Source organism: Stigmatopora argus, chromosome 1 (assembly GCF_051989625.1).
Source record: "Stigmatopora argus isolate UIUO_Sarg chromosome 1, RoL_Sarg_1.0, whole genome shotgun sequence".
Lineage (NCBI taxonomy): Eukaryota > Metazoa > Chordata > Actinopteri > Syngnathiformes > Syngnathidae > Stigmatopora > Stigmatopora argus.
In genome coordinates, this window is record NC_135387.1 from 30,683,858 (window position 1) to 30,741,133 (window position 57,276).

The 57,276-nt window shown below is 41.8% G+C and overlaps 4 protein-coding genes across 5 annotated transcripts; all 4 read right to left on the reverse strand.

The window, feature by feature from the left end:
• Nucleotides 1-2,020: 2,020 nt before the first annotated feature.
• On the reverse strand, nt 2,021-17,917 carry jam2a (junctional adhesion molecule 2a). Its single transcript, XM_077616573.1, has 8 exons — nt 17,324-17,917; nt 8,381-8,446; nt 7,022-7,132; nt 5,319-5,468; nt 5,039-5,226; nt 3,676-3,778; nt 2,318-2,425; nt 2,021-2,211 (listed from the first exon to the last, which is right to left on the reverse strand). Exons 1-8 carry the CDS (start codon nt 17,373-17,375, stop codon nt 2,195-2,197), a joined length of 795 nt encoding a protein of 264 aa, XP_077472699.1. The 5' UTR covers nt 17,376-17,917; the 3' UTR covers nt 2,021-2,194.
• Nucleotides 17,918-20,218: 2,301 nt separating this feature from the next.
• mrpl39 (mitochondrial ribosomal protein L39) lies at nt 20,219-29,829 on the reverse strand. The gene is made up of 9 exons (XM_077616535.1): nt 29,616-29,829; nt 27,852-28,055; nt 26,804-26,946; nt 25,842-25,941; nt 25,236-25,303; nt 23,710-23,888; nt 22,562-22,721; nt 22,439-22,486; nt 20,219-20,340 (listed from the first exon to the last, which is right to left on the reverse strand). The coding sequence occupies exons 1-9, from the start codon at nt 29,650-29,652 to the stop codon at nt 20,230-20,232; spliced, it is 1,050 nt and encodes a 349-aa protein (XP_077472661.1). The 5' UTR covers nt 29,653-29,829; the 3' UTR covers nt 20,219-20,229.
• Nucleotides 29,830-31,603: 1,774 nt separating this feature from the next.
• Nucleotides 31,604-40,474, reverse strand: LOC144086624 (ras-related protein Rap-2a-like). The gene is made up of 2 exons (XM_077616587.1): nt 39,277-40,474; nt 31,604-32,370 (listed from the first exon to the last, which is right to left on the reverse strand). The coding sequence occupies exons 1-2, from the start codon at nt 39,588-39,590 to the stop codon at nt 32,133-32,135; spliced, it is 552 nt and encodes a 183-aa protein (XP_077472713.1). The 5' UTR covers nt 39,591-40,474; the 3' UTR covers nt 31,604-32,132.
• Nucleotides 40,475-42,389: 1,915 nt separating this feature from the next.
• On the reverse strand, nt 42,390-56,827 carry LOC144086612 (muscleblind-like protein 2a). 2 transcript variants are annotated; one of them, XM_077616559.1, is made up of 9 exons: nt 56,581-56,827; nt 49,629-49,796; nt 49,364-49,555; nt 49,003-49,278; nt 47,631-47,684; nt 46,173-46,317; nt 45,726-45,761; nt 45,424-45,515; nt 42,390-44,371 (listed from the first exon to the last, which is right to left on the reverse strand). In XM_077616559.1, exons 1-9 carry the CDS (start codon nt 56,752-56,754, stop codon nt 44,357-44,359), a joined length of 1,152 nt encoding a protein of 383 aa, XP_077472685.1. In that variant the 5' UTR covers nt 56,755-56,827; the 3' UTR covers nt 42,390-44,356. The 2 variants fall into 2 exon arrangements, with proteins under 2 accessions (XP_077472685.1, XP_077472675.1); XM_077616549.1 differs by lacking the exons at nt 42,390-44,371; nt 45,424-45,515; nt 45,726-45,761; nt 46,173-46,317 and having other exon boundaries at nt 47,607-47,684; nt 49,036-49,278.
• Between the last annotated feature and the right edge of the window lie 449 nt (nt 56,828-57,276).

Genomic DNA, 57,276 nt, shown 5'->3' on the forward strand with positions numbered 1-57,276 from the left:
CTACAGGAAGTGACACTTACACAACACTACGTGACTTAATCAACAAAATAACACCAGGACATTCCCCAAAATCAACAGGAAGTGACCCATTACAATAGAAAGCAAGCAGCTTTTGGCCCAAAATGAACAGGAAGTGACATGCTATAAGACAAAATGAGTGGCATTTGCCTCAAATCAACAGGAAATGATCCAAAATCTACAGGAAGTGACATTTAAAATGCCACCAAGTAACAGCAAGTGACTCAACACACAAAATATAACCCTGAAATGCCCCAAAATCAACAGGAAGTGACCCATTACAAGAGGATACGAGCACCATTTTCCCCAAAATGAACAGGAAGTGACACGTGACAAGAGAACGCAAGCGCCATTTTCCCTAAAACCAACAGGAAGTGACTTAGTGAGCCACATTGAGCCCAAAAATGAACTTTCTCTAGCAACAGCGCTTAGCATTTCCGCACAATTCCTCCCGAGAAGGCCTTTTCTGATTGGCCAGCAGATCCCAGATCAGCACGGCCAATTATTATTGTTGCCATGACAACAAGAGGCGTTCTATTGCGACTGGCTCGTCTCTGGCCGGACTTTTATCGAATTTGCGTCTCGTTAACGAGCGCCGTTTGACGGACAGCTCCAGAAAAAAAGAAGAAGAAGAAGAGCGATAGAGCGCTGTTTGATGTTTGATGCTCATTCCAGCGAGCTAACTGGACAAGGAGGCAATTTGGCCGGCCAATGGCAACGTCCGACGTCCAATTAGTCGTCAGTGGCGCCGAGATGTCCGATTTGGGGGCGGAGCCGCGAGCTTTATTTAAACGATGAGTTCATTTTGGGTCACTTCCTGCTTCTAAAGTCCACTTTAGTGCCTTTTTTGAACAACTCTTCATTTTTATTGAATTTAAATCTTGTTAGGAAGTATAATTAATGTGTCCACTTAATGAAAAAAAAACGCTTTAAATGTCATTGTACTTGAATAATGACAATAAAAGCATTTAATTCAATTCATGTTAGGCTTGCCTGGACTTTTTCCTTGTCAATTTTGAAGGGGTTGACTTTGGGTCACTTCCTGTTTCTTTTCAAGGACTCACTGTTGCTTTTGGCACATTTAAAAGGCAGATTTGACATCATTTCCTGTTGATTTACAAACATTTTCGTTTTCATTGACTCATCTTTGGTCATATTCTGTTAATTTAACGCTTTTACGGGCCACTTCCTGTTGATTTTAAAACAATTCCTGGCTTATTTTCTACTCTTTGGTCACATTCTTTTACTTTAATACTTTTACGGGTCACTTCCTGTTGACAGGCTGATAATGGAGAAACCCCAATCAATTCTGGGTTATATTGGGTCACTTCCTGTTCATTTTAAAACATTTCTGGCTCATTTTCTACTCTTTGGTTGCATTCTGTTACGCGAGCCATTTTACCGGTCACTTCCTGTTGACTGCGACTGACATCTGATCACTTCTGGTTGATATTGGGCCACTTCCTGTTGACAGAGGCTCATAATGGAGAATCCCCCAATCATTTGCAGTTGATATTGGGTCACTTCCTGTTGATTTTAAAATATTTCCGACTTATTTCCTACACGTTGATCCAATTCTGTCACTTTAACGCTTTTACTGGTCACTTCCTGTTGATATTGGATCCTTTCCTGTTGATATCGGGTCACTTCCTGTTAATTTTAAAACATTTCCAGCTCATTTCCTTCTCTTTGGTCCCATTCTGTTACTTCCGCGCTTTAACGGGTCACTTCCTGTTGACTAAGGCTGACAACTGATCACTTCCTGTTGATATCGGGTCACTTCCTGTTGATTTTGCAGCAACTACAGTCCCATTCTGTTACTTTAGCGCTTTAACGGGTCACTTCCTGTTGACTGAGGCTGACAACCGATCGCTTCCTGTTGATATCGGGTCACTTCCTGTTGATTTTGCAGCAACTACAGTCCCATTTTTCTAATCAAAACAATGACCAACACTAACGTCACTCCAAAAAAATAAAAATATTGTCTTTAGATTTGCTTATTGTTACGCTATCAAAAACGCACTAATTCATTTTTTAGACCTTTTGCGAAGGTCGGGAAGAATAAGGTAGCAAATTAGGCCCGCCCCCTTCGGCACAACTGTCACTGGGCCAGAGCGCGTGCCTGACTCCGCCCACTCGCATCCCCCGTATTGACGTAAATGCAATGAGCGTGCGCTTACCTTCCCGTGCGTCCTGTCGACAATCCAGCCGGAAAAAAACGAGAGAAAGAGAGTCGGCGTCACTTTGCGAGCAATAAAAGAGCAGCCAAGCCCCGCCTACCGGCGAGGGACGGACTCACGAGCCAAGAAGCCGTTGCGGCGCACCAGGAAGGCCCCGCAACCGCAGACCAGCAAGAGCAGCGAGACCACCAGCGCCGCCGCCACCACGGCGCCCACGTTCACGTCCTCTGGATGGATGGAAGGGAGAAAAAAAATGCACATTAAAAACATCAAATATGAGAAATAATTCAATTATTTGTGGCGAAACGGCTTTTTGCGGCTAAGTGATATGAAATAACTACAATAGAAAACATTAAATAAATGAGTATCTAATTCGATATTTTAATGTAGTATATATAGATTCATATAATTTTGATTGTGTGGCAATTTTTTTTAGGGGAAAAAAACATGAAAAAATATATAATTTAATTTTTTAATGTAGTATATATAGATTCATATAATTTTGATTGTTTGGCAATTTTTTTGAGGGAAAAAAACATGAAAAAATATATAATTTTATTTTTTAATGTAGTATATATAGATTCATATCATTTTGATAGTTTGGCAATTTTTTTGAGGGGAAAAAACCATGAAAAAATATATAATTTAATTTTTGTATTAATTAATATATTTTATATATATATTTAAACTATAATAATTAATTGTTATTGTTTGGCATTTTTTTTATCTTGAGGGGAAAAACATGAAAAAAAATCTATTTAAAAAAAATGTTTTAATTAATTAATAGTAATAATAATTAATAGTTATAGTTTGGCAATTTTTTGCTCTTGAGGGAACAAAACATGAAAAAAAAATCAAATTTCATTTTTTTATTCATTAATATTTAAAAAAATGTTTTTCTAATCAATAATAATAAATATTTTTTATTGTTTAATTATTTTTTAAAAAATGTGTTTTAATTAATTAATAATAATAATAATTAATTGTTTGGCAATTTTTTTTATCTTGAGGGGAAAAAACATGAAAAAAATCTATTTTTTTATTAATTAATAATATTTTGTAAAAAAAATGAATTAATTAACAATAATAAGAATTAATTATTATTTTTAATTTGTCTTTTTCACTTTTTAATTGTAATGTCTTTTTCACAGAATAGTTGAAAAATATCGAATTATATGAGATTATAAATAGTATAACTGGCTTTTGGGATAAAAAAAAATAAAATAAAAAATCTATATCAAATAAATAACATGAAACTAAAATAATATTTTTCCCCAAAAAAAGGAATAATAAATACAAATCAAATGAATTAATTTTGAACCAAACTTTTGCATTAAATTATTATTATTTTAACATTTGAGGAGCACGCTGCAAAATGTTAGCTAGTTTTCCTCTACAGTGCCAAGGCTGTTTTTTTGTCTAAAGTGCGGGTGCAAAGCCCCAAGTACACCCACAAACACACCCACAAAAAACCCACCTATGTTCATGTGCTTGCCCTGACACACGGTGGGCTTCCCCACCCCATTGGAAGCCCGGCAGCTGTAGCGTCCGCTATCCTTTTTAGCCACCGCTTTGAATTCCTGCGGGTAAAAGACAGTCTGACCCATCATTTAGCCGCCCATCGCTTACCAAATTTACTCGCATATAAGCCGCATTTGTCAGAAAAAAGATGACTGAATTGAGGGTACGGCTTATATGCGCATAAAAAGACAGAAATCCACAAAACTGCAAGGTGACAATGCCATGACACCAAAACGTCATGGCGCCGTGACGTCATGACGCAAGACAATGCGGCCAATACGGTCATTTAAACTGATAAAACGCTAAATAACATTTATTTTATCATCAATGGGGTCGCAGGGAGTGTTGGAGCCTATCCCAGAGGGACCACCCTGAATTGGCAGCCAGCCAATCGCAGGGCATAATGAGACAAACAACCAATCACTCTTAGCTAGATATACGAGAAATTGTCAATTTCCGCCATTTTAAGGGTGCAAATTTTACGTGGGGCGTCTTATATGGGAGGAATTGTCAAATTCCGCCATTTAAAGGGTGCGGCTTATACGCGGGATGGCTTATATGCGAGAAATTATCAAATTCCGCCATTTTAAGGGTGCAAATTTTACGTGGGGCGGCTTATATGGGAGGAATTGTCAAATTCGGCCATTTAAAGGGTGCGTCTTATACACGGGATGGCTTATATGCGAGAAATTGTCAAATTCCGCCATTTTAAGGGTGCAAATTTTACGTGGGGTGGCTTATATGCAAGAAATTATCAAATTCCGCCATTTTAAGGGTGCATCTTATACGTGGGGCGGCTTATATGCGGGAAATTATCAAATTCCATAATTTTAAGGCCATTTTAAGGTTGTGACTTATACGTGGGGCGGCTTATATGTGGGAAATTATCAAATTCCGCCATTTAAAGGGTGCGGCTTATACGCGGGATGGCTTATATACGAGAAATTGTCAAATTCCACCATTTTATGGGTGCGATTTTTACGTGGGGTGGCTTATACACAAGAAATTATCAAATTCCGCCATTTTAAGGGTGCGGCTTGTACGTGGGGCGGCTTATATGCGAGAAATTGTCAAATTCCGCCATTTGAGGGTGCGACTTATACGTGGGGCGGCTTATATGCGAGAAATTATCAAATTCCGCCATTTTAGTGCCCTTTTAAGGCTGAGGCTTATATTCGTGGGCGGCTTATATGCGAGTAAAGAAAATAGTTACACATCCGCTCAACACATTTGATGGCTAGACTCAATTCCCATTTTTTGGTGGCAACAAAAGTGGCTAGGCGTGGCGCTAACAGACCCGAAAAGCAGCAAAGACTCACCAGTAGTCCGCTAAGGACGTCGATAAGGTAGGTGGCGTTGGCGTGGCGGGGCGGGATCATCAGCAGCTCGTCCTTGTACCAGGCGTACTTGGCGGGCGGGACGCTCTGACGGTCGCTACATCGTAGCCGCACGGTGGAACCGGTCACCGCCGAGGCCGGGATTTCGCAGGACGGGGTGTCGGGGGGCACTGCGGGAACAGGCGGAGGGCTAGTACGACCTAGCGTCAGGGCGCTAGGCTAACACCGAGGTGAGTACGGAGAGCTAGCGAAAGGTTCTTACCTAAAACCGTGAGGGTGACGTTGGTCTCGCCTAGATTGACCGAGTCCAGAGGGGCGCTGATCTCGCAGCGGTACTCGCCGGCGTCCTCCTGGGTGACCCGGCGCAACGTCACCGTGGCGCCGGCGATGCTGGCCCGACCTTCGAAGGGACCTGAGGGAAGGATGACGTCGGCGAGTCAGGACAGGAAGTGTTAGAGGTAAGGTTTTGTTACGTTCTAGTCTTGGTCTATTCTGGATCATGGTTTTGTTTGGCTTTTGACTACCAAAGGTCCTGGTTTCAGTGGGTTTTGGGGTCAGGCAAGTCTTGACCTGGTCTTCCTCTTCTTTTGTCTTGGTTTCGACTGTCAAAAGTCTGGGTTTCGGTGAGTTCTGGTCTAGGGCAAGTCCCGGTCTCTCTTGTAGATCTTTTTTGTCTCGGTTTCAAGGCGCAAAAGACTTGGTTTTGTTCAAGTCCGGTCTCAGGGACGTCCCATCTCGGTCTTGTATCCAGTTAAGGCTTTGATGAGATCCAGTCTCAGGCAAGTCTTGGTCTAGCCTTGGTCATGTTTTTGTCTCGGTCTTGACTCCCAAAAGTCTTGGTCACTACTGTTTTGGGTCTTGACTCCCAACAGTCTTCAGCTTTTCTGTTCTCGGTCTTGTTTGGACTCAGTCTTGAGTCCCAAAAGTCTTTGTGGCTTCCGTTCTCGGCCTTAACTCCCAAAAGTCTTGGTCACTTCTGTTCTCGGTCTTGTTTTTGTGTTGGTCTTGACTCCCAAAAGTCGTGGTCTCTTCTCAGTCATGTATCTGACTCCTGAAGGTCATGGCTTTGATGAGGTCTGGTCTCAGGCAAGTCTTGGTCTCGCCTCGGTTATCTTTTTGTTTCGGTCTTGACTCCCAAAAATCTTGGTTGCTCCTGTTCTTAGTCTTGTTTTTGTGTCGGTCTTGACTCTCAAAAGTCGTGGTCTCTTCTCGGTCTTGTATCCAAGTCCTCATGGTCATGGCTTTGATGAGGTCTGGTCTCAGGCAAGTCTTGGTCTCGCTTTGGACATCTTTTTGTCTCGATGTTGACTCCCAAAAGTCTTGGTCACTCATGTTTTCGGTCTTGACTCCCAAAAGTCTCGGCTGCTTCTATACTCGGTCTTGTTTTTGACCGAGGTCTTGAGTCCCAAAAGTCTTGGTGGCTTCCATTCTCAGCCTTAACTCTCTAAAGTCTTGACCTCGGTCTTGCTTTTGATCCAGGTCTTGAGTCCCAAAAGTCTTGGTGGCTTCTGTTCTCGGCCTTGACTCCCAAAAGTCTCGATCACATCTGTTTTTGGTCTGGTTTTTTGTCAGTCTTGACTCCCAAAAGTCTCAATTGCTTCTATTCTCGGTCTTGTTTTTGATCGAGGTCTTGAGTCCCAAAAGTCTTGGTCCCTTCTGATTTCAGTTTTGACCCCCAAAAGTCTCGGTTGCTTCCATTCTTGGTCTGTTACGGTCTTGAACACATGACACATACACTTGACAAAATCCAGTACATTCAACGAGAGGGATTCTAATCTGGCGCCCCCGTTCCAACCTGGCAACCAAGGACTCTCTGGTCTTAGCCTCTCTTAGCTTAGCTTAGCGAACTCGAGTCCCTTTAATGAAGTGAAACAGATTGCGGACGGTTCAAAGTTAGCATCCATTATTTAGACTCCGCCCCCACCACCATGAACTCCCCACGAGGACCAATCACAGGGTTACCACCTCGGAAGTGTCCGTCAAAGTAGACGAAGGAAACGTCCTTGGCTTTTTTCTTCCACTCGATGCGCGGGTTTTGATCCCTCTCCGTGCGAAACGTGCACGACAGCTCGGCGTCTAAAATGAAAAAAAAAAATGAAAAAAAGAGACGGACGGATGAGTTATTTATGGCGACGGTCACGGGTGAAAAAAATAAAAAATTCAAAAAAAATGGCTGATGCTATTTCTAGCCTGATTCTGCGTCAAGTCGGATTTAGGATGACGGGTACGGAGGAACATTTAAAAATAAAATAAAGGTCAAAAGGGCAGATTGGGAGTCTTAAAAAAATCTGAATTCTTATGTCATACAAGATTTCGGACTTTTATGGTTAGAATTGTAATGTGAGTCCAAAGACAGAATCGGAAAAGTCAAAATTTTGATTTTATTTTGGTGATTCTGATAATTATTGATTTGACTCATGCCGGAATTCTACTTGAGATCAGAATTCTTGAGATCGGAATTCTGGGAATCGGAATTCTGGAGATCGGAATTCTTGAAATCGGAATTCTTGAAATCGCAATTCTTGAAATCCCAATTCTTGAAATCGCAATTCTTGAAATCAGAATTCTTGAAATCAGAATTCTTCAAATCAAAATTCTTGAAATCAAAATTCTTCAAATCAAAAGTCTTGAAATCAAAAGTCTTCAAATCGGAATTCAAAGACAATGGCAAGATTCAAACTTCAAAATTGTAATTCAAAATTCAGAATTCTGAGAATTCTGAATTTTGACTTTATTATCAGAATTATCTTTAAAAAATAGAATACATTGAAGTCACAATGATTTAAATTAATTGATTTTTTTTTCATGTATTATTTATTAATTTATTTAAATTAAATGAATTGTACATTAAAGTCAAAATTCTCAGAAAGAAAGGAACCGGGGGAGGGACAAATGTATTTTTCTCCTCATTGGCTACCATAGACAGCAATAGATGTCCAACACATTTCACGTAAAAGGACCGGCAGCGAACGAACAAACTCTCACTTCAAACTAATTGCTCATCTACCACTGATAAACTCATTTCAATTCCCAAAAGAAGCATAAAAACACCTTCCTCCGCCCCTACCAACATGTCCTCCTCCTCCGGGCGGCCATCTTGGTAGGGGCAATCTTCCCATCCAAACCAATCCATTAACCTTGAAACAAAAGTCCTAACTCGATGATTTCCCACCCCATTTTTTTTTTTTAAATGGACTTTCTCCGGAAAAGCATAAAAAGACCTTTCACCGCCCCTACCAACATGTCCTCCTCCTCCTCCGGGCGGCCATCTTGGTAGGGGCAATCCTCCCATCCAAACCAATCCATTAACCTTTTCTCGCTTACCTGCGAACTCGCGCACCTCCACCTTTTGCTTGCTGGTCGTCACGGTGACAAGAAGGGAGGGGCAACCTGAATGCGGAGAAAAAGAAGAGTTAGCACGGCGTCCGTCAAGGGGGGCGGGGCTAAGTGAACCGTCCCGCCGCGCCAGGAAAATCCTAAAGTGGTTTTAGCCAGGTGCGAAGACCGCTTTAATCTCGTCCTGCCGTCTGTCCCATCTGATCGCGGGTTAGGATCAAGGGGGGCGGAGCTAACAAACACCTCGCCAACAGCTTGTCCAGATTAACCTGCAGGCCAGACGCCGTTAGCTTAGCGCTTAAAGTCACCGATAGCCATCAAGGGCCAAAATCAGCTCGTGGAAGACTTTCATTCCTTCGCTTTCTGGGGCGTGTATTTTCATTAGGGTCGCGGGGGGTGCCGGAGCCAAACCCAGCGGACTAGGGGCAATGGGAAGGGGAGGGGTGGAATCGGCGGTCAGCCAATCGCAGGACACAAGGGGACGATTTCTGGGACGTGTATTTTTGTTAGGGTCGCGGGGGGTGCCGGAGCCCAACCCAACCAATCATTCATAGATAAGAGAATTTTGGGTGCTAATTTAGCCTAGCATGGCTGCTTTTTGTCTTGGTTGGTTTGTTCTGGTCTCAATTTGGTTTTTGACTGACTTTTGACTGACCAAAAGTCCTGGTTTTGGTTGGTTGTGGTCTTGAGGAAGTGTTGTTTTTTTCCTAATGTTTTTTTTGTTGAGGTCTTGGCTCCGAAAAGTCCCGGTCTTCTGGTCTGGGGGAGGTCTCGGTCTCCTCTTAGTCCCAAAAGTCCCGGTTTTGGTGAGTTTTGGTATTGATCCAATCTCGTCTTTGTCTCACTTACAACTCCCAAAAGTCCTCATTTTGGTAAATCCTGATCACAAAGAAGTCTTGGTCTTTCCTCCACCTGTTTTTTGTCTCCATTTGGACTCCCAATAATCCTGGGGGTGGTCTCAAGGACAACTTGGTCTCTTCTGGTCTTGAAGACATCTAGGTCTTGTCTCAATCTTGTCTTTCACTCATTTTTGAACCCCAAAAGTCCTTGTTTTGGTGAATTCTGGTCTTGTTTTTGTCTCCATGTGGACCCCCCAACAAGGGGGGTTGTGGTCTCAAGGTCTTTTCTGGTCTTGAAGACATCTAGGTCTTGTCTCAATCTTGTCTTTCGCCCATTTCCAACTCCCAAAAGTCCTCATTTTGGTGACTCCTAATCACAAAGAAGTCTTGGTCTTTCCTCCATCTGGTTTTTGCCTCCATGTGGACCCCCAATAAACCTGTTTTTCGAGGTTGGTGGTCTCAAGGACAACTATTCTGGTCTTGAAGACATCTAGATCTGGTCTTTCGCTCACTTTCGACTCCCTAAAGTCCAAATTTGAATGAACCCTAACCACAAAGAAGTCTTCCTCTCTCCACCATCTTGTTTCTGTCTCCATTCAGACCCCCACAAATCCCGTCTACGGTCTCAAGGACAACCAGGAGTCTCCTCAAGACGTGCGTGAAGGTCAGCAGCACCGAGTCACGTGGCCCAGACATTAAAGTGGCGGCGTCCCCGCGGGTCAGCAAATTAAAGATGAGCCTTGCTATTTTTTTCAAAACATAACATCAATATAAAATGAGCCTGTAAAGAAGCAGTTAGCAATAAAGCTTTACCCCAAAAAAATGCTAAAGCCATTTTTTCAGGACGTGAGTCATGCAAAAAACACGTCCCACTTCTAATTTGGACTAAAGCTTACTTCCTGCCTGACTTCCTTCCCGCATTTGTCCCATTGTTTGGGCGTCTCCGCGTTTGCTAGCGACACGTTTTTTTTTGTTGTTAGCGCCCGGCGGGAGCCGTCGCTAACGCTAACCCGTCGGATTCCATTTGGCAGGCCTCGCTCGTCCCATTAAGTGAATTAACTGTCGCCGTCCTGGCCGCGGATTGGGACGCTAACCGCTAGTCACGCTAACCGGGGACACCGGTGTCTTATTATTAAAATAATATGAAATAAAAATCACATTTTTGTATTAATAACATACTTAACTCACTAACTAACTCATTTTAAATGACTTCATCACATGTAAGCATCCATTCATTCATTTTCTGAACCCCTTATCCTCACAAGGGTCGCGAGGGGTGCTGGAGACTATCCCAACCGACGGGGGGACACGCCGAATGGGTGGCGAGCCAATCACAGGGCACGAGGAGACGGACAAGCCAATCATAGCTAGGATCTATTAAGAGTGTTCGAGCAGCTAGCTTAGCATGTATGATTTTGGAAAGTGGAGTACCCGGAGAAAACCCACGCCGGTCTGGGGAGAACATGAAAACTCCGACCTGGATTTGGACCCAAGACCCCAGATCTGTGGGCCCCGAGGAGCTAACCACTCAATCCAATTGGCCGTGTAGGCGTCCAATCCATTTAAAGTGGGAGGGGCGGCAGCGGTCGCTTGGAATGGATTGGACATCTAAATGTGCATTTCGGCTTTAGCTTTAGCAACCTAGCTTCACTATATTCATCAACAAACAGCATTGATATTTCCTAGTCATCGACGCCACAGGACCAGACACCTGTCATTGGCTGCCCACCCTCCCACTGCAAACAGATTGGACGCCTCCTATTGATAAATTCACATTTCAACTTTAGCTTTAGCAACCTAGCTTCACTATATTCATCATTGAAAATCGCCTATGATTGACAATAGATTGACAGAGACCATGGGACATCTATCATTGGCTGCCACCTTCCCACTCAGAACAGATTGGACGCCTACTTTTGATAAATTAGTCAAAATTCACATTTCAACTTTAGCTTTAGCAACCTAGCTTAACTCAATTCATCATTGAACATCACCTACCGTTGACATTACATTGATAGACACCACGGGTCATGTTTCATTGGCTGCCACCATCCTACTCGGAACGGATCGGTCGCCTACTATTGATAAACTTGTCAAAATTCCCATTTCAACTTTAGCTTTAGCCACCTAGCTTCAGTATATATTCATCCTTGAATATCACCTATGATTGACATTACATTGATAGACATCATTGGGCACCACCATCCCACTAGGAAGGGATTGGTCGCCTCCTATTGACAAACTCCTCAAAACTCACATTTCAACATTAGCTTTAGCCACCTAGCTTCAGTATATATTCATCATTGAACATCGCCTATGATTGACATTACATTGACAGACACCGTGGGACATCTATCATTAGACGCCACCCTCCCACTAGGAAGGGATTGGTCGCCTCCTATTGATAAACTAGTCAAAATTCACATTTCAACATTAGCTTTAGCAACCTAGCTACAGTATATTCATCATTGAACATCGCCTACAATTGACATTAGATTGATAGACATCATTGGGCGCCACCCTCCCACTAGGAAGAGATTGGTCACCTCCTATTGATAAACTAGTCAAAATTCACATTTCACCTTTAGCTTTAGCAACCTAGCTTCAGAATATTCATCATTGAACATTGCCTACAATTGACATTACATTGACAGACACTAGGAAAAGATTGGTCACCTCCTATTGATAAACTAGTCAAAATTCACATTTCACCATTAGCTTTAGCAACTTAGCTTCCCTCTATTCACCATTAAACATCGCCTACCATTGACATTACATTGACAAACACCACTGCACATTTATCATTGGCTGCCACCCTCCCATTCCAAACCGATCGGACGCCTCTTCGTGACAAACTCATCGGTCTCGGGACGATTAGAGGCCACGCGATTGGCCACCACCCCCACCCCCGCTCGCAAAAAAAAAAGCACGTCCACGACTAGGCGCGTCCTCGGATAAGTCCCGTCTCGCTGAAGGATGAACCGGAGCGATAAAATGAGATTAAACGGGGACGGACCGCGCCGAGACGAGATGACACCATTTAAGGACGCCGGGGGAGGGGGCGGGGCTACCGAGGCTTTTTAGCGTGCGTAAAAAGGCGGGATTGAAGGACGGGGAGATCCTCTCCGACAGGCGAGGCCGGGAAGTGCACGCCGTCGCCCGGGAGGGCGTCTCTTTGAGCGCCGGCGGCCGAGCTGACGAGGCGAGGCGTGGCGTGGCGTGCGCTCGCGGGAAACACAAAAAAAAATGGCCACCGAAGCGGCGAATGGCGTGAGCGCTCGCTTACTTGGCTGTCAGTTCCGGTGGCCTCGATTAGCCGCGATGGCGTCGGGGCGGACAAACGACACATGGCCTCGTTAGTCACGGCGTCCGGAGAGAGCTAAGTGGTTAGCTTGCGGCGTTAGCGAGCGAGAATTGAACCCGTAGGGGTTAAAGTTAAAATAGCATTAGCTGGGTAAGTAGGTGATGGAGATAGCTAGCTAGCTAGCTAGTGGTACAACCAGGTTAATAACGGTTAGCTTAGGAAAAGGATTGAAATGAAAGTTTGTTAGACTTGCTAGCTAAATAACTGCGGTTTAATTAATTAAAAGTTAAGTTAAGAAATGCTAGCTTAGGCCAAGCTAGCTTCTGCTATCGCGGTTAGCCTGGGTTAATAATAGTTAGCTTAGGAAAAGGACTGAAATGAAAGTTTGTTAGACTTGCTAACTAAATAACTGCGGTTTAATTAATTAAAAGTTAAGTTAAGAAATGCTAGCTAAGGACAAGCTAGCTTCTGCTATCGCGGTTAGCCACAGTTAGCTTATGAAAAGGACTGAAATGAAAGTTCACGGAAGCTGTTAGTCTTGCTCGCTAAACACCTAAGTGTTAATTAATTAAAAGTTAAGTTAAGAAATGCTAGCTAAGGACAAGCTAGCTTCTGCTATCGCGGTTAGCCACAGTTAGCTTATGAAAAGGACTGAAATGAAACTTCACGGAAGCTATTAGTCTTGCTCGCTAAACACCTAAGTGTTAATTAATTAAAGTTAGGTTAGGTTAAAAAATGCTAGCTAAGGACGCTAGCTTCTGCTATCAAGGTTAGTCACAGTTAGCTTATGAAAAGACCTGAAATGAATGTTCGTTAGACTTGCTCGCTAAACACCTGTGGTTTAATTAATTAAAGTTAAGTGAAAAAATCTAGCTTAGCTAAAAAAGGCCAAGCCCCAAAATGGCGGCTCCCCGACTTCCACACTGAACAGCTCACTGTCAATCAAACACAAGTTAAAAAACCTAGCTTAGCTAAAAAAGCCCCAAGCAGCTAGCGTCTCAAAAACGGCGCCTACCCCGCCCGGGGACGGCGAAAATAGAAAGGAGATGCACTCTCTCCGCTTGGCACGCGGCTTTAGCCTCATTACCAAAGTGTTAGAAAGGCGGCGGGGAGGGGGCGGGGTCAAAAGCGTGGCACTTATTCAAACGGCGTGTGGAAAAAACTGAGGGAGGAGGCGGACCCAAAGGAAGCGCCGCGCCGCCGCCGTCGTCGTGACGGAACAAAGGCCCTCTATGACCTCGCCAGGAACGGTCGTCCCGGGAGGCGGGGTCGATATCGGCGGCGGGACACGCCCCTAAACGACTCCCGATGACAACGACCCCGCGTTAGCGCTATAACGGTAAGTCAAATTTAGCAACTTAGCTTGTCATTGACATTGCGTTAGCAGACATCACGGGATTGGACGCCTCCGGGTGATAAACGGGATTGGACGCCTCCGGGTGACAAACGGGATTGGACGCCCCCGGCTGACAGACTCGATTGGACGCCCCCGGCTGACAGACTCGATTGGACGCCCCCGGCTGACAGACTCGATTGGACGCCTCCGGCCGACAAACTCGATCGGACGCCCCCGGCCGACAAACTCGATCGGACGCCCCCGGCCGACAAACTCGATCGGACGCCCCCGGCCAACAAACTCGATCGGACGTCCCCAGCCGACAAACTCGATCGGACGCCTCCTGGCTGACAAACTCGATTGGACGCCTCCGGCTGACAAACTTGATTGGACGCCTCCGGCTGACAAACTCGATTGGACGCCTCCTGGTGATAAACTCATTGGAATTCCCATTTCGTCTTTAGCTTGAGCAACGTAGCTTCACTATATTTGTCCAATAAAATTGCCTATCAGACAGACACCGCGGGATTGGACATCTATCACTTGTTGCCATCCTCCCACTCAGAATGGATTGGACGCCCCATGCCTCCTAGGGATAAACTCATTGATGACCGGACCACTCTCATTAGCCGCCACCCTCCCACTCTGGACAGATTGGACGCCTATTAATGATAAACTCATCAAAAGTCAAATTTCAACTTTAGCTTTAGCAACCTAGCTTCTTGAAATTCATCAACTAACAGCCTAGCATTCACATTTCCTAGTGATCAAAACACAGACTAATGACTGGACGCCACATGACCGAACCTCCGTCAATAGCTGCCACCCTTCCACAAACAAAAAAATGGGTCACCTCCTAATGACAAACTGGTCGAAAGCCACATTTCAACTTTAGCTTTAGCAACCTAGCTTCTCTAAATTCATCAACTAATTAGCCTACCATTGATTGACATTTCCTAACGATCAAAACATTGACAGACAAATGACTGGACGCCACATGACCAGACCTCTCTCCTTCGCACCCACCCTCCCACTCTGGACAGACTGGACACCTAATGACAAACTCGTCAAAAATCCCATTTCAACTTTAGCTTTAGCAACCTAGCTTCTCTAAGTTCATCAACTATAACATAGCCTGCCATTGACATTACATTGACAGACACCATTGGCCATGTTTTATTCCCTGCCAACCTCCCACTCGCAACGGATTGGACGCCTCCAAGTGACCCGAGTCAGCGCAAAACAAGGCGCGACCACAACACCCCCACCCCTTGAACTCCTGACCTGACAGGTGTCCAAATCGGCGTCCGCTAAATCAAAAGCGCGTCAATCACGCCGCCTTGTCTCATCGCATCGCATCGCGTGGCATCGCGTGGCATCCACGCCATCGCCATGCCGCATCTCCCCCGCGGAGTGCCACATTTGTTCCTTAACGACGGGGAGTCCGGCGGCGGTGGAAAAGTTTTCGGGCTGACAGCGACGGGATTTACAGGATTGATCGGCACGAGAGAAAAACAAAGAGTTTTGAACCCTTTAAATGAGTTTCTCATGAGTATGCGTCCAATCTGGTTGAAGTGGGAGGGGTGGCAGCGGATGAGCCAACCTTCCGTTCATTTGACGGCAAATACGGGGCATTTTTGGTTGATTTTGAGTCACTTCCTGTTCCTTTAGGGACATTCACTTCCTGTTTAGTGACCCACATTCAGCAGGAAGTGATCAGAATAGCCCGAGATTAACAGGAAGTGATCAGTATAGCCCGATATTAACAGGAAGTGATCGTGTACCCTGATATTAACAGGAAGTGATGAGTATTCCCCAAGATTAACAGGAAGTGATCAGTGTACCCTGATATTATCAGGAAGTGATAAATGTACCCCACGAGATTAACAGGAAATTCTCAATATTCCCAGAGATTAACAGGAAGTGATCAGTGTACCCCGATATTAAGAGGAAGTGATGAGTATGTCCCAAGATTAACAGGAAGTGATCAGATTAGCCCGAGATTAACAACAAGTAATTAATATACCCAGAGATTAACAGAAAGTGATCAGTATCCCACAAAATTAACAGGAAGTGATCCATATACTCCAAGATAAACAGGAAGTGAGCAATGTACCCCACAAGATTAACAGGAAGTGATCAATGTACCCCGAAATTAACAGGAAGTGATGAATATGGCCCAAGATTAACAGGACGCAATGCAGAAATGTGGCCAAATCAACAGGAAGTGAGCTAAAATGACACAGAAATGTATGAAAATAAATGCAATGATTTCAGAATAAATTTGATGGTTTTGGAAGTGTTTTTTTGCTGGTACAGGACTTTGGATTTGTGTTTTAGTGGTTTTGCTGGTACAGGTTTTAGGATTTGCAATTTTGTGGTGGTTTTGCTGGTACAAGATTTTAGATTTGTGTTTTGGTGCTGGTTTTGGTGGTACAAGAATTAGTATTTGTGTTTGGGGGCTGGTTTTGCTGGTCCAGGTTTTGGGATTGGCGTTTTGGTGCTGGTTTTACTGGTAGAGGTTTTAGTATTTGCGTTTTTGTGCTGGTTTTGCTGGTAGAGGTTTTAGTATTTGCGTTTTTGTGCTGGTTTTGCTGGTACAGGATTTAGCATTTGTGTTTTTGTGCTGGTTTTCTTGGTACAAGATTTAGGATTTGCGTTTTTGCACTGGTTTTACTGGTACAGGATTTAGCATGTCTTTTTGTACTGGTTTTGCTAGTACAGGATTGGGGATTGCCATTTTCGTGCTGGTTTTGTTAGTACAGGAATTTAGGACTTGGATTTTTGTGGTAGTTTTGCTGGTACAGGATTTAGGATATGCGTTTTTGTGCTGGTTTTGCTGGTACCGGTTTTAGGATTTGTGCTGATTTATCTGGTAAAGGATTTGGGATTTCCATTTTGTGCTGGTTTTGCTGGTACCGGTTTTAGGATTTGTGCTGATTTATCTGGTAAAGGATTTGGGATTTCCATTTTGTGCTGGTTTTGTTAGTACAGTAATTTAGGATTTGCATTTTTGTGGTGGTTTTTGCTGGTACAGGAATGTAGGATTTGCGTTTTTGTGCTGGTTTTGGTGGTACAAGAATTAGGATTTGCGTTTTTGTGCTGGTTTTGCTGGTACAGGTTTTCGGATCTTTACTGGTTTAGCTGATAAAGGATTTGGGATTGCCATTTTTGTGCTGGTTTTGTTAGTACAGGAATTTAGGATTTGCTTTGTTGTGATGGTTTAGCTGGTACAGGTTTTAGGATTTGTGCTGGTTTAGCTTGTACAGGACTTGGCAAAAGCCAGATTCCTCCACGGGTTAAGTGGAACCGAACCGCTCTCTAGCGTAAACCTGTATTTTTTGGTCTCCCGAGGAAAGGAAGCCAAACGAGCGCAAATGGTGACAAAGAAGAGAAGAAAGAGCAAAAAATGGAGAATAAATACAATTAAAAAAAGAGTAATTTCCACTTACATTGCACGAGTAGAATAAGAAGAAGAATCCAGACGGACGTCTGTCCCTCCATGCTCGTCCAAGACCGAGACCGAGACGGTGGCCGAGTCTCGCCTTGCCTCGCCGCGACGATCCGGAGCCTCGTCGGCTGTCTTCGCGCACTTGTTCGCAACTCTCCGATAATTCATCCAGTTTCCAGGGATGCGAGAGAGGGGGTAGGGGCGGAGGGAGGAACAGCCGGGCGCGCTTCTTCTCTATCTGCCGGGGAGGGACCGGAGTCGACCGGGGCGACCCACCACCACCACCACCACCGCGGCCGCCGCCACCACCGAGATTTCGGCGGTGAGACTCTTCCTGTCTCACCCGACGTCGGCGTCCTGGCCGGCGGGGAAAAAAAAAGCGAAGGCAGCTCCGGGGACGTCCTCGCTCGTCGGTAGGCGCGAGCGCGAGTGGCGGTTGGAGGAGCCGCGGATGGGACGGGGAAGGACTGGGCGGGCTGGGAGGCGGGGCTTTGGAGGACGACAGGTTGCCAGGCCGGTAGGCGACAAACGCCGAGAGCGCGACGCCGCGTCCGAGACGCGCACTGCAATGCCCCGGGCTTCCTTCATCCTATAAACTGTCTGTTTATTCAAATTGGAAGTCAACTAGTTAGTGTTCAACTCGTTAAAATTTGCCTTTCAACTATAAAAACATAAATGAATTAAGTTCATAAATTAATAGTGGCTATTATTGAAAGATATAATGGTTGAAATCACTCAAGCAAATGAACGGGCATTCTTGCACTGTCCCTTTAAATGGATTAGACGTCTACAAATGCGGAAGTGATTGACATTTACGTTTCAACTTTAGCTATAGCAACTTAGCTTTACTCTAATACGACCACTGACAGTTACAAACGTCCAATCTAATGAAAGCGGGCGATGTGCCGGCAAATGAACGTTTGTTTATTGGCTGCCACACGTCTCACTTTAAATGGATTGGACGTTTACAAGTGATAAACTCGTTTAGCTACGATAAGCTAGCTTTGTTGTATTCGTAAATTAGCGGCGGTACGGTTGGCTATGAATGACTTCCGTTAAAGCTTTGGACTTAAAATACTCGGAAGGACGAACACGATGTTTTTATTTGTAGTTTTTTGTGTAATTTGGTATCAATTCACGACATTAGCATAGCTCGTTTGCTAGCAAAGGACGCAAGAGCGCTAGCTTACAGTTTCCTGTTTTCCCTTTCTAATAAAAGCTACTTCTTTAACACACGCTCCTATCAGTGTCCGTTTTGTTTTTTAATATAACTTTAAATACTGCATAACATGACAGTGTACTTTTATCCACCATTTTAAAAAGCAGGCGCATAAATAAAAAGAAACGAGCATATTCAAAAAGACTTACCGGAAGTTTGTAATTGACGGCCATTTTGGAAAGGAGGACCGATGGTTGGAAAGTAAATCTCAAAATAAGTACAAAATAATTCTTTTTTTTGCACCGCTTTTCCTCACAAAAGTCGCGAGGGGTGTTGGAGCCTTGCTGCACATTATTTGTATTACTACGCGCCGATACTTTTCTCTTTCGTTACTAGTTTCAATCGACGCGAGCAGGAAACTGCAGACCACGCGTAAGGCCGGGTGTCTAAAGGCAGTGTTGATTGGCAGCCATTTTGGATCCGGCGGCTCAAATGTAAAAAAAATGTAAACAAACAATTTCCCAGTGAAAGTAGGATGATGTCTATTGTTGTCAATTGTATTTTGAACAAATATACGTATATAAAAAGTATTATTTAGCAAACGTTGGCCTTAAAATGCACTCCAAAATAATGTTAATACTATTTTAACACATTGGTTGCCAGACGTCCAATCTTTTTTTTGCAAAATATTTACTCCAAAATAATGTTAATACTATTTTAACACATTGGTTGCCAGACGTCCAATCTTTTTTTTGCAAAATATTTAAACCAAATGCGAAGTTTTGAGAAATAAAAACCTTAATAGACATGTTTATTAAAAAAAATGAAGAAAAAAAACAATATTTAGCAAATTTTGGCCTTAAAATGCACTCCAAAATAATGTTGATACTATTTTAACACATTGGTTGCCAGACGTCCAATCTTTTTTTTGCAAAATATTTAAACCAAATGCAAAGTTTTGAGAAATAAAAACATTAATAATGTATATTTTAAAAAAATGAAGAAAAAAAGAGATTTTGAAACAAAAAACGAATGAAAATACCTTTAATAACAGCAAAAATAACTGGAAAATGATTTTTAAAAATTCGAATTCCTTAAATTTAATTTTTATTTTTTCCCCCAAAAAATTCCCTGATTTTTACAGATTTTTATTAATTTACCACTTTCCCCAGCATTTTTTTCCTCATATCGCTAGAGATGAAAGTGATCATACGGTGACATTGTTTTTTTATGCTAGTAGCGATCAAACGCAACCATTTTTTCTCCCCTGGAATTGTCCATATTAATTCCATAAACGTCTTTTTTTGCGAGGTCACGACAACCTTGACGACCAATCTAATCACGGAGCGCCGCGCTCGCCAGATGCCGTAAAACTGCCAGAGTCGCCGCTTTGGCGAGGACCCGCTCGGCGGCGCAGCGGGACGAACGGCAAAAATAGATCACGCTTACCGTAATTTCTCGCATATTAGCATATGAGCCGTACCCTTAACATTGCCTTAAAATGGTTGAATTTGACAATTTCTCGCGTATAAGCCGCCCCCTGATTCCCCATTTTCACCTCCATATTCATGGTTTAATAAGGAGTATAAATGTCTTACTTTGAAGGGAAAAATTGCAAGAAAAATCATTTCACGTGGACGAATTAAAAAAGGAAGTCCTGTGAGCGGTACAAACAGGAAGTAAACAGGTCTGGTTTGTCATCGCTAGGTAAGATGGCGGTGGAAGGAAGCGAGCGGATTGGCGTGTTTTTAATCGCTTTTATTCTGGTTTGAAATAACGGCGGCGTTCGAGCTGCTTGGGGGTGGCGTTGAATCGGAAACGGGGGGCGGAGTCCATTCCTCGGGGGGCGGGACTTCCACCTGCGGTGGAGAAAATGGTCCAAAAAAAGTTAGCTTAATCCCAATGTTGAAATAAGTTTTTGGGGGGGTCACTTTTTGATGATTTACGGGGAAAATTGGGTCATTTCCTGTTTATTTTGAAGGACTTCCTGTCGATTTATTTTATGGTTCGTGAGCACCAATAGAGATTTTTTTGTGGGTCACTTCCTGTTACTGTTTCTGGGTCAGTTTAGGGGGAAACAGGTAATTTCCTGTTAATTTTGGAGGACTTACTGTTGATTTTTTTTATGGTTAGTGAGCACCAATAGAGATCTTTTTTTGTGGGTCACTTCCTGTTCAAATGGATTGGATGTCAACGGCAGCGAATGAGTTAAGACACGTGGAATCAATCTTGAAAATTGACATGACGCTAACACATAAAAGCTCACGATGCCATTAACATTTTATAGCGCTAACGTCGCTAGTGACGCCGCGGGACGCAAAGGACGCGCTAACATTGCGAGGCGGGCGAAGCCATAAAACACGGAGTGCCGACTTTCCATGCTAATCAAGAAATTGAACAAAAAAACGATGCGTTCATAATTGTGGGAAATTTTGAAAGTATTCATTGGTGCAATGAAACAAGTATCAGTCTATTAGTGGTCATGGAGTGAACTAAAATCAACAGGAAGTGACCCCAAAAAAATCAACAGGAAGTGACCCCAACAAAATTCAACAGGAAGAGACCAAAAATCAACAGGAAGTTGCCCAAAAAAATCAATAGGAAGTTACCCAAAAATCAACAGGAAGAGACCAAACTATCAACAGGAAGTGACCCAAAAAATCAATAGGAAGTGACCAAAAAATCAGCAGGAAATGACCCAAAAAATCAGCAGGAAGTTACCCCGAAAAATCAACAGGGAGTGACCCAAAAAAAATCAACAGGAAGTGACCGAAAATAAGCAACAGGAAGTGACCCAAAAAATCAACGGGAAGTTAGCCTGAAAAATCAATGGGAAGTTACCCCAAAAAATCAAGATGAAGTGACCCAAAAAAATCAACAGGAAGTGACCCATTAATCAACAGGAAGTGACCCCCCAAAAAATCAACCGGAAGTGACCCCCCAAAAAATTCAACCGGAAGTGACCCAAAATTCAACAGGAAGTTACCCAAAAAATAGACAGGAAGTTAACCAAAAATATCAACAGGGTGACCCAAAAAATCAACAGGAAGTTACCCAAAAAAAATAGACAGGAAGTGACCCCAAAAAAATCAACAGGAAGTGACCCCAAAAAAATCAACAGGAAGTGACCCCCCCAAAAAATCGACGGGAAGTGACCCAAAAATCAACACCAAGAGACATTTAATTGCCTAAAACTGACAGGAAGTAACCCCAAATCACCAGGAAGTGACCTTTAACTACCTCAAAATCAACCGGAAGTGACCTTGAATTGCCTTAAAATCAACCGGAATCGACCCATACCTAGTTCCCTTAAAAACGACCAAGAAATAACCTGAAAAAAACGACGCCTCCCCAAAAGAAAACCCCTGGAAAGAATTCCCACTGCATCCAAATGCCTTTTCCCCCCTCTTACTTTGTCAGTCAATTCCCCGAACAACAACGGCGTCAAATGTAGGCCGCCTGGCGTGCTCTCGTCGACGGACAAATCCAGCGCGCCTATCCGCCGGCCGGCCGGCCCTCCCTATATTCTGCCTAGCGTCCAAAATTAAACTCCGCCTCGTTTGGAGCGCCAGAATTGCTGCGTCTTTGGAGCTTCAGAAGCGACTCGTGTCGCCGCGCCATGTAAAAATAGTTCCTTCCCCGCTCGTTTGATGTCGACTTCACACGCCGCCGCTTCGTCCTCGGCGGGAAGGACGAGGATCCTTCCTCGCTTTGCCCTGCCCCCCCTCAAAAAAACCCGTTAAAAAAACACCCAATTTCGAACCCGGATCTCCAGTTACGGTGCGAAAACCGGAGTGGCGGGGGTCCGGGTAAAAGAGGGGGGTTTTGGAATTAGAACAAGCGCTAATTTGGACTAGCATCAAGCGCGGTGGGGGAGCTAGCGCCCGGCGGCTAGCCGCCGTCCCCCGAGCTGGCGGCTAAGCGTTAGCTTTGATGTTTTGTGTGTTTTTTTCTCACCGGTTTTTCCGCCCGCCGCCGCAGTTTCCTCCACACCGTGTGGTGAGCCTGGGGGGGGGGTGACGTAGCAGAAATACAACGTGAGCGGTGGGTGATGGAAATGCGGAAAAATCTGGTTTTTACCTCCAGTTGGGAAGGCAGCGAGACGCCCTGAGCGCGGCGGCGCAGGAGGCCCCGGGGCCCCGCCCCATCCACGTTGTGGATGGCGGTTACTTCGTACTGGAAGCAAAGGCCCGTCCTGGCCACCAGGGGGCCATTGCTAAGGAGAACGTAGTCGCCGCATCTAGGAAACAGCGGAGGAAGGCAAGTTAGGTCCGATGTGCTAGCTGAAATGCTAACGGGCTAGCGAGTCGAAAACGGCAGCCATTTTTGCGTTCAGTTATGAAGTTTTTTTTAGTGCCGCTGCGGTCGTCGTGCGGCGTTTAATCGTGATGAGGATTAAAATATGTGAACATTGCCCCTACCAATATGGCCGCCAGGCGGAAGCCATTTTGGTAGGGGCGGTGGAAGGTCGTTTCATGCTTCTGCTGGTTTGTCTGGGAAATAATCTAGTTAAGACTTCTTTTCAAGGTCAAGGGATTGGTTTGGATGAGATGTGAACATTGCCCTTACCAAAATGGCCGCCTGGAGGAAGCCATGTTGGTAGGGGCGGTGAAAGGTTAGTTTCATGCTTCTGCTGGTTTGGGAAATAATCTAGTTAAGACTTGCTTTCAAGGTCAAGGGATCGGTTTGGATGAGATGTGAACATTGCTGCCCCTACCAACATGACCACCCGGAGGAGGCCATGTTGGTAGGGGCGGTGGAAGGTCGTTTCATGCCTCTGCTGGGAATATAAATGAGTTTATCAGTAGTAAATGGCCAATCCGTTTAAAGTGAATTCCAAGTGAGTCCAACACGGACATCTAGTGCTTTTAATGGTGGGCCATCGTTGGAGATTATTTTAGTGGCCACTAGAGGGCAGTGTCTACGTTTGGGAGTTATGCGCAGCGGTGTATGATGACAATAAAGGCTTTTGATTTGATTTAAATAATAGTAGAGAGGTTTTCAAAGTCCAAATATTATTTAATAGACGCCATAAAAATTGGTTCTTAAGTTTATACTTCTGAAATAAAATACTAAAATTCTACAATGATGGATGGAGCGATTTAGAAGCACGGTTTAACTCCATCTAGTGGTCAATCTGGGAAATGCAGTTGAATTTAGGCTGAACTAAATAAACGATGCGGGCCATATTGAGTCATATTTTCATCTGAATGAGGTATCACTGTTACCTGTAAAGCGTCACCGTTCCTTTGGGATTCTGCGCCGCTTTTTCCTCCACCGCTTCCTGTTGAGACCTGCTGTGTGAGAAGACCTCAAGGGCTACGGAGGGGTCCACCTCCAGGGGCTCCCAAGGTAAATCCTGGAATATGAGCTGGTGGGCTCCTCTGGTCAGAGAGCGCAAGGATTCCTAAAGCGGGAAGATGGGCACGTCAGTTGGGGAGCTGCTTCTACTTACAAACGACTCCCCTGACAAACGACTCCCCTGACAAACGACTCCCCTGACAAACGACTCCCCTGACGACGACTCCCCTGACAGACGACTCCCCTGACAGACGACTCCCCTGACAGACGACTCCCCTGACAAACCACTCCCCAGACAAACCACTCCCTGACAAACCACTCCCTGACAAACCACTCCCCTGACAAACCACTCCCCTCCCAAACCACTCCCCTCCCAAACCACTCCCCTCCCAAACCACTCCCCTCCCCAACCACTCCCCTCCCCAACCACTCCCCTCCCCAACCACTCCCCTCCCCAACCACTCCCCTCCCCAACCACTCCCCTCCCCAACCACTCCCCTCCCCAACCACTCCCCTCCCCAACCACTCCCCTCCCCAACCACTCCCCTCCCCAACCACTCCCCTCCCCAACCACTCCCCTCCCCAACGACTCCCCTCCCCAACGACTCCCCTCACCAACGACTCCCCTCACCAACGACTCCCCTCCCCAACGACTCCCCTCCCAAACGACTCCCCTCCCAAACGACTCCCCTCCCAAACGACTCCCCTCCCAAACGACTCCCCTCCCAAACGACTCCCCTCCCAAACGCCTCCCCTCACAAACGCCTCCCCTCCCAAATGCCTCCCCTCCCAAACGACTCCCCTCACAAACGACTCTTCTTACAAATGACTCCTCCACTTAAGAATGCCTCAACTTATGAAGTTTCTCACAGAGGTCACTTTTAATAAGTTAATTGTTTAACCTGTTGCTTGGATGATTAATATTTTCCAAAAATTGCATTTTTACCCAATTTAGGTAAAATAATTTCATCCCTAGCAGCTAATTGAGCTAAAATTTCCACATTGCATCCATACGCATTACAACTTTCCTCGTAATATTACAACTTTGATTTTGATTTAAAGGGACAGTACATATTAATGAACCTACACAGATGATTGGCCAAAGGTTAATTTCCATCTTTAGCCCCTAAATTTACTTTACTAACTCTTAACAACTTTAATATCCTGTTATTACGATTTTTTTATCGTAATCTGAGAATATAATGACTTTTTCCCGTACTAATGCTACAAATATATTCCCATAACATTACCACTTTTTTCCTCATACTAATACCACAAAGTTAATATCACAATATTACGATTTTTTTCTCTCGTCGTGCCAATACTACGACCATAATCTCGTAATATTCGTCTTTATTCTCATACTAAAAAGAACTTTAATGTCATAAAATTACAACTAAACAAATGTATTCCCCTAATGTTATAAATAAAAGAAGAAAAGAAGACTTTAAACCTCGGAAGGAGTCCAAGAATCCAGTTGAGAGTCCAGGACCAAGTCGCAAGTAAACGCTCCAGAAGAAACTGCACAGAATAAATTCATGAATTAACACAAAAACTTCATTAATATTGATCTCCTAAAAAAAATACACCATTTCTCCATTAGGGGTTCTAATCTTTAAAAAACAACAACCTCAAATTGACCCAAAATGTACAGGAAGTGAACCGGAAGTACCCGTAATGTACAGGAAGTGAACCGGAAGTGCCCGTAATGTACAGGAAGTGAACCGGAAGTACCCGTAATGTACGGCAAGTGAACCGGAAGTACCCAAAATGTGCAGGAAGTGAACCGGAAGTACCCAAAATATACAGGAAGTGAACCGGAAGTACCCAAAATGTGCAGGAAGTGAACCGGAAGTACCCAAAATATACAGGAAGTGAACCGGAAGTACCCAAAATATACAGGAAGTGAACCGGAAGTACCCAAAATATACAGGAAGTGAACCGGAAGTACCCGGATTCCCGCCATTTTGGGGCATTTCTGATAAACTTGGGGGCATTTTTGTGTCAATTAATATTCAATGTTTTTATCCGAAGACCAAAAGGTTGACTTTGTACTGACCCGGCGTCTCGGGGGTGCCGAGCAACTCCACCGCCAAGTGGTCCTTAAACGCCGTCTCCAATACTTGAGCCAGGAGGGCGGCGCAGGAACGCCAATACGCCTAAAAAGCAAGACCATGTTTTTGTATTGAATTAAATTAAGTTTTATTTTATTTCAAAGTGCACATTTAAATAAGTACTCATAAAAAAGATGTATCTACATATAATAAAAATGAAGGGCGGTAAAAGAAAAGGGGGGCGTAAAGTGGTTAGCATCACGTGCTAACGGTGTTTTATTGAATCGAATGCTTTTATTGTCATGAAACAAGTATAATGAGATATAAAGCTCTGCCCCTAAAGTGCACACATAAATAAGTAGTCAGAAAAATATGTATATACAATAAAAATGAAGTGAAGTTGAAAAAAAAAAGGGGGAGTAAAGTGGTTAGCTTCACGTGCTAGCGGTAGCTATGGTGTTGTATTGAAATGAATGTAATGCTTTTATAGTCATTAAACAAGTATAATGAGATTTAAAGCTTCGCGCTAAAGTTCATATGTAAATATGTAGTCAGAAAAAGATGTATATACAATAAAAATGAAGTGAGGTTGAAAAAAATGGGAGTAAAGTGGTTAGCATCACGTGCTAACGGTAGCTACAGTGTTTTATTAAATTGAATTGAAAGCCTTTATTGTCATTAAACAAGTATAATGAGAACTAAGGCTTTGCACTAAAGTTCACACATAAATAAGTAGTCCAAAAAAAATGAAGTGAGGTAAAAAAATGGGGGAGTAAAGTGGTTAGCATCACGTGCTAGCAGTAGCTATGGTGTTGTATTGAATTGAATTGAATGTTTTATCGTCATTAAACAAGTATAATGAGATTTAAAGCTTCACCCTAAAGTGCACACGTAACTAAGAAAGGATTGTATGGGCTGACCACCAATCAGAAGCCCCGAAATCCAACCCCCGGCCTCCCCGACGTACCTGGTTGACCAACGTGGGGTCGTGGTCTTTAAACGTCAACAAAGACAGCGAGCAGGAACGCGTGAGCGGCTGGTGGAGCGGCCACGCTTCTTCTCCGTCCAGCAGACCCAGAGCCGAGTAGGTCACGTGATGTTCCGTCAGATCTTCGAAACAAGCACAATCGTTATTTTTAACGATTTTATTCGCCGAGAGAAAAGTTCGAATCCGCTGCTTTGATGAATGCTGCTGTCGTGGTTGGTTTGGCTCTATTGTTAGTGATTTGGGATGAAACACCGCCATCTGGTGGCTGAACTGATTATTGCATTTGTGTTGTTTATCACACTAGATTGGTTCACTTACATTTCAAAATGTATTTACAAATGTGATTGCACTTTAGTTTACAGATTTAAATGTTCAAAATATTTTTTAGGCAAAATAACATGGTTTTTTTTTACCATCCAATATATGGTTATCATCATTTGTTTCAGATGTACTGTCATTATTTTGGGTATAAAAATTGAATTTAAGGTTCAAAAAGTCTTTTTTCCAAACTTGGGTCTTGAAAAAAAGGGGATGGTCTTATATTTGGGGTAATACGGTATATCAATGTATTTCTAAAGGTCATTCAGATTAGGAAAAAAAGATGTTTTGATTTGATGTTGTGCATTTATATTCATTTTAAGACGTTAATAAATCATTTTCTTATAATTTTCTCACATTTGTGTTTTTTTTTTACATCTTTCATACAAAATTGGGACTTTTTAACGCATTTTAAAGGGTTTAATTAGTAGTTGTGTGAGGACCGTGGAACCAATGAGAGTATTTACATATAAAGTACACCTCTACTTACGAAAAAACTTCTGGAAACAAGTTTGTAAGTAGAGTTACGACTGTATATTGTTATACTATACCATTACTGTCATTATTTTGTGTATAAAAATTGAATTTGGGTTTCAAAAAGCCTCCTTTTTCAACTTGGGTCTTGAAAAAAAGGGGGCGTCGTCTTACAATCGGGGTCGTCTTATATTCGGGTCATTACAGTATTGTGGATAGAAAGATTTTAACTTACGTCTGGCGCAGCTATGCGGCGTGGACATTCCTTTATTCATGACGAGAAGAGTCCCATCCAGTCCGGGACCTTGCATGGACACCTCGATCTTTTCCACGCGGGGGTACAGGGCCCGTTGCCTGGCCAGTTCTCGGGAGAAGACAGCGTTACGGTGGCTAAGAGCGTCCACGCGCGCCGCCGCAGTCGCCGCCGTTGACCTCAAACCTGTGAAAGGTTGAAATGTGATGGAATACCGTATTTTCTCGCATATAAGCCGTATTTGTAACTCAAAAAATGACTGAATCACGGGTACAGCTAATATGTGCATAAGACTTGCTATACTCTTTTTCACCAGTAGATGTCAGCAAAGTAATATTTAATATTTGTTGGTTATTTTCTGTTTTGCAGTAAGAAAACAAACATTACTGGATGAATTAATTAATGATAATAATGATAATGATGATAATGATGATAATGATGATAATGATGATAATGATGATAATGATGATAATGATGATAATGATGATAATGATGATAATGATGATAATGATGATAATGATGATAATGATGATAATGATGATAATGATGATAATGATGATAATGATGATAATGATGATAATGATGATAATGATGATAATGATGATAATGATGATAATGATGATAATGATGATAATGATGATGATGATGATGATGATAATGATGATAATGATGATAATGATGATAATGATGATAATGATGATAATGATGATAATGATGATAATGATGATAATGATGATAATGATGATAATGATGATAATGATGATAATGATGATAATGATGATAATGATGATAATGATGATAATGATGATAATGATGATAATGATGATAATGATGATAATGATGATAATGATGATAATGATGATAATGATGATAATGATGATAATGATGATAATGATGATAATGATGATAATGATGATAATGATGATAATGATGATAATGATGATAATGATAATAATGATGATAATGATGATAATGATAATAATGATAATAATAATGATAATAATGATAATGATGATAATAATGATAAAGATAATAATGATAATAATAATGATAATGATAATAATAATGATGATAATAATAATGATGATAATGATGATAATAATAATGATAATAATGATAATAATGATAATAATGTAACGTCACCGGCCGAATAGTTCCTTTAATAAAACGCCTTTTAAAATTATTTTTAAATTGAACACCGTAAAAAATCAAATAAAAATATATTAAAAAACAGCGTAACTTTCTGAAATTAAAACTTAGAAGATATAAATTTAGTAAACAAAACGGTTTTATTGTTATTTCACGAATCAAAATGAGCTGCCATTGACCTCGATTAACGGTCAATACTTTTAAACTAGCATGGCTAGCTCCAAGTTAGTTGTAAAAGATTTTTTAAGTGGCAAAATAATGAAATATTAAGCCATGATTTGTTTAATCTATGATTATTAAACGTACGTGTGCAATTGTAGCTTCAGCAAGCTAAAGTTTGGACAAGACTACGTCATTTTTATTCATCGTGAACTAGCAAGATATTAGCAAACAAGAGCCTCTCGCCCACATTTTAATGCGTTAACTTTGCATTAAACGGTTAAAGTTAGAGTTTGTGGAATTACGTAAACATTTTCACATTGACATGGTGCAATATAGTTATTGTAAAATGTTTAGCGTCGTCTCGTAAATGTTTGTCAACGTGAGTTATTAGCTTTCATGCTAGCTAGGTAGCTACAGAAGGACGTTGTTACTTACGGCGTTGGAGGTGTCGACATGCTGCCTTCAATAACATCGTGGAAATATCCTTCAACGATAGCGTTTAAAAATTAAATATAGCTAAATTGTTGAATCCATATTGAAGGACGCCGTGTTCGTTTGTCGTGCACCCACATTTGCTCCGGAGAGAAACGTAACCCAAAGTTTTAGTTCCGCTTGAGAAACAGTTCCTATTGTGCCCGTTGAACGTCGCTGGTGTCTCTGATTTACTCGTTTACGTAAACGAATCACGACGAAAATCATGTTTCTCGGGGGAAAAATGTTATTGTGAGTTTCAATACTGGTACATAAAAATGTTTGACTATTTTTGACAAATTTTGACGGCGCTAGACGTCCAATTTGTTTTGACTGGGAGTGGGCGTGGGGGAATGAGTTGCTTTTTGGCAAGGTTTTGGCAACCCAATACAATTACTGTTTTCAATATTTAAAAAATTAAAACAATAAAACCATAAATGTTTGGTTGTAATTCATTATATGTACATATATATTGTATTATTTAATGTGTCCATTTATTTTTATTAATCAGTTAATTTTTTAACAAGAAAATGTGGAGAATCATGACACCACTGACCACGCCCAGAAATCGTGGGCGTGTTAATCTTACCTTGATATCGTTTTTGACATGAAGAATGACATTTTTGGGGCAAAAACGTGTTTTTTGGCCCCGAGCTGCTGGTTGGACACCACTGACCCCGCCTAGAAATCATGGGCCTGTCAATGTTACCTTGACATCGTTTTTGACATGGAGATTGACATTTTTGGGGCAAAAATGCAGGTGTTTCTGGCTCCAAGCTGGCGATTTGACAAGCCTGACCCCGCCCAATTATCAGGGGCGTGTCAACGTTACCTCGACATCATTTTTGACATGGAGAATGACATTTTTTTGGCAAATACGCGGGTGTTTTTGGCCCCAAAGCGCCGATTGGGCAAACCTAACCGCGCCCAAAAATCATGGGCGTGTCAAAGTTACCCAAACATAGTTTTTGACTTGAAGAATGACATTTTTTGGGGAAAACCGCGGGTGTTTTCTGGCCAAGAGCCGTCGGTTGGACACCGCTGACCACACCCAAAAACCGTGGGCGTGTCCATGTTACCTCGACATCATTTTTGACATGGAGACTGACATTTTTTTGGGCAAAAACACGGGTGTTTTTTGGCCTCGAGCCGCCGGTTGGACACCACTGAACCCGCCTAGAAATCATGGACGTGTCAGTGTTACCCTCACATGGTTTTTGACATGGATAATGACATTTTTTGGGGCAAAAACGTGGGTGTTTTTCAGCCCAGAAGCAACATAGAGTGGTAGAACTCAGGGAAAACCACAAACAAAAAATAAAAAATAAATAAATCGTGCAAATATCACAAATCATAAAAGAAGAAATGATTTTTTTTTTTTGAAATATGAAACTGGAAGCCATTTTGTGCTTGGAAAAAGGCGAGCGCGTCCAACTTCGGAAATGATATCCAGATGGAAAATATGCTTTTCATGTCATCCCATATTTTGCAACCAGGCTCATATTTAAAAGAGGCTTTCAACTTTTTGGCTGCCATTGACGTTGATAGACGTCCCGAAAAATTAAAATATGATGATAATATTGATCAAGTCGTCATATTACGGGATTTGAGTCGTAGTATTAGTACAGAAAAAAAAGTTGTAATATGACAAGTACTTTCAATAAAAGAATAAATTTGTAAATGGTAAAAAAAATGGAATTTAAGAGAATTATGTCCAATTAGTGGAAGGAATAAAAATGCTAAATATTGTATTACTACAAGGGGAAAACTTGAATTTTTTCCTTGTACACTACAATTTCTATTATTTATTATTATATTATTTTTGATATTTTTCTCATCCTAAATGCTGTTCTCAATTGAATGAACTGGTTCCAAACTTTTTTGTATCTTGGATTTTCAGGAAGCAATTCATTTTGTAAGTAGAGGCAACACTGTAAAAAATGCTCACAAAATAACATGCGCAAGTCCAACATTTTTTGTATATTTTTTTTTTATTCTTGTACATTAGTACTATTAAAACCATGAATATGGAGGTGAAAATGCTCAATCAGGGCGGCGGCTTATACGCGAGAAATTGTCAAATTCAACCATTTTAAGGCAATTTTAAGAATACGGCTTATACAGGGAGGCAGCTAGCTACTACGCCAGAAAATCCGGTAATAATCCAACTTTTCTCCCATTACCCATGCTACAACCTTAGCCACATTTCCGGTACCGGCACCCCGCTGAGAATTGCGTACCAAAACGACCATTTCCTCCCGCCAAAGTTCAACGTTTTTCAACGTTTCGTCCGCATAGCCACCGTACCTTTGCGCATAAAAAGACGGGAACGCTACGCTAACGATCCCGCTAACCATAGCGGCTAACGACAACCGCTAACGAGGCAATTTGAGCAAAGCGTGGGCGCCTTTGGATGGTCCCGGCGGCCACGCCATTGGTTTTTGGGGGTCTGCGACTCCCCGCCGAGGCTGGCCCCGCCCCCTATTGGACGCTGCAGGCGCTGCAGCAGGTCTGGCGGCGGTCCGGCATGGGGCAAAAGTCCATCTGGCGCACGATTTCCGTGAAGAGCTCGTCCACCATGTCCTTGCTCTTGGCGGAGGTCTCCATGAAGGGGCAGCCCCAGTCCTCGGCCAGCGCCTGGCCCTCCCCGGGGGACACTTCCCGTTCCTCCTCCAGGTCCACTTTGTTTCCCACCAGCACCACCGGGACTTGCTGGTACCTGGAAAAAGGAGAAACGAGTCAGCGTTGACTAAAAATGGACAGTAGAAGGACGGAGACACGCGTTAACTATGCTAGAAATGATGGCAAATTGTCAAGAGGTGAGTTGGAATGCCCCAAAATTGACAGCAAAAAAAATTAATCAATAGGAAGTGACTTGAAATCATCAGGAAGTGACTCCAATTGACCCAAATAAACCAAAAAGTGACTCAAAATGCAATAAATGCAAGAAAATGACCCAAATTAATCAGGAAGTGACTCTGAATGCCCAAATTGTAACCAAAATATACCCAAAATCACCAGGAAGTGACTCAAAATGCAATAAATACAACAGAAAAAAAAACAAAATCAATAGGAAGTGACTTAAAATCATCAGGAAGTGACTCCGATTGGCCCAAATAAACCAAAAAGTGAGTCAAAATGCAATAAATGCAACAGAAATAACCCAAATTCATCAGGAAGTGACTCAGAATGGCCAAATTGTAACCCAAATATACAAAAAAAACACCAGGAAGTGACTCAAATTGCAACAAATGTCACAGAAAATGCCTCAAAATCAAAAGGAAGTGACTTGAAATCATCAGGAAGTGACTCAAATTGTCCCAAATGTAGATTAGAACTTTATTTGCAATAAATGCAACAGAAAGCCCAATTTGCAACCCAAATATACTAAAAATCAGCAGGAAGTGACTCAAATTGGCTCAAATAAAAACCCAATTAACCTAAATGCACCAGGAAGTGACTTAAAATCAACAGGAAATGACTCAAATTGCAAGGAATGCTAGAGAAATGACCCAAATTCATCAGAAAAGTGACTCAGAAGGCCCAAATTGTAACCCAAATATACCAAAACTCAGCAGGAAGTGACTCAAATTGCAAAAAATGTCACAGAAAACCACCCAAAATCAGTAGGAAATGACTTGGAATCACCAGGAAGTGACTCAAATTGCAACACAATTTGAAATTTAAAAAAATAAAACATTTGAAAAATAATTAAAAAAAATTAAAAATTTAATTTCTGTTGCAAATAAAAGTGGTTCCCACTAAAATGTCAAGCCCAGACTGTCAAAATAAAACCAGAGGGCCCGTGGGAGTACAAAATAAAATTTTAAAATGCATTTCAAGCAATATTTTCAGATTTCTGCAGTACAAAAAAAGTAGTTCCCACTAAAATGTCAAGTCCAGATAAACAGACCTTCAAAATAAAGTACAATATCAATTTTTCAAATGTATTTTTCATATAAAAAAGGGGCAAAAATGTAATATTTTCACATTTCTCCAGTACGTAAAAGTAGTTCCCACTAAAATGTCAAGTCCAGATAAACAGACCTTCAAAATAAAGTACAAAATCCAATTTTCAAATGTATTTTTCATACAAAAAAGGGGCAAAAAAGTAATATTTTCAGATTTATGCAATACATAAGAGTAGTTCCCACTAAAATGTCAAGTCCAGATAAACAGACCTTCAAAATAAAGTACAAAATCAAATTTTTAAATGTATTTTTCATATAAAAAGGGGCAAAAAAGTAATATTTTCAGATTTATGCAATACATAAAAGTAGTTCCCACTAAAATGTCAAGTCCAGATAAACAGACCTTCAAAATAAAAGACAAAATCAAATTTTCAAATATATTTTTCATACAAAAAAGGGGCAAAAAAGTAATATTTTCAGATTTCTGCAGTACAAAAAAAGTAGTTCCCACTAAAATGTCAAGTCCAGATAAACAGACCTTCAAAATAAAACCCGGGTGGTCCGATCCGTCCAACCCTTTTCCTCATTGGCCCGCGGGGGTCCACAGTTTACATTTTGTAAACGCAGCTCTCTGCGATTTAGTTGGTCGTTAAGTCTGCCTTAAAACGCTGACGCGGTGTTCAAACTTTAATGGCGGCTAATTAGCGCCGAGGGTGACGGCGCATAAACAAATTTACTGCGTTTAATAAAAGAAAAGAAGAAGAAAAAAAACGTTTGCGCTTGTTGCCGGGGGGCACGGCTAGCCTTATTAAAGCTACACGCCGCCGTGCTAAATTGCACTCTTACGAGTTGGTGAGGATTGCTAAAGTAACTCTTGAAATGATTATGATGCACAAAGCAAGTCATCTCACAGTAAATTGTGAGTGGTCGTTCATTGGCCCCGCCCAGTCAAAACGGATTGGACGCTTATGGCTGTCAGTGGCAGACAATGAGTTTTGGACATATTCGATGCTAAATACTACTTTTAAATTCATTATTATAAAAAAATGGGGCCAATGAGGACATTTTGGGTCACTTATTTTGTTGTTTGTTGCGCATTTCCTGGTCACTTCCTGTTTGTTGGTCACTTCCTCTTTGTTGGTCGCTTCCTGTTTGCTGCTCACTTCCTGTTGTTTAATGTACATTTCCGGGTCACTTCCTGTTTGTTGGTCACTTTCTGTTTGCTGCTCACTTCCTGTTGTGTGATGTGCATATCTGGGTCACTTCCTGTTTGATTTGCATCACCGGGTCACTTCCCGTTTGAGTTGCATTTCCGGGGCACTTTCTGTTTGGTTTGTATTTCTGGGTCACTTCCTGTTTGTCGGTCACTTCCTGATTGTCGGTCACTTCCTGATTGTCGGTCACTTCCTGATTGTCGGTCACTTCCTGTTTGTTGGTCACTTCCTGATTGTTGGTCACTTCCTGATTGTTGGTTACTTCCTGATTGTTGATCACTTCCTGTTTGTTGATCACTTGCTGATTGTTGATCACTTCCTGTTTGTTGATCACTTCTTGTTTATTGATCACTTCCTGTTTGTTGGTCACTTGTGTTGTTTGATGTGCATTTCTGGGTCACTTCCTGTTTGTTGGTTACTTCCTGTTGTATGATGTACATTTCTGGGTCACTTTCTGTTTGTTGGTCACTTCCTGTTGATTGATGCACATTTCTGGGTCACTTCCTGTTTGTTTGTTGCACATTTCCAGGTCACTTCCTGTTGTTTGATGCACATTTCCAAGTCACTTCCTGTTTGTTGCTCACTTCCTGTTGTTTGAAGCACATTTCTGGGTCACTTCCTGTTTGTTGGTCACTTCCTGTTGTTTGATGTGCATTTCTGGGTCACTTCCTATTTGTTGATCCTTTCCTCTTGTTGGGTGTGCATTTCTGGGTCAATTCCTGTTTGATGGTCACTTCCTGTTGTTTGATGCACATTTCTGGGTCACTTCCTGTTGTTTAATGCGCATTTCTGGGTCACTTCCTGTCTGTTGGTCACTTCATGTTGTTTGATGTGCATTCAGGGTCACTTTCTATTTGTTGGTCACTTCTTGTTATATGGTGCGAATTTCCGGGTCACTTCCTGTTTGTTGGCCACTTCCTGTTGTTTGGTGCGAATTTCTGGATCACTTCCTGTTAATTTCAGCTCCCTTTCTGTTAATTTTGGAACACTTTAGTAGCCATTGACCGCACTCAATGTTAAATTCATCTGAACTGGGAGGGAGGGGCCAATTCCTTCATTTCTTTGGCTCCTCCCAGTTCAAATGAATCGGACTTCAAACGCCATCCATTTCAGCCAAACAAAGTCCCCCAGGAAACAACAAAAACATCCTCCAACACTATCAAATCTACAAATCAATCTTTCGCTAACAGCTAGCGCTATAACACCCCCACCCCAAAACTTTGAAGGTCCCTCCCCAGAGATCTTTTCGGTCTCCACCCGGTTCTCCCTGACCTCCTGCGATTAGACACAGCATGGTTTTAGCGTGAAAAGAACTCTTTGAAGCACCCGCGTGACCAGATGACGAGATTGCGTGGGGGACGCTAACACGCTAACACGCTAAAAGAAGAGCACGAGGGCCGGCCGGCGTGCGAAAAAGTGGGAAGATGGGCAGCCCACATTCTTTCCCCGCATTCCAGTTTAGGCGAGTCTCTAATGGACGCCTGATGTCTTGTGGGCTTCAAAGCCAAATAAATTCCATTAGCTTCTTCTGAGCGGCTTTTGTGCAACTTCAACTTCACCACATGTTCTTTGCTAGCTCAGCACAGAAAGTCCCACAACGTGAGGCCATTTTCCATATTTATATAAGTAGGTTTGCCCATTGGGTGGGCGATAACAGCTAGCTAAACAGTTAGCTTCTAAATATGAGAAAAAGCTAACGGTTTTAAAGAGTGGACCGACCCTGATTAGCTTAATAGCAGAATGAAAGTATTCTTTTTTAATGTTTTATTGAGTTATTAACATCGGTAAATATGTCTTTTGGTTGACGATAAAAGCTAGCTAAACTGGTAGCTTATACAAGAACAGCTAGCTAAACAGTTAGCTTCTACACAGGAGAAAAAGCTAACAGTTCTAAAGACTGGGCACACCCTGGTTTGCATAATAGCACAATGAAAGTATTGTTTTTGAAGGTTTTATTGACTTATTTACATCAATAAATTCCAATAAAAGCTAGCTAAACTGCTAGCTTCCACACAGCAGTAAAAGCTAACATTTTTAAAGACTGGACACACCCTGGTTAGCTTAATAGCAGAATCTAAGTTTTATTTTTGAATATTTATTGACTTATTTACATTGGTAAATAAGTATTTTGCTTGACAATGAAAGCTAGCTAAACAGCTAGCTTCTACACGGGAGAAAAAGCTAACATTAACATTTTTAAAGACTGGAAAACCCTGTTTTGCATAATAGCATAATGAAAGTATTATGTTTTATTGACTTATTTACATTGGTAAATATGTCTTTTGGTTGACAATAAAAGCTAGCTAAACTGGTAGCTTATACAAGAACAGCTAGCTAAACAGTTAGCTTCTACACAGGTGGAAAAGCTAACGGCTTTAAAGACTGGACACACCCTGGTTTATATAATAGCAGAATAAAACTATTATTTTTGAATGTTTTATTGACTTATTTACATCAATAAATTGGTATTTTGGTCGGCAATAAAAGCTAGCTAAACAGCTAACTCCTACACGGGTGAAAAAGCTAACATTTGTAAAGACTGAACAACCTGGTTTGCATAATAGCAGAATGAAAGTATTATTTTTGAAGGTTTTATTAAATTATTTATATCAGTAGGTTTGTCTTTTGGTTGACAATAAAAGCTAGCTAAACTGCTAGCTTCTACAAGAACAGCTAGCTAAACTGCTAGCTTCTACACAGGAGAAAAAGCTAACATTTTTAAAGAGTGGACACACCCTGGTTGCATAATAGTTATATGAAAGTATTATTTCTTATGTTTTATTGAGTTATATGCATCAGTAAGTTTGTCTTTTGGTCGACAAGAGCAGCTAGCTAAACAGCTAGCTTCTACACGGAGAAAAAGCTAACATTAACATTTTTAAAGACTGGACAAACCCTGTTTTGCATAATAGCATAATGAAAGAATTATGTTTTATTGACATTATTTTAATGAGGCAATTCTGCGTCACTTCCTGTTGGATTGGCGGCATTTACATCTTAATTTCTGGTGTTTATTGGGGCATTCCACGGTTCCCGTCTGTCATTTTGGGCCACTTCCTGTTCACTTTAACTGCAAGAGTTGACGAAAGAACCTTCAGGTAATCTCTACTTCCTTTTATTTTGAAATAGCAACCCCAAAATGTTAGCAATGTCGTTTTGGGCCACTTCCTGTTCACTTTCACCAAAAATGTCACCGCAAAAGTTGACGAAAGAACCTTCAGGTAATCTCTACTTCCTTTTATTTTGCAATAGCAACCCCTAAATGTTAGCACTATTGTTTTGGGCCACTTCCTGTTCACTTTCAGCAAAACTTTCACCGCAAGAGTTGATGAAAGAACCTTCAGGAAATCTCTACTTCCTTTTATTTTGAAATAGCAACCCCTAAATGTTAGCACTGTCGTTTTGGGCCACTTCCTGTTCACTTTCACCGCAAGAGTTGACGAAAGAACTTTCAAATAGTCTCAACTTGCTTTTATTTTGAAATAACAACCCCTAAATGTTAGCACTGTCGTTTTGGGCCACTTCCTGTTCACTTTCAGCAAAACTTTCACCGCAAGAGTTGAGGAAACAACCTTCAAGTAATCTATACGTCCTTTTATTTTGAAATAGCAACCCCTAAATATTAGCACTGTCGTTTTGGGCCACTTCCTGTTCACTTTCACCAAAACTTGAACCTTCAGGTAATCTTGACTTCCTTTTATTTTGAAATAGCAACCCCAAAATGTTAGCACTGTCGTTTTGGGCCACTTCCTGTTCACTTTCACCAAAACTTTTCACTGCAAGAGTTGACGAAAAGTAATCTCTACTTCCTTTTATTTTGAAATAGCAACCCCGAAATGTTACCACTGTCGTTTTGTGCCACTTCCTGTTCACTTTCAGCAAAACTTTCACCGCAAGAATTGACAATAGTACCCCCAAATAATCTCGACTTCCTTTTATTTTGAAATAGCAACCCCAAAATGTTAGCACTGTCGTTTTGGGCCACTTCCTGTTCACTTTCACCAAAACTTTTCACTGCAAGAGTTGACGAAAAGTAACTCTACTTCCTTTTATTTTGAAATAGCAACCCCGAAATGTTACCACTGTCGTTTTGGGCCACTTCCTGTTCACTTTCAGCAAAACTTTCACCGCAAGAATTGACAATAGTACCCCCAAATAATCTCAACTTCCTTTTATTTTGAAATAGCAACCCCAAAATGTTAGCACTGTCGTTTTGGGCCACTTCCTGTTCACTTTCACCAAAACTTTTCACTGCAAGAGATGACGAAAAGTAATCTCTACTTCCTTTTATTTTGAAATAGCAACCCCGAAATGTTACCACTGTCATTTTGGGCCACTTCCTGTTCACTTTCAGCAAAACTTTCACCGCAAGAATTGATGAAAGAACCTTCAGGAAATCTCTAATTCCTTTTATTTTGAAATAGCAACCCCTACATGTTAGCACGACGACAACAACAACAACCAATGAACGAAATCCTACTCTCGGACTACTGGACTCACCTCTTGACCCTGATGATCTGGTCCCTCATTGGCTTAATATCCTGAAAACTCTGATGGTTAACCAGACTGTAGACCAGGATGAACCCCTGCCCGTTACGGATGTACAAGTCCCGCATGGAGGCGAACTGCTCGGTTCCGGCCGTGTCCAAGATCTCCAGCACCGACGGGGACGAGTCCACTTCAATTTCCTTCCGGTAAAAATCCTCAATGGTCGGGTCGTACTTCTCGATGAAGGTTCCGGTGACGAACTGCACGGTGAGGGCCGACTTTCCCACGCCACCGCTGCCCAGGACCACCACCTTGTACTCCCTCATCCTTCCCCCCCGTCCTTCAGTCCGATTCTGACGGCCCCAAACGCCGCGTCTCAAGCCGAACGAGGCGCCTCAAACACGCCATCTGGACCGAACCATCACAACCCCCCCCTCCACCTCCTCCTCCTCCCGCCAAAGCGCCTTCCCATCATCCATAATGCAAAAACAACGGCGGCTATAATTAGACCGCGGGTGTGCGCATCTGGCTAATATGCTAAAAAGAACATTTTTCTCCTTCTTCTTCTTCCGGGCAGACGTTCTTGCTCTTCTTTTTTTTTCCTCCCCAGAAGACAAACGCGCACGGGGGGGAGGGGGGAGGAAAAGGGGGAGAAAAGTGCGGGGAATCCACGCCTTTTTCGGTCTCGCGCATCGTTTCCGGCGCGCAGTGGATGGAGGTTTGCTAGTTAGCTAGTTAGTGAGTTAGCAAAACGGAAGTCGATAGGTCGCCTCGGGGGAATGGATGCTTACTTGTTTGGTCTTTGTGTCCGTTTTTGCTTTATTTGTGAGTTGGTGCTTTTATTTTGGAGGAGGAAAAGTGGTAGTTGAGTCATGATGTAAAGCAGGTGAGCTTACTCTTGTAATTTAGCACATTTATGGAAAGGTGTGGGGGGTTAGTGCTAGCTGTTAGCGAAAGACAGATTTGGAGATTTGATAGTGTTGGAGGATGTTTTGGTTATTTCCTGGTGAACAGGAAGTGACCCAGAAATGCACATCAAACAGGAAGTGACCAACAAACAGGAAGTGACCCAGAAATGTGCAACAAACAGGAAGTGACCAATAAACAAGAAGTGGACAACAAACAACAGGAAGTGACCAATAAACAGGAAGTGGACAACAAACAACAGGAAGTGACCAATAAACAGGAAGTGGACAAAAAACAACAGGAAGTGACCAATAAACAGGAAGTGGACAAAAAACAACAGGAAGTGACCAATAAACAGGAAGTGGACAACAAACAACAGGAAGTGACCAATAAACAGGAAGTGGACAACAAACAACAGGAAGTGACCAATAAACAGGAAGTGGACAACAAACAGGAAGTGACCAACAAATGGGAAGTGACCCAGAAATGCACATCAAAAAACACGAAGTGACCAACAAACAGGAAATGACCCAGAAATCCGCATCAAACAGCAGGAAGTGACCCAGAAATGCCCAACTAACAACAGGAAGTGACCAACAAACAGCAAGTGACCCATAAATGCACGTCAAACAAAACAAAGTGACCAATACACGAAGTGGACAACAAACAGGAAGTGACCAACCAACAGGAAGTGACCAACAAACAGGAAATGACCCAGAAAGCAACCATTTTTGATCATTTCTAATTGTGTATGCTGCAGAACAATTTTTGTACGGGAACCGTAACAATGGCTGAAAATTAAAAAAATATATAAAAAAGTGATGATGACTGATTTCATGTTCTAAATCCACCACTATTCTCAGCCAATCAGGAGTCAGGATGCTGGGCAAATTCACATTGGCTGCCTTCTCCCCTCTGAGCGCTCTCTTGCAGTTTACTGTAAAAATAACACATGAAATCATGTAAAAATGTGTTAAAATTTCACTCCAAATTTTGGCACCCCCGGCCAAACTATATAAAAAAATTAAAAAGCGACTTATACTCCAGAAAATACGGTAAAAAAGATGGAAAAAAAACAACTGAGACGGACTTTTCCAAATGTCTTTATTTCAATAATTTGAAACTACCTCGCTGGAAACAAAGTACATTTGACAATTAGGAACCTAACGATAAACAATACTTTTTTTAAAATAATAACTTAAATACATTTCAATTATTATTTAAATAGAAAAAGAAAAAAAAAGTTTGGTGGACTCGAGAGCAGCAAATCCAGCATCCAATCCTCTGCCGTTTGCCTCCCTCTGCTGGCCAATGCTGGAATTGACAGCAGCGCCGCTATTTAACATGGCTTTGGATGGCAGTACTCCTTTTTTTTTCAAAATAAAAGCGTGTGTCTGTACAAATCGACAAAAATAAAAGTTTACGAGCAGATAAGGCAACCGACAGACAGGAAATGACGTTTCAACCGTGTGAAAAGGGCAAGACTCATTGGCTGCCATTGACGGAGATGGACGAATCAGCCTTGGTTTAAAAAATAACTTCTTTTTACTGCATTGAAACTTAAAATATTTTTTGTTGTTGTGAATTAACGATGTGAATAAGTATTTATTTAAAAATATTAATTATAGAACATTATTTTTTTAAAATGCAGCTAAATTGAAAATGAATAAAATCATAGTCAATTAAGACAAATCATTAAAAATAAAATTATTTTTTGTTTCAAAATGAATAAATAATAAATTACAAAAAATAAATAAAAAGGAGTTTCAGAATCTAAAACAGAAAAATGTAAACAAAAATATACAAACAATACAATAAAATACAAAAAAGGAAAAAATGACCCTTTAAAAACAACAATATTTTCAAATAATTTTCCATATTTTCTTCTATTTTTTCCCCAATTTTAGTCGGACGTTTCCATTTAATTGTCTATTTGCATACAGTATATTTTTATGAGTATTTTTATGAATATATTAGAATATTTATATGAATAATTTAGAATATTTTTGATTATTTTATGAATATGTTTGAAATTTTTATGAATATTTTTGAATATTTTTATGATTATTTTTGAATATTTTCAAGAATATTTTTGAATATTTTCAAGAATATTTTTGAATATTTTCAAGAATATTTTTGAATATTTTTAAGAATATTTTTGAATATTTTTAAAAATATTGTTGAATATTTTTGAAAATGTTTGAATATTTTTATGAATATTTTTATTGATATTTTTAAGAATATTTGTGAATTTTTTAATGAATATTTTTCATATAATCGTACCCATCAAATACATTTTATAGACGTATTTTGGATCCTTTGCGACCATCCGACATCTATCGCGGTCAATGGCAGTGCAACAATCAACATTTCCTCTTGAGATAATTTTCTTATGTGCACACATTTCAATTTTTTAAATTTAATTTAAATTCAATTTCATGAAAGTCATAACTAGAGTCCTTTTCAAGTAAAACATGACTTACAATATTAACGTAGAATAAGAAATAAGCAGTTTACAATCAATCTACTTTGTACACAATGTCATAACTTTTAGAAAAATAGCAAAGTTTAGCAAGTGCAACATTGCTAGCGCATGAAATAATAGCCTACTAGCATGAAAATGACATCTTAATTATCTCTTATTTGGGTGTAAAATTTCAATGTCTTTATTTTCTGACAACTTCTGAAAGTCAAAAACTAGTTTCACATTGGAAACATTCTTTTTGGGGGATGTTTAAACTACATTTTCAGGGTTTAAAAAGGCCATAAAGATCCGTTAGCTTCCTCTTTGCTAGCTTAACAAGTTTCTTTTTGTTTTGACCATTTTTACAGTGACGTCATCCCCAATTGTACCGTATTTCCCGCACTAAAAGACTTCCACACTGTTTAATCGCTGTATGAAAATTTCCTTTACCTCCATCCAGTGGCGTAACTCAGTACTACAACTACAGTTTTATCTAAGTGCAGATGATGAACAAATTAGACACAAAGAGCCAAAATATGAATTTAAAAAAAAATCCAATTGCCAAAGTATTTATTTAAATATAATTTATTATTTTGCGGCTTAGTGGTTAGCGCGTCGGCCTCACGGCTCTGAGGTCCTGGGTTCAAATCTATTGTTTGTCTCAAGGTGCCCTGCGATTGGCTGGCCACATGCCTCTGGCCCAGAGTTAGTTGGGGTAGGCTCCAGCACCCCCTGCGACCCTAATGAGGATAAACAACCCACTACTACTACAGCTCTATGTAGTGGCTGTATAACAATCCACTACTACTGCTCCATCGCCCTCTAGTGGCTAAAAAACAAAATCCCTACCAATGACTACAACTAAAACAGCTCCCTCTAGTGGACCAATAACGCAACCCCCTACTACTAGTACTACTACTACTACACGTCTTTTAATCCAATACTCTTTACATAAATCTGTGTGGGTTTTCTCCAGGTACTCCAAGCTCCTCCCACATTCCAAAAACATGCATGCTAGGCTAATTTAGCACTCTAAATTAGCCCCTAGCGACGACTAATTGCTTGTTTGTCTTCCCCTGCTCTGTGATTGGCCGGCCACCGATTCAGGGTGTCCTCTGCCTCTGACCCCAAGTCAGCTGGGATAGGCTCCAGCACCCCCTGCGAGCCTAGTTAGGATAAAGCGGTTCAGAAAATGAAATGAAAAAATAAAATAAAAGGGTTTATAATGCGGAAAATACGGTGCAATTCTTTCACTCCAAAAAAGTGGACACTGCCCTCTAGTGGCCATAGTGATAAAATGTTTCATATATATTTGAAGTTGCAATGTGGCAAATCAACCATATATTTTTTTATAAATTTTCATAGTTAACTTGCCATGATTATTATATTTTTTTGTTTTAAATGCAAAAAAAAAAGAGAAATATTTTGTCTATTCCACTAAAATTATTCCACTTTGAGATCTGGCTTATTTTGTGTCCGCCTTAACCTCATTGGTCGCCACAAACATCCAATCGCTTTCAACCAGGAAGGTCGGAATTGAAGCCAGCGCGTTTCCCCGCCATGGAACGTCCAATCCCGTCGGACCTCGATGGGACCGCCTCCCTCCGACCGGACCAATCGGTGGAGTCCAAACCGCCCCGCCCTGCTGTACTAAGTGTCGTTACCGTAAGTTTTTTTGCGCTTAGCACGCGGGGCGTCGGACCGCCACGGTTTTGGGGGACGTCACTTCAGGATGATCTACAAAATAATAATAATAAATAAACATTACATAATTATGTCAGGGAATGTTGAAATTTTGAAAAACTGTTGATGTGGCCAATTTTGTTTCATTTTGAAAGGTAGTTTTGGACCGTCAATCAATCATTCGATTAAAATCCAACTGTCACTCAAATCAATTCAAATCTCAATATGAAATTATTGGCCTGCTTAATTTTCCGAGTTGTTTGCCGCCAAACATTAGCTGGTTCACTCCAAGCGCTAGTTGACTTAGCGCATGCTAGCTAGTTCATTTATTACGTACTAGTGGCTCTTTCAGGCAAAGTAATCCCTCGAATTTTGTGGTTAATGTAGATCAAGGGTGTCAGACTCGGGTTGGTTCGCGGGCCGCTTTAACGTCAACTCGGTTTCACGTGGGCCAGACCATTTTAGATATAATTTTTAGATATATGTTTTTTAATAAGTGGATTAAATGAACTGGATTAAAGTATTCCGTTTTTTATAGATCTAAAACAATGTTTATTTTGGCTTTTTTAAAATATATTTTTAGATTTTACAAAATGATTTTTGAACTAAAAACACAGGAAGAAAATGGATTAAAAAATGACAATTATGGATTAAAAAAACTGGATTAAAAACCCTGAATATTCCGTTTTTAATAGATCTAAAACGATGTTTATTTTGGCTTTTTTAAAATATATTTTTAGATTTGACAAAATGATTTTTGAACTAAAAATACAGAAAAAAATGGATTAAAAAATTACAATTATTGATTTAAGAGGGGGAAAATCAAGAAATTTAATATACATCTATACTCTTCATTTGAATTTCATGCTAAAACAGAAAGTCGGCACTCATGATTGACTTTCTCGGGCCGCACAAAATGATGCGGCGGACCAAATTTGGCCCCCGGGCCGCCACTTTCACACCTGTGATGTAGATTAAACATCTTGGACTTTCGTGCATGTCAAGTCTAATTTGTGCGCATATAAACCGTACCCTCCATTTTGAAGGTTAGGGTTAGCACGGTGGAATAGTGGAGTGGCAGAAAGCGGTGAAAATAAAGCTCAAACCTGATTGGCTTGGGCGGCGGCCGGAGACGCGGCTGCGGAGACGGCGGGGGGAGTGGGCGGGGCCGCCGTGGCAGCGCTGTACATCATTGGCACTTGGGAAATAAACAAAAAAATAAAATGAGTCTTTTTTTGTAAAAAAACAAAAAGTAAAAAAAAATATTTAATGATCGTCTCCCTTTCTATGATTAAAAAATGGTTATAAATGAGAAAATGCAGGAAAATATTTGCTTATAAGAGCCGAATTGACCAATGAGTGAAATAATGTTAAAAAAAGGGGGCGGGGTTAAGAATTCAGTACCTACCGAGACTGCTAGCGGGCGTCATGCACAGGACTGACCCTGGGGTGATGGAGCAAGGAAAGAGAAGAGAGAAAAGGGGGCGGGGTTAGTTCTTTTAGTTGTTAAAGTGAAGGAGGTCCGTCGCCATTTTTTTGACGTCACACGATTCTCTTATCCAATCAAAATCGCTTCCAATTGGCGTGTTTTTGCTGCAAATCAACAATCGGCAGCATGTCATTGTCACATTTGAACGCACGAGGGAGCTGTTTCCCCAATTTGAATGGAAAACTGAGCACTTTAATGTTTTTCTTCTTATTTAAAATCCATTTAAACACGTTTGCCCTAAAAACTCTTTTCAAAGGTAAAACAAAATAATTTTTCCCGAAACCGTTTATCCTCACAAGGGTCGCAAGGGGGTGCTGGAGCCCATCCCAGGTGATTTCAGGTAAATATTTACCCGGCAACGCTTACCCGTGGGGAAGAAAGCAGGTTGAGCGGCGCCCAGGGCTTGCTGGTAGTGCAAGATGGCCGGGTTGAAGAGGGTGCCGGAGCCGTTGTTGCTCTTGTCTAGCGCCGCCCTCTTGGCCAGCGGTTGGAGGGCGCCGTGGGAGAACGCCTGCCCACCCACACACACACAAACAAACACGAGGACACGTTATTGACGTACACTTTCCGCAAATTCGCCGTCAAAACAAGCAGAGCGTCCAAAATGGCCGAAAGGAAACTAGCGACTGCTATGCTAGCCAAACAGCGGCAGGGACCAATCACATTGCTCCATCTAGTATGTCATTAATCCTTTGACTGGAGTAATCCCTCCAATATTGCGACTTCACATTTTCTGATATTTATTATTATTATGAATTATTTGTATTTATTATTAATTATATTTATTATGTTTTTCGCTTACGAGTTTCAGCATGATTTTTTCACATTTTTATGAATTTAAAAAATTAAATAGGAGAAAAAAATCGCAATAAGTGAAGTCGCGATAATCGAGGGATTACTGTAGTAAATATTACTCCGTTTTTTTTAAACTAGAATACTAATACGACAATTATTCCCCCAGACTACTACTACTTTTTCACATATAAGCTACCATTTTATTAATATTCCAAAACTCCGACTTTATTGATGTATTAAGTACTACAGTAATCCCTCGATTATCGCAAATTCACTACTTTGTGATTATTTTCTGCTATTAATTATGATTATTATTTTTTGACTTCAGTTTCAGTGTTAATTTTCACATTTTTATGAATTTAAAAAAACATAAGAGAAAAAAATTGCGATAAGTGAAGTCGCGATAATCGAGGGATTACTGTAGTAAATACTACTCCGTTTTTTTTAAACTAGAATACTAATACTAAGATTTTTTTCGTACTAATACGACAATTTTCCCCAGACTACTTTATTCACATATAAACTACCATTTATTCACATTCCAAGACTTTATTGATGTATTAAGTGTTACAGTAATCCCTCGATTATCGCTAATTCACTACTTTATGAATTAATTATCCAAAAAACATATTTTTTAACTTTAGCGCCGAGTCATAGTAGCGAGCGTCGTTTCATCGTGAATTTTCATTTTTATGAACTTGAATTTTTTTTTTAATTATATATAAATATATACGTATAAACTATATAAATAATAGGAGAAAACAATCGCGGTAAGTGAAGTCGCGATAATTGAGGGATTACTGTGTTTTTATTAAACTCACGTACAAATACTAATTTTTTTTACGACAACTGGCCGCCCCTCCCGCTTCAAACGGATAGGTCGCCCGGCGCCGTCGACGGCCGTTAAAGAGGGAAAAAAAAATAAGAACGACCATTCGCGGGGATGAACGACCAATCCGGTCAAAGGGATTTGGACGTCCATGGCCGCCAATGGCTAGCTGCAAAGCAAAAGGTGAAAGGTCAAAGTACCAGGTCTACGGCTGCCTCTGGGGGTCGCTTGATTGCTTTGGCGGTCGCCTGAGTCTTTAATTAGCGGGCGGCGGGCGGGCGAGCCAATGGGAGGCAAGCGTTTTAACGGGCGGCAAGCGCAGGTGCATCGTGGGAAACGGCATTGCATTGTGGGGAGGCGGGACAAAAACAAAACAAAAACAAAAAAGAATCGGAATGCAAGTCAAACAAATGTGTACAAAACAGGAAGCATGCATAAAATTAAGAACTACAAAAAAAGAAATCCTTCAAAATAAGATTAAAAACAAGAAAATCAATTAAAAAGAACGGATATTTAATGTTTCCTTTTTTTTTTTTAACTCCAATTTTTAATTTTTTATTAGAAAAATTAAATAAAGCTAAGAACGCCTACTTCCGTTTATTTTGAAAAGGGAGTACGTTTTAAAAATGAAATACTTACTTCCCTTTGGAATTAAAACGTAAAATTCACTTCCTGTTAAATTGGGATAAACTTGGGTCACTTCCTGTTAAATTGGGGTCACTTCCTGTCGAATTTGGGCAAACTCGGGTCACTTCCCGTTAAATTGGGGTCACTTCCTGTCAAATTTGGGCAAACACAGGTCACTTCCTATTAAATTGGGGTCACTTCCTGTTAAATTGGGGTCACTTCCTGTTGAATTTGGGCAAACAGGGGTCACTTCTGGTCGAATTTGGGCAAACTCAGCTCACTTCCTGTCCAATTTGGGGAACTTGGGTCACTTCCTGTTAAATTGGGGTCACTTCCTGTGGAATTTGGGCAAACTCTGGTCACTTCCTGTCGATTCGATATAAACTCGGGTCACTTCCTATCGATTCGGGACAAACTCGGGTCACTTCCTCTCGGTTCGAGACAAACTCGGGTCGCTTCCTGTCAGATTCGGGACAAACCCTGGGTCACTTCCTGTCGGTACGAGACAAACTCGGGTAACTTCCTGTCAGATTCGGGACAAACTCGGGTAACTTCCTGTCGATTCGGGACCAACTCGATCCCTTCCTGTCGGTTCGGGACAAACTCAGATCACTTCCTGTCATTTCGGGACAAACTCGGGTCACTTCCTGTCAATTGGGGGCAAACTTGGGTCACTTCCTGTCGATTGGGGGCAAACTCGGGTCACTTCCTATTGATTCGAGACAAACTCGGGTCACTTCCTGTCGATCCGGGACAAACTCGGGTCAATTCCTGTCGGTTCGGGACAAACTCGGGTCACTTCCTGTCTTTTTGGGACAAACTCGGGTCACTTCCTGTCAAATTTGGGGCAAACTCGAGTCACTTCCTGTCGATTTGGGACAAACTCAGGTCGCTTCCTGGCCGCCAGCCACCCCCTGGTCGAAAGGGACGCCCGCGGCGGTTGACGACGGCGACGGCGGCGTTGGCGGCTCTCCTCACCACGGGCGACGCGGCGACGAAGTTGGCCTGGTGCTGGGCGGCCTTGATCTTGGCCTGCAGGTGCGCCGGCGGGTGGAAGTACTTGCACTTGTCGCGGGAGCAGCGGCTCTTGACCGAGTCCATGCAGACGGTGACCGTGTTGTCGCCGCTGTCGATGGCGGGGCTGTCGTGGGGGCACGGGTGGGCGAAGCGGCACTCGCTCTCGCCCCGGGCGCAGTTGCCCCGCTGGAACTCGCGGCAAACCTCGACAGATCACATCAGACCAGATCAAACCGGATCAGGCTAGGCTTATTGAATGCTAAATGGTCGCCGGGCGGAGTCGAGTTACCTCCAGTTTGTCGCTTCGCAGCAGTTTCGTCGCGGCCGAGGAGGCCGGGGGGCTGCCCGGGACCACCACGGGGGCGCTGGGCAAGATGTCCGCCGGCAGCAGGCCCACGCCGTGCGACACGGGGGTCAGGTAAGGGGCGTAGCTCAAGGCGCCGCCGGAGCCCAGGGTCAGCCCCTGGCCCACCGGGAACGTCTGCCCCGGGGAAAAGACGCTTTTAAGCGGGCAGAGGCCCGACGGCGGCAAGCGGGCGGGGGGCGGAGCTGACCACGGGTTGCACGGCGGCGCCGCCGGGAATCACGAATTGCATCTGATGAGCCAACATGGCGGCCGCCGTCTTCTGCTGGAGCAGATTGTTGCGCCCGTTGATCTCCAGCTGGGTTTTCAGGTGAGCCGGCGGGTGCAGGTACTTGCAGTTCTCTCGCGTGCAGCGGCCCTGCAAAACGCAGCGCAAGCCGGGAGTTTGTAAAACAGGAAGTGGCCCAAAATTAACAGGAAGTGACAACACATTCCCCAAAATGCACTGGAAGTGGCCCAAAATTTAGAGGAAGTGACCAGACGTGCCCCAAAATGTAGCAAACTGAGCGAAAATTAACAGGAAGTGACATCAGTGTTCCCCAAAATGTACAGGAAGTGACCCAAAATTACCAGGAAGTGACTACGTTGTACCCAAAATTAACACAAAGTGACCCCGGTGTACTAAAAAATGTACCAAAATGACCCTGGCGTGTCCCACAAGGAACCGGAAGTGACCTAGAATTAACAGGAAGTGACACCAGTACGCCCCAAAATGTACCAGATGTGACCCAAAATTAACAGGGTGGCCAAGGCGTGCCCCAAAATTAACAGGAAGTGCAATCAGCGTGCCTCAAAAAGTACCGGAAGTGACACAAAATTAACAGGAAGTGACCCAAAATTAAGAGGAATTGACACGGGCGTGCTCTAAATGTACCAGAAGTGACCAAAAAGTAACAGGAAGTGACACCAGTATTCCACAAAATGTACAGGAAGTGACCCAAAATTACCAGGAAGTGATTGCGTCATACCCAAAATTAACACAAAGTGACCCGGTGTACTAAAAAATGTACCAAAATGACCCTGGCGTGCTCCACAAGGTACCGGAAGTGACCTAAAATTAACAGGAAGTGACACCAGTATGCCCCAAAATGTACTAGATGTGACCCAAATGTAATAGGAAGTTACCCCAGCGTGCCCCAAAAGGTACCGGAAGTGACCTAAAAGTAACAGGAAGTGACAGCGGCACGCACCAAAATGTACAGGAAGTGACCCAAATTTAACAGGAAGTGCAACTGGCGTGCCCCAAAATGCACCGGAAGTGACCCAGGCGTGCTTCAAATGTACCAGAAGTGACCTAAAAGTAACAGGAAGTGACCCAGAATTAACCGGAGGTGACCTAAAAGTAACAGGAAGTGGCCCAAAACTAACCGGAAGTGACCTAAAAGTAACAGGAAGTGACCAAAAATTAACCCGAAGTGACCAAAAATTAACCGGAAGTGACCCGGGCATGCTCAAAAATGTACCAGAAGTGACCTAAAAGTAACAGGAAGTGACAGCAGCACACACCCAAACCGGAAGTGGCCCAAATTTAACAGGAAGTGACACTGGCCTACCTCAAAATCTACCAGATATGACCCAGCTGTGCCCCAAAGGCCCCGGAAGTGGCCCAAAATTAACAGGAAGTGACCCTTAAGTCCCCTAAAATCAACAACTAGTTATCGAAAAAATATCAAATTTATATTATATATGATATTTCTGCTGACCCATAATAATGTTCAGCACACACACGATACCAATTAGGAGCTATGCTATTGAGATTTTTAAAATAATACTGGGGGATGAACAGAAAGAGAAAAATGTCAATCATAAAGGATGACGATAGACACGATTCTAGCAGAGTGACCTCACACTTGCCCACGCATACGCATATTAAATGCCTGAATCATAACAAACATCACCCACACACAGCTTGTGGACACACGAAAAAAAAATGGCTGAGATATACCAACTCAATTTCCCACACGTACACAACCAGCGTTGTTTATGTTTTGACATCAAGTTTGACCCAAGATGGCCGCCAGTTGCACTTATTACCATTAAAAAAAGAGCGCTCGTCGCTCATCGTTAGATGCTCGGGAGCAGTTTACCAGTTTATCACAGGTAAACGTCCAATCTAGTTGAAGCGGAAGGTTGGGTGTTTTTTTGGGGGGCGTTTATGGGTCACTTCCTGTTTTTTTTTTGGGATGTTGGATCTTTTATTGGGTTGGATCGGTGTTGTCCTGCACCTCATAATCACATATTTGTTATTATCGTTTTGCGTTCATGCTCTGTGTTAGCCTCCAATGCTAACATGCTAAAAATACATTTCCCCATCATCCTTTTCTCCTGAGCGTTCATCTCACAACAGCGCCCCTACTCTCTGCGGTGGTGGGTGGTGGCATTGTAGTTTCAAATGATTGAATTTTTATCGATTTTTTTTAATATTATCAAAAAATATTTCCCAATAATTATCGTTATTCTTTAATCTACTTTCTCCCATAACAAATTTGACTACATATGTTTATAACACGTACTACATTGGAAGGATACAGGGCAGAGAGAAAAAATAACCCATTAAAACAGGTGTCAAATTGGCGGCCCGGGGGCCAAATCTGGCCCGCCGCATCATTTTGCGTGGCCCGGGAAAGTCAATGATTAGTGCCGACTTTCTGTTTTAGGATGAAATTAAAATGAAGAGTATAGATGTATATTCAATTTCCTGATTTTCCCCCTTTTAAATCAATCATTGTCATGATTTAATCCTGATTTTCCCCCTTTTAAATCAATCATTGTCATGATTTAATCCATTTTTCTGTGTTTTGAGTTCAAAAATCATTTTGTAAAATCTAAAAATATATTTAAAAAAAAGCTCAAATAAACATTGTTTTAGATCTATAAAAAAACAGAATATTCAAGCTTTTAATCCAGTTCTCTTAATCCATAATTGTAATTTTTTAATCCATTTTTTCTGTGTTTTTAGTTCAAAAATCATTTGGTAAAATCTAAAAATATATTTTAAAAAAGCTAAAATAAACATTGTTTTAGATCTATAAAAAACGGAATATTCAGGGCTTTTAATCCACTTCTTTAAATCCATAGTCATTTTTTAATCCATTTTCTTGTGTTTTTAGTTCAAAAATCACTTTGTAAAATCTAAAAATATATTTTAAAAAAGCTCAAATAAACATTGTTTTAGATCTATAAAAAAACGGAATATTCAAGCTTTTAATCCAGTTCTTTTAATCCATAATTGTCATTTTTTAATCCATTTTTTCTGTGTTTTTTGTTCAAAAATCATTTTGTCAAATCTAAAAATATATTTAAAAAAAGCTAAAATAAACATTGTTTTAGATCTATAAAAAACAGAATATTCAATCTTTTAATCCAGAATTGTAATTTTTTTAACAATTTTTCTGTGTTTTTAGTTCAAAAATCCTTTTGTCAAATCTAAAAATATAAATAAAAAAACCCTCAGATGAACATTGTTTTAGATCTATAAAAAACAAAATATTCAAGGCTTTGAATCCAGTTCTTTTAATCCATTTATTAAAAAAAATCTAAATATTATATCTAAAATGGTCCGGCCCACGTGAAATCAAGTTGACGTTAAAGCGGCTTGCGAACCAAAATGTTGAAAATGGAACGCGGGTGTGTTACCCTGCGGTTTTGTCAAAGTGGCTCACCTCTAATCCAACTCAAGTATGGATTGGCAACCCCGCTTTAGTTAATCTGATCATCTGCGACCTGCTGAGACATGGAACCCGGGCTTCTTCTAATCTCACCCATTGGGAAACCTTTCATCTAGACGCCATATTTGATCGCTAAAGCAACATTTCCCATCCAATATGGCGTCCGGTGTATCACGGGTCGTAATAATCCGAGATACGGATGTCCATTTTGAAGCCACACCGGTCGAACTTTCTTTTCGTCAACGAGCGATGCCTTAATCTTCGTAAGCGGCACCGACGTCCGATGGCCGCCGGCTAGCTCGCCGGCCCCCCCTATCTGCTGAGTATGTCGGAAAGAGGCTTCCGAGCGCGGATGTCCATCTCATTAGCTTCCTTCATCTGTCCTATGGATTAACAAATCCAAACTACGCTGCCAGAAAGTGATGTATATGCCATATCATTAAAAACATGACCCGCACAAGAAGCTTCAGTTTTAGCCTACATTGCCCTTTGACCTTTAACATTAGCTTGTCAGCTTTAACATGAAACAAGCAAGGGAGCCGGATTCAAAAATTTCAAGTCTCTACGTCGCACGGTTTGGACAAATTTAGCGAGAGAATGTTAACATACACACAAATACACCCATAAATCACGTTTTTTAAGGATTATAGGCAAGGCCCCACCTTTAGGGGGTCAAAACTTTACGTTATGAAAATATCATGGATTCTGGCCTGCAAAGTAACCCCAATTCAGCCTCATATGTTGCACTTCTCCGCTTTAACAGGAGATGGCGCTAGTCACGGGGCCTTACCATGAAAATATAAATCTCTATTAGGATCAGACAGCCGTTTCTGGCCACCCTAAAAATTTTCAAGTCTCTACATCGCACGGTTTTGACAAACATAGCGAGAGAATCTTAACATACACACACCCACACCCATAAATCCCACTTTTTAAGGATTATAGGTAAGGCATCGCCTTCATCGGGTCAAAACCTTACGTTATGAAAATATCATGGATTCTGGCCCGCACAAAAAAACCTCAATTCAGCCTCATATGTTGCACTTCTCCACTTTAACATGAGATGGCGCTAGTCACAGGGCCTTACCATTAGCATACACATCCAAACCCTACAACAGGGTGTCCAATCTACAGCACGTTGCCTAATTTTTATTGAAAATTATGAAAATATTATGGATTACGGCCCACACAAGAAGCTTTAACACTAGATGGACTTCAACATTATTAATTACCATATTTTCTGGCATATAAGCCTCCTCTGCGTATAAAACGAACACTGAAAGTTGCCTTGAAATTTTTGAATTTTACAATTTCTCGCGTATAAGCCTTACCCTGAAAGTTGCCTTGAAATTTTTGAATTGTTTATCTTTTCTCTATTTTAAAATAAATGACCGTATCGGCATTCGCGTGCGTCATGACGTCACGGCGCATGCCATTTTGTCATGACATCATCGTGTCATGGCGCCGTCAAATTTTTTTTTTTTTTGCAAGTCGTGTTTTTATGCACATATAAGCCGTACCCTCGATTCAGTCTTTTTTTTTGTCCGACAAAAGCGGCTTATATGCGAGTAAATACGGTAATATATAATATATTAGTCCTTGATTTCCAATCAATATAGGACACTGTATTTTTGATTTATATAAATAAACAATTCAATGTGCTGAATTGACTAAGTAATTTTGGCAAAAAACATTTTGATTGATAAAAATCATCTATTTGATAATATTTTTTATACTAAAGGATTGACAGTTATCAATAGCAAATACAAATAACTGAAAAGGTCGGTATTGCGTAATCATATTTCCCTGCCAACCTTCCCAGGCAAAGTGGATTGGACGTCTATCCTTGTCAATGGCAGCCAATGAGTTCATAGTTTAAAAAACATATATTTTTGAAGAAACATGAGTGGAATTATTTTAAGCATCCTTTGATTTTTTTTCAGAAAGCGTCCCTCTGGGAAAATAAAAGTTTGGACACCCCGGGAAAGAAAAAAAAAACGACTTCCTGACACGAGACGGTGAGATCTAAATCTATTTTTTTCTGTTGCCCCGCCCCTTCCTCATTTGTAGTCGATTTTGGTGTTATTTTTAGAGTGCCTGGAAAGCCACGAGTGATTGAAAGCTTTGCAAAATTAGCAGAAGGGCTGGCAGCTTTTCTCGTGGGATCGTGGCGGCACAATTTTTTCTAAGTAGGACAAAAAAAAGTCTTTGACCCATTTTATTCATTTATTTCTTTTTATTTCTCAAAAGCTGAAAAATATGCCATATGATTTTTGATGCCCTGTGACTGGAAAACCTTAAAATGATTCTTTTATTGAGTGTTTATTTCATGGTAATCCATGTTTCTAACCCCCAAAACAGGAAGTGAACTGAACAGGAAGTGACAAGGAAAGGGCAATAAAATCCATAGGAAGTGACCCGGAATTTCTTTAAATGAACAGGAAACTATCCAAAATGTATAAAAAAAATCCTCCAAATCGACCAGAAGTGACCAATGCACAGGAAGTGAGCCGGAAATGACCCAGAAAATCTTCCAAATCAACAGGAAGTGACCCAGAAAATCCTCCAAATCGACAGGAAGTGACCCTGTAAGAGGAAATGACGCAGAAAATCCTCCAAAACAACAGGAAGGAAGTGACCCAGAAAATCTTCCAAATCAAGAGGAAGTGACCCATAAAATCCTCTAAATTGACAGGAAGTGACCCAGAAAATCCACCAAAACAACAGGAAGGAAGTGTTCCAGAAAATCCTCCAAAATCAAGAGGAAGTGACGCCGATAATCCTCCAAATAAACAGGAAGTGACCCATAAAATCCTCCAAATCGACAGGAAGTGGCTTGAAACCAACAATACATGTCCTGGAAATGAAAATGTCAGGCTTTGGCAAGGCGCAGATGTTGTTTCCAGCCATCTGAGCATTTTGTCCCTGAAGGCCGCCTCCACGTGTTGTTTTGCTGGCGGCGAGGACGTCCCCGAGGGCGACCAATCGTGCGTTGGAAGCACCCTAAGGCGTCCGCTCCGCACGCTGGGAAAAACAGACGGCCTCAAACTCAAGCTAGCCAATTACCTGCTGCTGAATGACGGACGCTAAATAAATACATTTGAAACCGCTCGGTGGACCAGTGGATTAGCGGATCGGCCTCACGGTTCTAGGGTCGAGGGTTTGATCCCAAGTTTGGACCTTCCTGTGTGGAGTTTGCATGATCTCCCCTGGCTTCCCTGGGTTTTCTTAGGGTCATCGACTTTCCTCCCACATCCCCCCAAAAATACATGCTAGGCTAGCTGGCTATGATTGGTTGTCCCCCTGCAATTGGCTCCGCCCATTCAGGGATTCCCCTCGTAACACAATTGTACTTCCTATTAAAACCATGAATATGGCGGTGAAAATTGCGAATCAGGGGGCGGCTTATACGCGAGAAATTGTCAAATTCGACCATTTTAGGGGTGTGGCTAATACGCGGAGGCGGGTCCTTACCTTCAAGGAGTCAAAACAGGCAATGACTCGTCCGTTTTCCACTTGGCAGCTTTTGGACGGGTGGGCGAATTTGCACTCGTCGTCGGGGCGCGAACACGTGCCCCTCTGGAACTGCCGGCACACTTCCAGGGTCAGCCATTTTGTGTCACGCATAGAGGCGAGGCCCAGAGCCATGGTCCTGAGGTCCCGGGGCGATCCGCTTCCTCTCGGCGGGCGATCGGTCTCCGGGGACGACGGTGGGGGGGGGGGGGGGGGCGGTGCTTGGGACCCGATGGGTTTCCGGTCTTAGTTTGTCATTTTGCCCACTGCGCGTCGGTCGGGAGGCATGAAGGTTAGCTTAGCTTAGCTTAGCTTAGCTTGCGGGCGGGCGGGAGGACGGACGTCGGGAATTCTTCAGGGGTGCTGGAGAGAACAAGAGAGACAGATTGAGGACATGAAGAAGAAAGTGGAGCAAAATTTTGGATTTTTTTTTTTGTTTGTTTTGGGAGGAGACACCGCCCTCTGGTGGCAACGGTGAATATGACGCGATTTGTCTAACGAAGGAATTCAGTTGCTTCTTATGAGGGCTAACATAAAATGTTACATTTTTTTGTGCTAATATGCTAAGTTTGTGCATTCATCTTTTAGATTAGATGTGCTGTGAACAATTAAATAACTTAATTAATTAATAAACTGCCCCCCATTTCATTTTATTTG

Bases quoted from the DNA above. Each gene is read 5' to 3' on its own strand.
- LOC144086612 (XM_077616559.1), bottom strand. From the start codon at position 56,754: ATGGCTCTGGGCCTCGCCTCTATGCGTGACACAAAATGGCTGACCCTG. The intron at 49,556-49,628 runs GTCAGCTCCGCC...TCCCCGGGGCAG, and splicing joins GCGCCGCCGTGCAACCCGTG to ACGTTCCCGGTGGGCCAGGG. The intron at 45,516-45,725 runs GTAGGTACTGAA...TTATTTCCCAAG, and splicing joins GACGCCCGCTAGCAGTCTCG to TGCCAATGATGTACAGCGCT.
- LOC144086624 (XM_077616587.1), bottom strand. From the start codon at position 39,590: ATGAGGGAGTACAAGGTGGTGGTCCTGGGCAGCGGTGGCGTGGGAAAG. The intron at 32,371-39,276 runs GTGAGTCCAGTA...TCCTTTTTCCAG, and splicing joins CAGATCATCAGGGTCAAGAG to GTACCAGCAAGTCCCGGTGG.
- jam2a (XM_077616573.1), bottom strand. From the start codon at position 17,375: ATGGAGGGACAGACGTCCGTCTGGATTCTTCTTCTTATTCTACTCGTG. The intron at 7,133-8,380 runs GTAAGCGAGAAA...TTTTCATTTTAG, and splicing joins GGAGGTGCGCGAGTTCGCAG to ACGCCGAGCTGTCGTGCACG. The intron at 2,426-3,675 runs GTGGGTTTTTTG...CCATCCATCCAG, and splicing joins GGGCAAGCACATGAACATAG to AGGACGTGAACGTGGGCGCC.
- mrpl39 (XM_077616535.1), bottom strand. From the start codon at position 29,652: ATGTTATTGAAGGCAGCATGTCGACACCTCCAACGCC. The intron at 28,056-29,615 runs GTAAGTAACAAC...AACCTTTCACAG, and splicing joins ATGTCGACACCTCCAACGCC to GTTTGAGGTCAACGGCGGCG. The intron at 22,722-23,709 runs GTAACAGTGATA...GCTGTTTCCTAG, and splicing joins GGAACGGTGACGCTTTACAG to ATGCGGCGACTACGTTCTCC.